The sequence below is a fragment of the Rhinopithecus roxellana genome, chromosome 11 (genome assembly GCF_007565055.1).
Source record: "Rhinopithecus roxellana isolate Shanxi Qingling chromosome 11, ASM756505v1, whole genome shotgun sequence".
In the NCBI taxonomy this organism is placed as follows: domain Eukaryota; kingdom Metazoa; phylum Chordata; class Mammalia; order Primates; family Cercopithecidae; genus Rhinopithecus; species Rhinopithecus roxellana.
The window spans coordinates 95,218,120-95,283,447 of NC_044559.1; the positions used below are offsets into that span (position 1 = coordinate 95,218,120).

At 44.8% G+C, this 65,328-nt stretch overlaps 2 pseudogenes; one reads left to right on the forward strand and one right to left on the reverse strand.

The window, feature by feature from the left end:
• Window positions 1-16,573: 16,573 nt before the first annotated feature.
• On the reverse strand, window positions 16,574-38,464 carry LOC104657282 (annotated as a pseudogene).
• A 1,188-nt stretch (window positions 38,465-39,652) lies between these two features.
• Window positions 39,653-50,935, forward strand: LOC104657274 (annotated as a pseudogene).
• Window positions 50,936-65,328: the final 14,393 nt, after the last annotated feature.

Below are 65,328 nucleotides of genomic sequence, written 5' to 3' on the forward strand. Positions count from 1 at the left end.
CTACTTTGGTACCAATTACTATCTATGGCAGTGGGTCTTGACTTTGGACAGACCTTCTAGAAACTCTCAGTGATTGGTCTGGGTGCAGCCTGGCCATAGAGCATTCTGAAAGCTCCTCAGGGCATTCTAATATAGACCACTGGACAGTAAAGCGTTAGTTTGCTCAGCAGCTTTGGGTCACTCCATCCCTGCACATTCCAAAACAAGGACTGGCCCTTGACCACCTCTGGGGAGATAACTTCTGAGTAACTTCTGAGCCCTTCGAATATTCTGCCTTCATTTTTATTTTTTCTGAGGTGGAATCTTGCTGTATCGCCCAGGCTGGAGTGCAATGGCACGATCTCAGCTCACTGCAACCTCTGCCTCCTAGGTTCAAGTGATTCTCCTGCCTTAGCCTCCCAAGTAGCTGGAATTACAGGCACCCACCACCATGCCCAGCTAATTTTTTTCTATTTTCAGTAGAGACAGGGTTTCGCCATGTTGGCCAGAGTAGTCTCAAACTCTTGACCTCAGTTGATCTGCCCATCTCAGCCTCACAAAGTGCTGGGATTATAGGCATGAACTGCTACACCCAGCCGAATATTCTGCCTTCTAAGAATGTTTTTGTATACCTGAGGCTTTGGGCTTTGCTGTATCAATATGACTTCTCTAGGGACTGAAGCCTGAGTAGCTGGGGTCAATCACCTAGGAGCTGCATGCCTGCACGATTGACCCCCAAGAAAAACCCGGCACACTAAGGGTTGCTTGGGTGGGCTTCTCTGGTAGACAACCCTTAGCATGTGCTGTCACACATCATTGCTGGGAGAATTAACCACTGTCTGTCCAACTCCACTGGGAAAGGATAACTGGAAGCTGGTGCCTGATTTTTCCTGGACTTTGTCCCTTTTCCCTTTGCTGACTTTAATCTGTATCTTTTCACTGTAATGAACTATAACTAAGATTATAATGGCTTTTCTAAGTCTTTGAGTCCTTATAGCAAATCACTGAGGCTGTGGCTGGTCTTAGGGATCCTCTACACAACCACCAAGACACAGGAACACTGAGCTACAGTATACACATTGCTGGGCCCCACTCCAGAGATTCGGATTCAGTGCACCTGGGGTGGGCTTAGGAACCTGTGTGGTTAGTAAGTTCCCCCACACCCTGCTTTGCTCCCATTCAGTGAATACAGGTCGCATGGCTGCCTGCCCCCTCTCCCTACCTGCTAAAGGCCAGTCACCCAGTCCTCTCAACCATCTCCAGAGTCTCATCTCTTCCTTCTTCCCCTCCTCTTTGCTTCATCCCCCAATTTCATTCCACTTGGCCACACTGCAGGCAAATCAGAATCTGAGCCTGGCATTTCGCTTTGGGAAGTTTCTCAGTGGCTTTCTGCGTACATGTGGTCCAAATTCTTGGCGGCATTCAGGATCTTTCTTGGCCTTTTCAGCCTCCCCTCTCACCACAACACTGTCCCTTCCAGCCTTGAGGAATTCCTTGCAGCCTCAGAATAGGAGAACTCCCTCCATCTGGAATGCCCTTTGCCTCCCTTTCTACATCCTCTCTTAGGCTACTCACCAGCCTGCATTTCAATTGCTCATTTGCTTGCCTGACCCCCTCTCTATGCCAGAACCTGGCAGCTTCATAGAAGTCCCTTAATAACTGTACAGTGAATGAGTGAATGAATGAATGAGAGTCTTGTTCATCTGAGTTCCCAGGGCCCAGCATGGTGCTTGGCACACGGTAGGCACAAATAAATGAGAGATGAGTGAACAGTTTTTGCATCCCACCCCCAAGCCCACCTCCCTTCCTTGTCTCCCCTCCTTTCTGTCATTCTTCTTTATCACTGAAGATCCTTTTTTGATTATATTCTGATTCTGCTACCCAGGGGCTCTTCTGCAGAATGCCTCAGTTGCCTCCCAGTTGATCCTTTTACCTCCAACTTCAGCAGATAAGGAACTGAGAGCTTGCAGGGGGCAGTTGAGGAAGATTGCAAATCAGTGTCAAATATCTGTGTAGAGCTGAACTTGATTTGAACCTCCCATAGGCCCAGGGAGGGTGGTGATATTCTCCTCAATTTACAGATGAGGAAACTGAGGTTCAGAGAGGTTGAGTGTTTGCACATGGTAGCTTGATAGCAGAGATGCGATGGGAGCACAGATCTTCAGCCGTGTGTCTTTGTGCTCTCTTTTTCAGCCAAACACCAGGGGCCTTGAAGGTCACAAAAAGTATTTCGGCCTTCGGATATTTCAGTGCTACACTTCCTTCACCAGCCTTTTCTTCTTAAATTGCTGCTTCTGATGCTGAATGATCACCAGCCCCAGGTAAAAGAAACACAATTTTGTCACTGTGTCAAGCGGAAACAAGCTCAGTGCTGGGAAAGGAAATCAAACTCTCCTTGGAGAAAGTCAGATGGGACATACCACTTTTAGGCCCAGCTGGATGTGCAAGGAGAGAGCCCCCAGACCACCTGCCACAGGCCAGCCTCCTCACCAGCAGGGTGCACCAGCATTTCTCCTTCTTCCCAGAGACCTTCCTCTGTCTGATGAAATTCCAGCTCTTGGCAGGCACTCGAGGCCTTCTCTGATCTCACTGTGACTGTAGGTCAGACACATTCTAGATTGACAGAATATTGCCCATGGGGCTGAAACCCCTTAAACACAAAATACCTTCAGTGTTTGCTAGAGGGACTGTGCGGTCTGGGTTGGCCCATCTCCTTGGGAACAGCTGAACTGAGAAATGCAAACGGCCTTCCTGGCTGCCCTGGGGAGAAGGAGTCAGCAGGTAGCACGGGGCAGCACATCTCACAGAACTCCAAATTCAAGTGCTGCCTCCACCTCTACCTGGCAACCCTCCCTTCTCTTCGTTTCCGTTTCTCCTTCTGCCAAATAAGAGAGTTTGACCAGGTCATATTTAAGAGCCCTTCCTTCTCCAGCATGCACAAGTGAGTACACACCTCTCTTAGACACTGTTCTATTAGTTACAGTGGCTCGGCACCATCACTTTTCAACCCAAGGCTTTACCTTCAAGGGGCCAGTTCTGGACCTTTCATTGGAAAAACTAGGCATTTGCCATTTGATTTTGAATCATTTTGAAATGTCATCAAGTCCATTCCCCTCCCTTTGGGACCGACAGTACCAAATCTTTCTCTCCAGTTTGCAAATATGACCATTTCTTGTCTCTCTGGGAGATCCTCTTCTTTGACCAGACTGCATCTTCATTGTCCCCTTTTATGGGGACAATTTAGGCTACCACTTCTGAGATATTTGTATCTCCCTCCTCTGCCTGTCCAGATCCTCCCCGTCCTTCAAAGGCCTCTCAGGAAGGCCATCCCTGATGATGACTTCCAGGAGTAAGTCCTCTCCTCTGATCTCACATAGTATTTATTATCTGTTTCTCTTCATTTATTCATTTTTGTTTCTCCTCATTTATTCATTCTTGTATCTACTCAAGTTATCGAGTACCTGTATTAGTCTGTGCTCAACTGCTATGAAGAAATACCTGAAACTGGGTAATTTTTAAAGAAAAGTTTAATTGGCTCACGGTTCTGGAGGCTGTACAGGAAGCATGGCTAGGGAGGCCTCAGGAAACTTACAATCACAGCAGAAGGGGAAGGAGAAGCTAGCATGTCCTACATGGCTGGAGCAAAAGGAAAAGAGAGCAAAAGGGGAAGTGCCACACATTTTACAACAACCAGATCTCACGAGAACTCTATCACGAGAACAGCAAGGGGGATGTCTGCCTCCACGATTCAATCACCTCCCACCAGGCCCCTCCTCCAACAATAGGAATTACAATTCAACATGAGATTTGGGTAGGGAGACAGAGCCAAACCCTATCATTCCACCCCTGGACCCTCCCAAATCTCATGTCCTTCTCACCTTTCAAAACACAATCATCCCTTCCCAACAGTCCCCCAAAGTTTTAAATAATTCTAACATTAACTCAAAAGTCCAAGTTCAAAGTCTCATCTGAGACAAGGCAAGTCCCCTCCACCTATGAATCTGTAAAATAAAAAACAAGTTGGTTACTTCCAAGATAAAATAGGGGTACAGGCATTGGGTAAATACTCTCTTTCCAGAAGGGAGAAATTGACCAAAACAAAGGGGTTGCAGGCCCCACACAAGTCTGAAACTCACCAAGGCAGTCATTAAATCTTAAAGTTCCAAAATAATCTCCTTTGACTTCATGTCTCATATCCAAGACATGCTGATGCAAGGGGTGGGCTCCCAAGGCCTTGGGCAGCTCTGCCCCTATGGCTCTGCAGGGTACAGCCCCCTCAGCTGCTTTTGTGGACTGACATTGAGTGCCTACAGCTTTTCTGGGTGCACAGCACAAGCTGTCAGTGGATCTACCATTCTGGGGTCTGGAGGATGGCTGCCCTCTTCTCACAGCTCCACTAAAGAGTGCCCCAGTGGGGACTCTGTGTAGGGGCCCCTACCTCACATTTCTTCTCTGTACTGCCCTAGTAGAGGTTCTCCATAAGGACTTTATCCCTGAAGCTGACTTCTCCCTGAACATCCCTATATCCTTTGAAATCTAGGCAGAGGCTCCTGAGCCTAAACTTGTGACCTCTGACACTTGCAGACTTAACACCATGTGGAAGCCTTGATGGCTTCCAGCTTGCACCCTCTGATGCAGTGACCTGAGATGTATCTAGATCCGTTTTAGCCACAGCTGGTGCTGGAGTGGCTAGGACACAGGGAGCCATATCCCGAGGCTGCACAGAGCAGCAGGGCCCTGGGTCTGACCAACAAAACCACTTTTCCCTCCTAGACCTCCAGACTTGTGATGGGAGGGGCTGCCAAAAGAGGTCTTTGAAATACCTTGGAGGCATTTTCCCTATTGTCTTGGCTATTTATATTTGGCTCCTCTTTACCTATGTAAATTTCTGCAGCCTTGAATTTCTCCCCAGAAAATGTATTTTTCTTTTCTACCACATGACCAGGCTGCAAATTTTCTAAACTTTTATGCTCTGCTTGCCTTTAAATATAATTTCCAGTTTCAGATAATCTCTTTGCTCATGCATGTAAATGTAGGCTGTTAGTAGCAGCCAGGCCACATCTTGACCACTTGGTTACTTAAAAATTTCTTCTGCCAAAAACCCTAAATCAAGCTCAATGTTCAACAGATCCTTAGAGCAGGGGCACAATGCCACTAATCTCTTTGTTAAAGCATAGCAAGAGTGACCTTTACTCCATTTCCTAATGAGTTCCTCATCTGCATTGGAGTCCTCATCAGCCTGGACTTCATTGTCCATATCACTCTGAGCATTTTGGTCATAACCATTCAACAAGTCTCTAGGAAGTTCCAAACTTTCGCTTATCTTCCTGTCTTCTTCTGAGCTCTCCAAACTGTTCCAACCTCTGCCTGTTACCCACTTCCAAAGTCACTTCTATATTTTCAGGTATCTTTATAGCAATGCTCCACTCCAAGTACCAAAATCTGTATGAGTCAGGGTTCTCCAGAGGACACAATTAATGGGATATATGTATATATGAAATGGAGTTTATTAGGGAAAATTGGCTCACATGATCACAAGGCAAAATCCCACAATAGGCCATCTGCAAGCTGGGGAAGAAAGAAGCCAGTAGTTGCTCAGTCTGAGTCCAAAAGTGTCCAAAAGTGTCAAAAGCAGGGAAGCCAAAAGTGCAGCCTTCAGCCTGTGGTCAAAGGCCTGAGAGCCCCTGGACAACCACTGGTGTAAGTCTAAGAATGCGAAGTCAAAGAACCCAGAGTCTGATGTGCAAGGGCAGGAAGAACAGAAGGGAGCATCCAGCACTGCAGAAACATGAAAGCCAGAAGACTCAGCAAGCCAGCTTATCCCACCTTATTCCACCTGCTTTGTTCTAGCCATGCTGGCAGCCAGCTGGATGGTGCCCACCCACACTGAGGGTGGGACTTCCTCTCCTAGTCCACTGACTCAAATGTCAATCTCCTCTGGCAACACCCTCACAGACATACCCAGAAACAATACTGTACCAGGCATCCTTCAATCCAATCAAGTTGACACCTAATATTAACCATCACAGTACCTATGGTGTGCTGGGTGGTGTAAGGTTACAAAGCCAAATAGACAAGGTTCCTGACCCAAAGGAACTTCCAATTTAGTTGATTGGAACTCTAATGCAAAGTTGGTTATAAAAAATGTACAAGAGAAGTCATATAGAGGGCCAGTACAGTTGGGGGGTGACAGAAAAGAGAGAAAGAGTCTTCTTTCTGGGAACCTAGTATTTAAGCAAGGTTCTTGAAGGATAGATATAGTCTGATGTGTCAGTCAGCTCAGGTTGCCATAACAAAATACCATAGACTGGGTGGCTGAAACAACAGAAATATATTTTCTTGTAGCTCTGAAAGCTGGAAAGTCCAAGATAAAGATGCCAGCAGGGTCAGTGTCTGATGAGGGTTCTCTTCTTGGGTTGCAGGTGGCCACCTTCTCATTTTGTGCTCACACGATCTTTCCTTGGTACGTGGACCTTCTCACAAGGCCACTCATCCTATCAGATTGGGAGCCCACCCTTATGACCTGACTTATTTTTTTAATTTTTAATTTTTGTGGGTACACAGTAGGTACATATACTTATGGGTTGTATGAGATATTTTGATACAGGCATGCAGTGCATAATAATTATATCTGGAAATGGGGTATCCATCACCTCAAGCATTTATCCAAACAATTCAATTACATTTTTAGTTATTTTAAACTATGTAAGTAAATTAGTATTGACTATAGTCACCCTGTTGGTGCTATTAAATACTAGGTCTTATTCATTCTTTCTAACTAATTTTTGTACCATTAACAACTTACCCTTCCTTATCATCTCCCCACTACCCTCCCCAGCCTCTGGGAACCATCCTTCTACTCTTTATCCCCATAAGTTCAATTATTTTAACTTTTAGCTTCTGCAAATAAGTGAGAACATGTGAAGTTTGTCTTTCTGTACCTGGCTTAGTTCACTTAACATAATGACTTCCAGTTTCATCCATGTTGTTGCAATTGACAGATAGACCAATGAAATAGAATAGAGAATCCAAAAATAAATCCATACATCTACAGTGAACTTATTTTTGACAAAAGTGACAAGAATATGCATTATGAAAAGGACAGTCTTTTCAATAAATGGTTCTAGGAAAATTGAATATCCATATACAGAAGAATGAAGTCAAGCCCCTATCTTTTGCCATATTAAAAAATCCAATTTTCTCAGCATCATTTACTGAAGAGACTGTTTTTTCCATAATGTGTATTCTTGGCATCTGTTTTTATGCCAGTACCATATCGTTTTGACTACTTAGCTCTCTAGTATAATTTGAAGTCAGGTAATGTGATTACTCTAGTTTCATTCTTTTTGTTTAGGATAACTTTGGCTATGCTGGGTCTTTTTGTAGTTTCATATAAATTTTAGGATTTTCTTTCTGTTTCTGTGAAGAATGTCATTGATGTTTTGATAGACATTGCATTGAGTCTGTGGATTGCTTTGGGTGGTATGGACATTTTAACATTGATTCTTCCATCCATGAACATGGAATATCTTTTCATTTCATTTTTGTCCTCTTTAATTTCTTGTATCAGTGTATAGTTTTCATTGTAGAGATCTTTTACTTCTTTGACTAAGTTAATTCCTAAGTATTTTATTTTATTTGTAGCTATTGTAAATGGAATTACTTGCTTGATTTCTTTTTCAGATTGTTCTCTGTTGACATATAGAAATGCCACTGATTTTTGTATGTTGATTTTGTATCTTGCAACTTTACTGAATTGTTTATCAGTTCTAATAGTGTTTCTGTGTGTGGAATCTTTAGGGTTTTCCAAATACAAGATCATATCATCTGCAAATAAGAATAATTTGACTTCTTTCCTTCCAATTTGGATGCCCTTTATTTCTTTCTCTTGTCTGATTGCTCTAGCTAGGATTTCCAAAACTATGTTGATAACAGTGATGAAAGTGGTATCCTTTTATGTTCCAGATCTTAGAGAAGAGGCTGTCAGTTTTCTCCCATTCAGTATGAAACTAGCTGTGGGTCTGTTGCATATGGGTTTCATTATTTTGAGGCATGTGCTTTCTATACTCAGTTTTTCAAGGGGGTTTTAATCACGAAGGGATGTGGAATTTTATCAAATGCTTTTTCAGCTTTCATTGAAATGATCATGTAGTTTTGTCCTTCATTCTGTTGATATGATGTATCACATTGATTGATTTGCATATGTTCAACTATCCTTGTGTCCCTGGACTGAATCCCACTTGGTCATGATGAACGATCTTTTTTATGTGCTGTGGAATTCAATTTGCTAATATTTTGTTGAGGATTTTTGCATCTATATTCATCAGGGATATTGGTCTGTAGTTTTCTTTTTTTGTTGTGTCTTCAGTTTTGGTATCAGGGTAATGCTAGCATGGTAGAATGAGTTTGGAAGTATTCCCTCCTCCTCCATTTTTGGAATAGTTTGGGTAAGGTTGGTATTAGTTCTTTAAATGTTTGGTAGAATTCAGCAGTGAAGCCATCAGGTCCCAGGTTTTTCTTTGCTGGGATAATTTTTATTACTGCTTCAATCTCATTATTGTTATTGGTCTGTTCAAGTTTTGGATTTCATCATGGTTCAACCTTGGTAGGCAGGATGTGTCTAGGAATTTATCCATTTCCTCTAGGTTTTCCAATTTATATGCATATAATTGCTTAAAATAGCCACTAATGATCCTTTGAATTTCTGTGGTATCATTTGTGATGTTTCCTTTTTCATAACTGATTTTATTTATTTGGGTCTTCTCTTTTTTTTTCTTAGTCTTAGTTGGGCTAAAATTTGTCAATGTTAATCTTTTCAAAAAATCAACTTTTCATTTCATCGATGTTTCGTATTGCTTTCTTCATTTCAATTTCATTTATTTCTGCTCTGATTTTTATTATTTCTTTCCTTCTACTAATTTTGGGTTTGGTTTGCTCTTGCTTTTCTATTTCTTTAAGATGCATCATTAGGTTGTTTATTTGATGTTTTTTCTACTTTTTAAAAGTAGGTGTTTATAGCCAGAAACTTTCCTCTTAGTAATGCTTTGGTTGTATCCCATAAGTTTTGGTAGGTTGTGTTTCCATTATCATTTATTCTAAGAAACGTTTAATTTTCTTCTTAATTTCTTCATTGACCCAGAGCATATTATTTAGTCTTCATGTGTTTGTATAGTTTCAAAGTTTTCTCTTGTTATTAATTTCTAGTTTTATTCCATTGTGGCCAGAGAAGATACTTGAAAAATTATTTCAATTTTTTTAGTGTTTTAAGACTTGTTGCGTGACCTAAGATATGGTCTATTCTTGAAAATGATCCATGTGCTGAGGAAAAGAATGTGTATTCTGTAGCCATTGGATAAAATGTTATGTAAATATCTATTAGGTCCATTTATCTACTGTGAAGAGTAAGTCCAATGTTTCTTTGTTGATTTTCAATGCAGAAGATCTGTTCAATGTTGAAAGTAGGGTGTTAGGGTCTCCAGCTATTATTGTATTGGCTTTACCTCTCTCTTTAGCTCTAATAGTCTTCGGTTTATATATGTGGGTGCTCTAGTGTTGAGTGCATATCTATTTAAAATTGTTATATCATCTTGTTGAATTGATCCCTTTATCATTATATAATGACCTTCTTTCTCTCTTCTTATAGTGTTTGTCTTGAAGTCTATTCATTCTGATATAACTATAGCCACTCCTGCTCCTTATTAGTTTCCATTGGCATGGAATATCTTTTTCTATCCCTTTATTTTCAATCTATGTGTGTCTTTGTAGGTAAAGTGTGTTTCTTGCAGGCAATAGATCATTGGGTCTTGTTTTTTTAATCCATTCAGCTACTCTGTCTTTGATTGGAGAGTTTAGTCCATTAACATTCAATATTATTACTGATCAGGCCCACGGGAGTAAGGACTTACTCTTTCCCTTTTGTTATTTGTTTTTTGATTGTTATGGTCTTCTCTTTCTTCTTTCCTTCCTTCCTTTCTTCTTTTTGGTGAAGGTGATTTTTTCTGGTTGTAAAATTTAATTTCTTGTTTTTTTTTTTTTTTTTTTTTTTTTTTTTTTTTTTTTTTTTTTTTGAGACGGAGTCTCGCTCTGTCAACAGCCCAGGCTGGAGTGCAGTGGCCAGATCTCAGCTCACTGCAAGCTCCGCCTCCCGGGTTTACGCCGTTCTCCTGCCTCAGCCTCCCGAGTAGCTGGGACTACAGGCGCCTGCCACCACGCCCGGCTAGTTTTTTGTATTTTTTAGTGGAGACGGGGTTTCACTGTGTTAGCCAAGATGGTCTCGATCTCCTGACCTTGTGATCCGCCCGTCTCGGCCTCCCAAAGTGCTGGGATTACAGGCTTGAGCCACCGCGCCCGGCCTTGTTTTTTTGTATGTGTATTCATTGTATGTTTTTTGATTTGAGGTTACCATGAGGCTTGCAAATACTATCTTATAACTCATTATTTTAAACTGATGACAACTTTATATCGCCTGGAAAAAGAAACAAACAAATAAACAAGCAAAAAGAAAACATAAAAACTTTACACTTTAACTTTGTCCCTCAGCTTTTTAACATTTTGTTGTTTCTATTTACATCTTATTGTATTGTCTATGTCTTGAAAAGTTGTTGTAGCTATTATTTTTATTTGGTCCATCTTTTTGTCTTTCTACTTGAAAGCCATTTACACACAATAATTACAGAGTTACAATATTCTATGTTTTTCTGTGTACTTACTATTACCAGTGAGTTTTGTACCTTCAGATGATGTCTTACTGCTCACTAATGTCCTTTTGTTCTGATTGAAGGCCTTCCTTTAGCATTTCTTGTAGCACAGGTCTGGTGTTGATGAAATCCCTCAACTTTTGTTTGTCTGGGAAACTTTATTTCTCCTTCAAGTTTGAAGGGTATTTTTTCTGGATATATTATTCTAGGGTAAAAGATTTTTTTCTTCAGCACTTAAAATACGTTATGACACTCCCTCCTGGCCTGTAAGGTTTACACTGAAAATCTGCTGCCAGACATATTAGAGCTCCATTGTATGTCATTTATTGCTTTTCTCCTGCTGCTTTAGGATCCTTTCTTTATCCTTGACCTTTGGGAGTTTGAGTATTAAATGCCTTGAGGTAGTTTTCTTTAGGTTAAATCTGCTTGATGTTCTATAACCTTCTTGTACTTGAATATTTACATCTTTCTCTAGGTTTGAAAAGTTATCTGTTACTATGCCTTTGAATAAACTTTCTACCTCTATTTCTCTACTTTCTCTTTAAGGCCAATAACTCTTAGCTTTGCCCTTTGAGGTTTTCTAGATCTTGTAGGCATGCCTCATTCTTTTTTAATTTTTTTGTCTCCTCTAACTGTATATTTTCAAATAGTTTGTCTTCAAGCTCACTAATTTTTTCTTCTGCTTGATCAATTTCACTATTAAGAGACTGATGCATTCTTCATTATGTCATTTGCATTTTTCAGCTACAGAATGTCTGCTTGATTCTAATTATTTCAATCTTGTTGTTAAATTTATCTGATAGAATTTTGAATCCTTTCTCTGTGTTATCTTTAATTTCTTTGAGTTTCCTCAAAACCACTATTTTGAATTCTCTGTCTGGAAGGTTACATATCTCTGTTTCTCTAGGGTTGGTCCCTGGCGCCTTAATTAGTTTGTCTGATGAGGTCATATTTCCCCGGATGGGCTTGATGCTTGTGGATGTTCTTCAGTGCCTGGGCATTGACGAGTTAGGTGTTTATTGTAGTCTTCTCAGCCTGGGCTTGTTTGTACTCATCCTTGGGAAGGTTTTCCAGGTATTTGAAAGGATATGGGTGTTGTGATCTAAGCTGTATCTGATTAGGGGACATTCTAAGCCCAGTCATGCTATGGTGCTTGCAGACTCATAGAGGTACTGCCTTGGCGGTCTCAGATAAGATCTGGAAGAATTCGCTGGACTACCAGGCAGAGACTCTTATTCTTTACCTGTAATTTCTCCCAGACAGTCTCAGTCTCTCTTTTTGTTCTCTCTCTCTCTCTCTCTCTCTCTCTCTCTGCTGAGCCACTCGGAGCTGGGGGTGGGCTGACACAACATCCCTATGGCTACCACCACTTAGAATGCACTGGGTCAGACCTAAAGCCAGCAAAGCACTGGGTCTCACTCAAGGCCCACCGTAAACACTACCTGGCTATCACCCAGCCAGGCTTGTGTCTTTCCCTTCAGGGCAACGAGTTCCCTCAGGCCCTAGTGGGTCCAGAGATGCTGTGTGGGAGCAGGGACTGGAGTAAAAACCCTTAGAAATTTACTTGGTGCTTTATTCTAAGGTGGCTGAGCTGACACTGAAGCCACAAGACAAAGTCCTTTCCACTCTGCCTTTCCCTTTCCACAGGCAGAGGAAACTCACCCTGTGGCCACCACCACAGGCTCACAGGGAATACTGCCAGGCTATGGTTGATGTTAACTTAGGGCCCAAGTGCTCTTAAATCACTTGTGGTGGTTTTCCAGACCTGGGACTCACCCTTCCGGGCAGTGGGCTCCCCTTTCGCCTGGGGCATGTGCATGTCCAGAAATGCTGTCTAAGAGCCAAGGCCTAGAATCAGTGACCACAAGAGCCCATTTGGTGCTCTATCCCATGGTGGCCAGGCAGGTACCTAAGGTGCATGACAAAGTCCCTTTTACCTTTCCTCTGCTTTTCTGAAGCAGAAGAAGTCTCTCACCACAGCCACCATAGCTGGGAATGTGCCGGGTCTCACCTGAAGCCAGCATGTCTCAGTCTCAGAGTCTTACTACAGGCTCATAGCATACTACCTGGGTATCACTGTTGGCTATTCAGGGCCCAAGGGCTCTTGAATCAGCAGGTGATGAATCCTGCCAGCACTGGCTTCTTTTCTTTAAGGCAGCAGATTCCCTTCTGGCCCAGGGTATATCTAGAAATGTCATTCAGGAGCTAGATCCTGGAATGGGAGTCTCTCGACTCTGACTGGTGCTCTATCCTGCTATGGCTGAGCTGGTATCCAATTTGTAAGACAAAGTCCTCTTTACTCTTTCCTCTCCTCTCCTCAAGCAAAAGGAAGAAGCCACTTTTGTTGCTGTACACTGCACTGCGTGGGTTGGGGAAGGGGTGGTAGAAGCACTCCCTTGGCTGCCCTGGCTGGTGTCTCACTAGGTTGTGTGCCCTCTGAGTCCACTGGCTCTAAGCCTAGCATGGCATTAGGACTTGCCTGGGAATTGAAGTCTTTATGGTCTAGACTGCCTTTATAGTTTTCTTAGAGCCCCAGAGCACGATAGCTTGCCATGACAAGGCTTATCAAAACTCAAGCCTCAAACCTTCTAACTGCTAGGATGGGTAAACCCCTCTGGGTAGGGGTGGTCTAAATGCTCCCTCCACAGGTCAGGTGTCACCTGAGTTCCCCATGATTTTGCTTTCTGCTGTGACAGGGCAGCACTGAGTTCAATGCAAAGTCCCACAATTGCTGCACTCTCCCTCCCCCAAGGGCACAGATTCTCTCTCAGTACCACAGTAGCCACTGCTAGGGGATGAGAGAGGAGTGGCCTCGGTGTTTCAAGACTGTCTTTCCTGCCCTCCTCAGTGACTCTTTTAGTGTTATGAAGTTAGAGCCAGGTACTGTGAACCCTCACCTGATTTTTGGTTCTTATGAAGATGCCTTTTTGGTGTAGAGAGTTGTTAAATTTGATTTTCCTGCAAGGAGAATCATTAGTGGAAGTTGCTATTCAGCCATCTTGCTCTGCCCCTCCTACCTCACTTAACTTTAATTACCGCCTAAGAGCCCTAATTCCAAATAAAATCACATAGAGGGTTAGGGTTCCAACATACGAATTTTGGGGATACACAATTCAGTCTATAGCATTTGGACTTGGGGAGAACGAGGAACAGAACGTTCAGAGGAAGGACTCAGTGTAAGCAACAGTTTGGAGGGGGGAAAATTCAGCTTATGAACAGAAAAAATTGATCCAGTTTGGCAGGGCCCACAGGAAGATGTGGTGGAGTGGTGAGAGGTGGGCCACATCAGAAAGAACCTTGAATGCCAGGCTGAGGTTGGAGACATTTCCTATTGTGTAGAAGGTGCCATGAGGTGGTGGGGAGAGTAACATGATGAATAGGATATTTAGGAGGATGGATCTGGCATCAGTGATGGGTAGGGGTAAGAAGTGAACAAAGCTGGAGGCCAGGAAACTGGACATACAACCCAGAGTTCAGGCTTAGGCTATTCAAAGGCAGTTTCCACACTGAGTTCCAATGTGCATCAAAGCATGCAGTGGGTGGCTGAGTTGGAAAAGCAAAACCATTCTCTCTTCATTACCACACAGTTTCCCAGTTGAGATCATCACCAGAGTCCTATAAATCAGACAGTCGACCTGCCCCAAACTCTGTCCCTAGAAGCTGTGACCCAGAGGGAATCCTTGTCCAGCTGTATAGCCAAGGGACACTGCAGCCTGGGCAGGACTGAACCTGTTCCCTCCCAGGAGCCTGATCTCTGTCTGGCCTGGCTTTGGCTTCAAATGCCTTCAGCTTTGGCTTCAAAATCTGCTGGATGAGTTTCAGGAGAGCTCTGGCCTTCTTTGGATTAGGAATTTTAAAATAGTTTTTTCAGTAGGCAGTAGATGAACTCTGCTTGCTTACCTCTAAGAACTGGTAAGAGATTCTTACCTCTAAGAACCTCTAAGAACTACACAATTCACAGAAAGCTGTTATACTCACAGTTACGGTTTGATTATAGGGAAAAGATATAGATTAAAATCAGCTAGGGGAAGAAAGGCGTACGGCTGAGTCCAGGAGGGCACCAGATATGAAATGTCCATTATCCCTTCCCCATGCAGTCAGAGTGAATTACCCTCCTGGCTTTGATATGTGCCAATACACATGGAGTATTGCAGCCAATGAGGCTCCCTCAAGCCTCAGTGTTCAGGGTTTTTACCAGAACTTCATCACGGAGGCATGCTTGATTGTCCATGTGGCTGCTCTCTGTTTCCAGTCTCCAGTCCTTTCAGGGGTGACCTAAAGCCTGGACTCTAAATCACATAGTCGGTTTTCCTGGCCTGGCTAGTCCCCACCCTAAATCTTATTATTAGACTCTCCATTGTGACCCAAGATCCCCAGGCAAAAATATTCCTATCAGGCATTATGTGTTGGAGATAAGGAGTCAAGGACAAAGGCCAGACCTCTTTTTGGTCAAGGTTAATTATTTCTGTTTTTTTTTTTTTACTATACAACATGCCATCATTCTGTTATTCTTCCTTTCTGTTTTATCTTCACAATAACCCTAATTAGTGGGTAAGGATGTTTATTATTGTAACAAGATCTCAAAAGGAAAGACAGTTGGGCAAAGTTGCACAGTCTATCTTTGACTCGTGGTGCAATACTCTTTCCATTCTCTGAGAACCCTGAGTCCTGAGAAGAAGATAGAAGGAAAGCATGTATATGTGTGTGTGCAGGTGTGTGTGTGTGTAAATGTATATCTAATAAGTATGTGTAGATATGTGTATGTCTCTGTGTGTTTGTGTACACATGTGTATGTCTGGGTGTCTGTATTCATGTGTGTGTGTGTGTACACATGCTTGGGGGAAGGTTAAAGAGAAAATCAGCAGGGTGCAGTGCTGCACACCTGCAATGCCAGCTACACAGGAGGCAGATGGGGGAGGATCACTTGAGCCTGGGAGTTTGAGAAAGAGAAAATTTCAATAATCTTCCTCTTGCACTTAGAAGGAAAAACCTGGGGCTGGGCATAAGGAGACATAAAGCACAGCATAAAGAGGCAGAAAAAAGTCTAATGAAAAACAAGTGGCCAAGAACCTATAAGGAAATATAGCACATTAGCAGCAGAATAAAACTGGAGGACATTTTCCTCTAGAACCCTGATAATCCTTGTGAGAAAACTGTTGGTCACCTATGTTAATTGCCAAAACTTGCAGGACCCTGTGCAACAGAACTGGCAAGTAAAACCATGTTTCTTAAACTCACTATGCTACAACTGTCATTCCACTCTTTCTCAACAAAGATTTCACAAACCTATCTCCAGCTTCCAGATGGTGAGGGAAAGTGTGATGAGATTTTATGATAAATTGTGCCCATCTCTGAGTCCATCTTCTCCTATTGAAGAGAAGGAAAACGAGGCGAGCACATTACAGCCCTGCCTGACAAAAGTCACAAGATAAGCAAATAATTGTTATGTAAAACTGGAGTGTCCTATAATGCATTCATGAATGCCACACATTCTACATGAGATCATCCATTTCTATTCACTTATATTCTTTGAAGCAAGTTTATAAGATTTGAATTATTCAGAAAATGCTCCCAAGCTAATAGGAGAAAGTACTTTAACCACATGAAGTATGCTACACAATATGGTGTGGTGGTGAAGTGTGCAAGCTGTAAAGCAAGAAAACACAGTTACAAGTCCTGGCTTTACCCTCCTGGGAAAGTTACATCTCTCTGCCTCAATTTCCCCATCTAAAGTGTAGGGATGACAATACTATTATCTATTTCACAAAGTTGTTTTGAGGAAAAGAATATATATAAAGCACTTTGAACAGCAGTTAATGCTATGTAAGTGTTTGCTATTGTTATTTTAACATTTCAGATTATAAATATCTACCCGGTTATTCTGATGGCAAGCGTCCCTAAGCTGATAACATGACGAAGAACTTCTGAGTTCCTCCACTTTCCATCAGCTTTGTGAGGAAAAATATACCACACGAAGAAGAGCAACTGAAGCAGGCGTGAGAAGGAAACTTGGCTTAAGATTGGAGGGCTTGGGTTTATTGGGCTTCTGTCTTCTAAAAATGTCCCAAGCTCCATTGATAAGAAGATTTTTAATATCAATCTAGCTAAAAAGGACCAATAGACCCCACAAGACACTGAGTTAAACATAAAAATAAAAGGGTAATAAGTAGCCGGATGCGGTGTCTTACGCCTGTAATCCCAGCACTTTGGGAGGCCGAGGTGGGTGGATCATGAGGTCAGGAGTTTGGCCAGCATGGTAAAACCGCATCTCTACTAAAAATACAAAAATTATCTGGGCATGCTGGCACACACCTGTAATCCCAGCTACTCAGGAGGCTGAGGCAGGAGAATTGCTTGACCCCAGGTAGCAGAGGTTGCAGTGAGCCGAGATCATGCCACTGCATTCCAGCCTGGATGACAGAGTGAGACTCTGTCTCAAAAAACAAAACAAAACAAAAAAACAGAAAAAAAGAAAAAAAAAGAAGAGTAATAAATGAAATATGGAAAACTACACAACCAGAAAAATAAACAACTACCAGTACCCAAAACATGGCTAAATCTCATAGGATTGTGTTGAATGAAAGAAGCCAGCCACAAAGGTGCACATACTGTATGATTCCATTTATATGAAGTTCAAGAACAGGCAAAACTCATCCAGGGTGACAGAGGTCAGGATTGTGGTTAACTTTGAGGACAGCAACTGAGAAGGGGCAAGAGGGAGCCCTCTGTGGTGATGGAAGCATTCCGTATCTTGAGCTGAGTGGTGGTCACATGAATGTGCACATATGCAAATAGTATGGAGTTGTAATTTAAGGTATATGCACCTCACTATATGTAAGATACTGTCTTAGTCCATTGGTGTTGCTATAACAAAATATCTGAGACTGGGTAAAGTGTAAAGAACAAAACTTTATTCCTCACAGTTCTGGTGGGTGGGAAGTCCAAGATCAAGGTGCCAGCAAGTTTGTGGTCTAGTGAGGGCTGCTCTCTGCTTCCAAGATGGCACTTTCAGTCCTGAGTCCTCCAGAGATGAGGAATGCTGTGTCCCAACATGGTGGAAAGGACAGAAAAGCAAAAGAAGGAAACCGAGCTAGGCAGCTCCCTCAAGCCCTTTCATAAGGTCACTAATCCCATCCATGAGGGGGCTCTTCCCTCACCACTTAGTTATCTCCTAAAGACTCTACCTGGGCCAGGCGCAGTGGCTCATGCCTTTAATCCCAGCACTTTGGGAGGCCAAGGCAGGCAGATCATGAGGTCAGGAGATTGAGACCATCCTGGCCAACATAGTGAAACCTCATCTCTACTAAAATACAAAAAGTCAGCCGGGCGTGGCACACCTGTAGTCCCAGCTCCTCGGGAGGCTAAGGCAGGGGAATCGCTTGAACCTGGGAGGCAGAGGTTGCAGTGAGTTGAAATCATGCCACCGCACTCCAGCAGCCTGGTGACAGAGCAAGACTCCGTCTAAAAAAAAAAAAAAAAAAAAAAAAAAAGGACTCCACTTCTTAATACTATCATATTGGGGGATTTGAGTTCCGACATGAATTTTGGAGGAGACACAAACATTCCAACCATAGCAAATTTACTTTACTAAAAAAGAAAAGAAAAAGGAAAATCTTGTCTCTAAACATGGTATTTTAAGAGTTTATATACTTACAGCCCAATTTTCCACTTGCTTACAAATATGTTTGTGATGATCCTTCTTAGCTGAGAAAAGTTTCAGTAAATTAAAAAAAATCCTCACATTATCCATTAATATTGTATTCAAATAAGATCAGATTTCTAACCTAGATTTTAGGTTAAGACATAGTCATTTGTTGTAATGTGAGAATGACAGAAAGAGAGATATTAACTAGCAGAATCCAACTATAAAAATAAATTTAAGGGCACAATTCTCTATTAATGACTCCCCCAGACAAATCATTATTTGGATAGCAATGAATCAACTAAAAATGGAAGTGAGAACAGTTTGAATCCTTTTTGCAATGGATGAATGTTTATGAGACTATTAAGTGAAGAGGGTTCAGAAACAAGGGCATAAATGGCATGCTAACTTGCAATTCAATAAACTAGTATATGTAAATTCAAAGAGATAAAGGACACGAGCACTCAGAACAAAATCACAGGAATAAATTTAGCAAAGAGGCACCAAAGTTGAGAGAAGGACCACTGTTCCACGTTTGATATCTTTAATTCTTGAGTCATGGAGACTGGAAGCTAAAACCAGCCTTTGAGGTGACTTCAGAGAGACTGTCCAGACTCAAGATGCAAAAGCAGATGTTGCATGGTGGAAAATATCCCGAATGCGAAGGCATTTTCAAAGACAATGGTGCGCAGGGAAAAAGAATGCTGTGTGTTTTAAAAGAAAAAAAAAAATCAAAAGAAAGAAAAGAAACAAGAAAGAAGAAGTGACCAGAGGGTAGGGTGACCATATGTTCTGGTTTGCAAAGTACAGCTAAGGTTGTGTCTGCTGTCCCGGTGCAATTATAATAGTGCACGGATTGCACCCTACCAAAGAGAGGAAAGTAGCCAGCCAGAAGACCCATGTGTCGATTTCAAACGGTGTGACTTGATCCACAGCCGCGCTCATGCCGCTGTCCAGCTGAGCGGTGTGCACTACCTCTGCCTCGCCCTACCTCGCCCTCCCCGGGTGAGTCTCCGGGAAGGCTGGAGCGAAACCCTGGGCTCCTACGTTGCTCTGGTGCCACCTGCAGGTTATATGGGGGAACTGCTTCTCTCCACCCCACTACCCACCACCCCGCCTCCCCACCCCAATCCTGGACAGCCTTGGACTTGGCCAAAAGACATTAAGAGCGCGCGAAGCCCTGGCTGGGGAGTGGGCTGGACCCCGCAGTGAAGCCTGTGTTACAGAATCAGACAGGAGAATTTTCGTTGGTAGGACTGTGAAGCATACAGCTGGAACCTCCCAGGTGCCATTCCCCACATCTCTGTCTTTCCCTTAATACATTAGGATAGTGGGGAAGCGAGAGAACTTAAGCTTACTAAGCTCCTACTGTGTACTGGGCAGAGTAGGCACTTTTATTTCCAGCCTCGCAATTGAGGGGAAATAGGTGATTATACAACCGGGATACAGGATCAGAGTGGGCTAGTGATGTGCTCACAGTATCTCAGCTGAAATTGGAACCTAGGGGTCTTTGACTCTAAAGCTAGGGCTCTTTTTGGGTCTCCAGCTTAAGCAATAGTTGCAAAATGCAAAGAACAGCATGAAAGTTTTATATTGATCCATATAAGACTGTATTGCAAACAAAAACATGGAGTGTCTTCGTGGGGGTGACAGTGAGCCAGGGAGATTATTGCAATTCTGTGTAACCTGGGAACTCTCTGAAGAAAATGAATGAAGACTGACTGAGTGCAATTTGTCTGATAAACAAAATCTATCAGAATGTGGGGCCTTGTGGGTGCTAAGTGAAGGTAAGAAACCATGGTGCTGGACATTTTCTAAGGTGTTCTTTATGAAATTACTCAGGGCCTCAGTGCCTTCACCTTCTTCAGGACATCCTATCTCATCCTAACCATCCTATGTTTAGGACACTTAACAGTCTCCTAAACATCCTTCAAAAGATTTATCATCCTTCAAAACTCCTTCAAAACATCCTTCAAACCTCCACTGCTTTTGGAGTTATAACTCGATAAAATAAAAATCACGGTGGGAGTCATTTACACCCTAGTGAGAGTCATCTAAGATTCCCTTTTCTTCTCAGACCTTTTAGCTGAAGTTGGTTATGAGACAGGTTGGGGAGGGGGAAAAGGGTCGGGGCAAGCATTCTTGGAACTTGCACTGTTTCTAGCCGATGAACTGGCACAGTGTGAGAATGTCAATCTAAATGGAGAGCTCTATGCATGTTCCTCTCTATTCCTTTTGTCACTAATACCAATTCCCAAAGCAGAGCCCCAGGATGGTTGGACTGAAAAACGCGGAGGTCATAGAAAACGCTTGGCTTTGGATTTCAGGTCAAGTTCTGCAGGTGACTTGCTGTGTAAGATTAGACAAGTCAGTTCACCTCTCTGCACTTCAGTGAGCTCATCTGTAAAAGACTGGTCTGGACTAGATTAACGATTTTCTTTAGGTTTTGCAATTTTTTTGTTGTTGTTGATGTGTGTGTGTGTGCGCGCGCGCGTGTGTGTGTTTAAACAGAATCTCACTCTGTTGCCCAGTTGGAGTGCAGTGGCACGAACTCGGCTTACTGCAAATTCTCCTGCCTCAGCCTCCCGAGTAGCAAGGATTACAGGCGCCTGCGACCACACCCAGATAATTTTTACATTTTTCGTAGAGATGGGGTTTCACTATGCTGGCCAGGCTCATCTTGAACTCCCGACCTCAGGTGATCTGCCCACCTCGGCCTCCCAAAGTGCTGGGATTACAGGCGTGAGCCACCGTACCCAGCCTGCAATTGTTTTTTGTTTTAACGTTATATTCAATTCTTCCTCCATCTTTATTAAAGTATAATTGGTAAATAAAAATTGTGTATATTTACTGTGTTCAATGTGATGTTTTGCTATATGCATGTGTTATGAAATGATTAAATAAAGTTAATTAACATTTTCATCACCTCACATACTTTTATTATTATTATTATTGTGGTAAGAATATGTAAGATCTATTTGCTTAGAGTAGTGTTTACTAGAGGTGAGGAAGGGTAAGGGGGAGGGGGTAGCCAAAGGTTGGCTAACAGGTTAACAGATACAAGAGTACATGGCTGAGTTTGGTGGCTCATGCCTATAATCCTAGCACTTTAGGAGACTGGGGTGGGAGGATCACTTGAACTCAGGAGTTTGAAACCAGCCTGGGCAATATAGGAAGATCCCATCTCTTTAAAAAATTTTAAAAATTAGCCAGGCATGTTGGTGCATGCCTGTGGTCCCAGCTACTCTGGAGGCTGAGGTGGGAGGATCACTTGGGCCCAAGAGGTCAAGGTTGCAGTGAGTTATGATCGCACCACTGCGCTTTAACCTGGAGGGCAGAGTGAGACCCTGCCTGGAAAAAAAACAAAACAGCTAAATAGGAGGAGTAGTTCTAGTGTTCTTTAGCACTATGCAGTAATGATAATTGATGACAATTTATTATATATTTTCAAATAGCTAGAAGAGTGCATTTGAATACTCCCAGAACAAAGAAAAGATAAATGTTTGAGGTGGTGGAGATGCTAATTACCCTGATTGGATCATTACACATCGTATAAAAATATTATGCTGTACCCCCAAAATATGTACAATTCTCTTGTCAATTAAAAATAAGAATAAAAGCAAAAAATCTTCTCTCAGCAATTTTCAAGTATACATTATTATTAACTATAGTCATCATTCTGTACAACAGATCTCCAGAACTTATAACATTGTATTTGGTTCCAATCAAAGTACTAGATCCACAGAGTTAAGAACAAAATGGTATCTGGAGCAAGAAATCTTCAGTAAAAAAAAAAAAAAAAAAAAAAAAAAAAAGACCAAAATGGTAATAAAAGGCTTATATCAGAAAGCATTTCCTCTGCCCTTTCCTTTCTTGCCTTTGAGTCCTAATTCCCAGAGGCCATCATTTTAAACTCATTTTGCTACTTCCTCTGGTATCATCATATTTCTAAATAATGCTTAGGTTGCTATTTCTTGATTTGTTTTCCTTAGTATCTGTCGACTTCCTGGCATAACAGAGTATAGGGTTTACCTCCCTTATGAGGTCTTAACAATTTCCTTGCCTCCATTCTACCAATTTGACTGGATCACAATCTTATGAAATCAAATGCATTTACATTCTTGTAGATATCTAAATTTTGTTTCTTAAGCCAAGTCCTGCCCTGAAATTGTTTCATTTCTTTCCTTTATTTCCCCTGGAGTTAATAATTGCTTCAGATTGTTTGTCTTCATTTGCTTATATGTTTTTGTACCAATTAACTACCTTTTTTTTCCAGATACTCCAACTGATCTGTGAAATGCCTAGTAATAATCATCCAAAACCTAAGATACACCAGATACTCTATCAGCCCTGTCACTTTCCAGGAGGCATCCCTTTCTCCCTTGCCCTCCATCCTTATGCTCCAAACTGGACTCAGCTCACTCAGCCCGTGGCATGGCTGGCATCCTGGCATTTCTCTGAATTTTCTGCTGCCTTTTCTGTGTGCATCTCCCGTTCCCTGGCCCCATATCTTCTTTTTCCTTGGTTTATCCTCTTACTATGTTGCAGTACATCTTCCAGTGGCTTCCTGAGAAAGAGTGAATGGAAGCCAAGCTCTCTGACCCCTGCATATTTTAAAATGTCATTATTCTACCCCAACTCCTGATTAATAGTTTGGCTGGATATAATGCTCTAATTTAAATGTAGCTTCTCCTCACATTGGGAAATATTGCTGTATTATTTTCTAGCTCCCAGTGTTGTTGGGAAGAAGGCAGTGTCATGTGGAGTCTTGGCTCTTTATATGTGGCCTGTCTTTTCTGTCTGGAAGATTTTAGGATTTTCTCTCTATTCTTGGTTTTCTGGAATTTCCCAATGATGTGCCTTGTTGTAGGTCTTCACTCACTGTGCTAGTCACTTGATAGACTCTTTTGAACTAGAAAATTATGTCCTTCTATTATGGGAAGCCACCACCAGGTTTGTGTGAGCTAGGTAATCACATTCTTTTCTTCCAAGGACAGAGGTATCAAAGCCCTGGGAACCTTATAAGTGGATTGGGGATAAGAGGGCCTGAGGTGAATCCAACAAAGCTCCAGCACCCACTGAGCTCATGTCCCAGGGCTAGGCTCTGCCTGAGGACAACAGACATGGTTGATGCCTACTTCCTGCCCGGTCCCATGATGGGGCTCAGTACACACATGGTCCAGGAGGACCATGTAGTCTCGGGTTACATTTACATGCACCTACCCGTGTGTAGCATTCAGTGAGCAACAGGACAACTTAGGGGAAGGGGAAACTCCAGGGAGCAAGATAGGAGGGAGATAAATAAACATGGGGTGGGGAGTGGCCTTGTGGGGAAGGAGGAAAGGCAGGGCCGTGTGTGTGTCTGTGTGTGTGTTATGTATTGGGGGAAATGAGGAGAGCATCTATAGTTTTGTCTGCCCCCTTTTCTGGCCACTGCACCCCTTTTCTCGTGAATAGTTTTTCTTCCCACCATGGACTGAATGTCTCTGTCTCCTCCAAATTCATATGTTGAAGCCCTAACCCTCTGTGTGGCTGTATTTGGAGATGAGGCTTCTCAGGGAGTCATTAAGGTTAAATGAGGTCCTAAGGGTGGGGCTCTGATTCCATAGGATTAGTGTCCGTATAAGACGAGACACCAGGAAGTGCACTCACTCTCTCTCCGCACAAATGCAAAGAAGAGGTCACATGAGCACACAATATGACAGCCACCTACAGCCAAGAGAAGAGGCCTAAGAATGAAACCTACCTTGGTGCCACTTTGATCTTGGTTTTCCCAGCCTCCAGAACTGTGAGAAATCAATGTTTGTGGTTTAAGCCACCCAGTCTGTGGTATTTTGGCATGGCACCCTGAACTGACTAATACCATCTCCCCACTTTACTTCAACCACATGCCGCTAGAGGGCTTGAAAGGTTTAGTGTCCCCGCTACCCAGCCAACCCAGACCAGACCAAACAGAAGCTTTCTTCTGGAATTTTCTGAACAGGAACTAATGGAGGGGAGCCCCATCCTTTCTTGGGCCAAAGCCAGGAAGAGGAAGCCTCGTGCTGCCAAAAGTCTGATCCCAACCTTGTGGGGAAAGTTGCTCTGAGAGCACAAAACTGATCTGCAGCCTGAGGTGGAGACAGAGACAAGGGAAGAAGCCTGCAAATCCTGACAGTGCTCGTGTCTCTGAGTCCAGGTATTCCTGAGGCCCAACTGTTCCCTGCCCTGCCTGTGGCTAACTTAATGACCAATGAACTTCCCTTCTTGCCTAAGCCAACTCGAGTGGATTTTCTGTTACTCACCCCAAAAAGCCCTGACTGCAATGGCAGGGCATGACGGGGCTGGGCTGGCTGGGGCAGAGGATGGTGTGGGTGAAATCAGCTGTGACAGGAAGTGCAGTTATTGAGTGGCCTCCATGAGGCCCTCCTCCAGCCCCGACTGTGAGCAAGGCTGGGCTCATATGCTCAGTAGGTCAGACTGAGGGATTTGGTCAGAGGTGCCATGCTCAGGGCCATCTTTCTATGGGCCAGACTCTTCAGCATCAAAGGCTTTGCCATCAGAGACAGTTTTAGTTATATCTTGGGTTCACTTGATCAACTGCTCTTCTCCTACTTTCAGGATCTTCAGACTAGACTGCACCAAGCAGGTGTTAGGAAGCCGTAGGCATCCTGACCAGAAGCCCAGACCACAAAAAGGGCTCCTGCCAGCCTGCCCAGGGTTCCAGAGGGTAGGACTGAGGGGTGGTGGGAGGAGCCCAGCCTGGGCAGCCATGACATTTACACCCCTCTTGATCTGTCTCCTGGAACTTTCCACCCCTCAAGTTTGTGGGGCACACGTGGGAAAGACAATGAATGCCCATGTCTCCGACTAGTTTCCCCATCAGAAGTGGTCATTGCACCAAGCACCCTCCTCCATTAAAACTGGACAGACCAAGGGCCACTTTCCTAATGGATGGATCTTCTTGGTCCATCTCATGCTCCCAACAGAGCTCCCTCCCTGGGATGAGAATGTGCCATTCCAGGAGAGCCCTTTTGACCCTGTCTCCAGCCAAAGCCAGTCCCCCTGCCAAGCAGGGCCTAGAATTACACTGGAGGGTGACAGGCCTCACCTAGAAATTTCTTGCTGAAAATTGTCAGTTTCCTGCACAAGTACAGCCTGGCAGTTAAATTCAAATTAAACCCAGAAGGAGGTTGCTGCTGCTTCAGTCTCAACTACTTGAAAATTAGGCTGTGTAGAGCTTTTGTTTGCTGGAAATTGTGCAGTCAGACATTGTGCAGATTGACCCTGTAGCTACAGCAAGTACACGCATAGGGCGTCCACCAACGCCAAGTGTGCACATGTGAGCACACACACACACACAGCACAAAATCTAGAAATAAACTACTAGAATTTCAGCTGTTGGCCAGGCGCAGTGGCTCACGCCTGTAATCCCAGCACTTTGGGAGGCCAAGGCGGGTGGATCATGAGGTCAGGAGATCGAGACGTTCTTGGCAAACACGGTGAAACCCCATCTCTACTAAAAATATGAAAAATTAGCCGGGCGTGGTGGCCGGTGCCTGTAGTCCCAGCTATTCAGGAGGTGGAGGCAGGAGAATGGCTTGAACCCGGGAGGCAGAGCTTGCAGCGAGCCAAGATTGCGCCACTGCACTCCAGCCTGGGCTACAGAGTGAGACTCTGTCTCAAAAAAAAAAAAATAAATAAAATAAATAATAATAATAATTTCAGCTGTCATGGCAGTTTTGTGTCATTTCCCTGAAAAAAACCCACAGATTTTATTTGATGATTTAGTATTGTTTTTATTTAGACTTACTTAAGGAAAAGGAGAGCTGAGTGCAGTGGCTCATGCCTATAATCCCAGCACTTTGGAAGGCTGAGGCAGGAGGATCACTTGAGCCCAGGAGTTCAAGACCAGCCTGAGCAACACAGTGAAACCTCATCTCTATAAAAAAAAAAAAAAAATACAGAAATTAGCCAGATGTGGTAGCGTGTACCTGTGGTCCCAGCTACCTAGGAAGACTGAGGTGGGAGGATCGCTTGCGCCTGGGCGGTGGAGGCTGCAGTGAGCCGAGATCATGTCACTGTACTCCAGCCTGGGTGACAGAGTGAGATCCCATCTCAAAAAGAAAGAAATAGAGAAAAAGACACAGAAAGAGAAAATGGGAGGGGAGAGGAGATGAGGGGAGGGGAGGGGAGAGGAGGGGAGGGGAGAGGAGGAATGAAATGGGATCCTGGTCTGGTATGGGAAAACTTAAGCGGATACATCTGAGAACTTTGAGCCTCCAGTTTCCACTGAATGCTCTGGGCTAAAAGGAGTAACCCCCTTTCCTTGCTAAGAGAAAGGCAGCTGCCCCTTGCCTGGAGACTAGGCAAGGAGCCTCCAACAAGGCCTTACAGCAGGATGAGGTGTGTCATCACTGCTGCCCCACGTTGACACCAGGCTATGGTCATTCCTTATCATGGCCCAAGGTCACAAGCACAATCTGCTCTGGGAGCATGATTTTTTTTCTTTTCTTTTTTTTTTCTTTTGCCAAAAATGTTTCTGGAGCTGCCTAGTGTGTACTGGCAGAATCTGGGAGAGGCGGTGGAGGAGTGGACATAGGGTGTTGGACCAGAGGGACACTAAAGGCTGTGTACAAGAGAATACACTGACCTGGACACACTCTCAGGACTGAACGGCTTGGCAAGGACACCTGGGGCTCCAACACACTGCTGGAGTGGCTCCTTGAAATGTGGACGTAACAGTTGCTGCAGTGAATTAGGTGGCGAATATACAACTGCATTCATAAAGCATCAAAGAAGCCGGAAAGTACAGGGAAGTCGGAATGTTAGAATGGTTCATTATATGCCAGCAAATTCAAAATCCACCACTTGACTATGTGCCCCTGGAGGACTCACAGGAACTCTCCTCTCTAGGTTAACAAGGAAGGCACTAGTGAGAAGGGCGCCTGAATATTTGAGAGATTCAGTGGCACTATCCTTTGTAGGCCAGGATCAACAACAGGAGACGCTGCCATGAGACCAGGCGTCCTGGTGTCAGTGGGAATGGTGGAAGGCCAGCACAGCAGATGTCAGGTGGTGGCACTTCACCATCAACAATAAAGCTGATGCAATTAACTTAATTGGTAGGAACAGTAGAGTGATATCCAGGATGCCTTGACCTCCAGGGATCTGTTGTATTGGCTAAAAACTGATGGCATTCCTGCAAACCACTGCACTCCAGCCCAGGCAACAGAGTTAGACCCTTTCTCAAAAACAAAACAAGAAAAGTGTTGTTATAATGGCACCAAGTGTATATGTAGTTCCTGAAATTCCGAGTTCCGTTAATATTATTTGTGTGATTAAAAAAAAATCCATACTTAAAAGCAACACACCAATAGAGGCAAGCAAACCATGTTTTGCACAAAACAACTATCAATGGTGATAGCACGTGGATCTCCCCTTTCAGAACCCTGAAATTCTCAGTGCCCTTACCCGAAGGGCTTTCTGCAGACAAGGTGACTATCAGAATCACATGGAGAAGATCAGAACCTGGAAGGAAACTTGAGATTTTTTGATATGGGGTCTTGCTCTGTCACCCAAGCTGGAGTGTAGTGGCGTGATCTCTGATCTCGGCTCACTGCAAGCTCCGCCTCCCGGGTTCACGCCATTCTCCTGCCTCAGCCTCCCGAGCTGCTGGGACTACAGGCACCCGCCACCACGCCTGGCTAATTTTTTTGTATTTTTAGTAGAGACGGGGTTTCACCGTATTAGCCAGGATGGTCTTGATTTCGTGAGCTCGTGATCCGCCTGCCTCAGCCTCCCAAAGTATTGGGATTACAGGCGTGAGCCACCGTGCCTGACTGATAATTTTTTTATTTCAAACTTCTTCATTTTACACAGAAACAAAACTGAAATTCAGAGAGTTCTGGTTTCTCAAGGCATACCACTAGTCAATAAACACACAGAGCCAGAAGCTAGATCTAGCTCAGTGTTCTTTTAAAGGCTTCAGAATCCCCCGCCGCTAGTAAAGCTTACAACCTGACAATAACATAATGTATACACACAAATACAGCTGTTTCCAAAATAGATTGGTGGGGGGGATGGACGCTGCATTTTTACAACTTATATTTTTAAGAATTGCAAAATCTGTCTCCAGTATTCACAACAGGATGTCATTAACCAATCCCCACAGGGGGCTGGACATCTAGGTTGTTTCCAACCTTTTGCTTTTATAATTATCCATTATAATGGTGAAAAATTGGAAACGACCTAAATGTCCAACAATACAGGCATTAATTCTCTATGAAGTGAATATCAAATAGCCATAGGAAAGACATTAAAGATTCAAAAGTGTTGCAAATTGACCAAAAATACGCCATTTCAGGTCAGATGCAGTGGCTTACACCTGTAATCCCAGCACTTTGGGAGACCGAAGCGGGCAGATCATTTGAGTCCAGGAGTTTGAGACCAGTCTGGCCAACATGGCAAAACCACATTATAAGGTACATGATGTGCTTTGGTCAAGGAATAGACTGAGGCGGATATCCAGGCCTGGCTGACGCACGAGTTTGGTGGGCAAGTGCACACCTCCGCTTGTAACATAACCTGTTTGTGTAAGTTCACACTTGGCTTTATGCCACTATTGTCTGTAAAAGGTGTAACTGCCCTGTTGATGCCGTGCATAAGATACATGGCTCTTGGGGGCTTGGCTCATCTCTACTCCACATGGCTTGACATATGGGTGCACTGGTGCCCAGAGAAAGAGAGAGAGCCAAAGCTGTCCATCTTGCAGATGGATGGGAGGGACCCAGGACACAGCTGGGCTTGCTTGTTCCCAGAGAGAGATAGAGTTAAGCTGCTGACCCTGAAAGCAAGGGAGAACCAGCTGCGCAGCTGTGGCGGTGGGGGGCAGCTGGCTCAGGCAGCTGATACACGGCAAACAGTGTAAGACGAAGCTGATAATAAGAGAGCTAGTGTAAGAAAGCTGTTAATGAGAGCTGCTATTGAATAGAGCTATCTTTCATCTGCCTGCAGCCCCCCGAGTGTTCTTTCTGATCACCCACCCACTCCCCTCAGACTTCAGCATGGGCTGGACCTGGACCCTGGGACCTGACACACATCTCTACTAAAAATGCACAAATTAGCCAGTGTGGTTGCACATGTCTGTAATTCCAGCTACTAGGGTGGCTGAGGCACGGTGATCACTTGAACCCAGGAGGCAGAGGTTGCAGTGAGCCAAGATCGCACCACTGCACTCCAGCCTGGGCAACAGAGTGTGATCCTGTCTCAAATAAAATAAAATAAAATAAAATAAAATAAAATAAAATAAAATAAAATAAAATAAAATAAAATAAAATAAAATAAAATAAAATAAAAAAATTAAAGACCATTTGTCCAGTATAAACTCTTTCAAATATATACTCAAGCATAGAAAAGTCTAGAAATGTCATCAATGGTAATTTCAGGGAAGAATTCTAAGGTGACTTTGTTTGGTTATCTATATTTTTTTTTTCTTTTTCTTTTTTGAGATAGGGTCTTGCTCTGTCACCCAGGCTGGAGTGCAGTGATGTGATCAGGGCTCACTGCAGCCTCAGCCTCCCAGGGTTAAGCGATCCTCCCACCTCAGTCTCCTGAGTAGCTGGGACTACAGGCACACACCAACACACCTGCCTAATTTCTGTATTCTTGTATTTTTTGCAAAAATGGGGTTTTGCCATGTTCCACCTTGGCCTCCCAGATTGCTGGGATTGCAAGTGTGAGCCATGTGTGTCAGGCCTATGTTTTCTTCTCCGTAATAACCATGACCATGGATTTCATGTACCAACATTTTTCTAATAGTAATACTTACAAAGTATACTATGAAAACTGTTCAGAGAAAATGAAGAATACAAATTTGTAAAAATCGTATATAACTAGTTTTTTTGTTTTTGTTTTTTTAAAGGCAAGAAAGAAACAAAGTAGATTGTCCAGGAAGATAGTTACTTCTCCTTTGTATTTCTCTGGTGAGTTCATTAGGAACTCAAAAAGTTCCAGGAGTAGAATCACAGGGTCAAAGTACCCTGGCTTTAACTTCTGGTTCAGAGAATCCTAACAACTTACATTGTCACCAGCAAGGTCTTTGACTGCATGAGCAACTCTCACCTTAAAGCAATTCTCATCTGACATTAGCTGTTCGCCTTTCCGCTGATATGTTGACTCCAGGAGGCTCCTTGAGTTCTGTGTGTTCAGCTGGCCTCCGGTGGCCCCATTATTATTTTCTGCCAGGTGAAGGTCAGTCACCTGCACACGGATCTCATCACTCATGATATGCTGCAGCTGGAATCAAACAAAGGCAACTGTTAGTGAACACAGAAAACATTTCTCCATTATACAGTCAACGTGCCTTTGACTGATACAGTCACTCAACTCAAAAATGATTTTGTTTTTTTTGTTTTTTTTTTTTTTTTGGCCGGCGATTTTAGAAAATTAATCACACAAACCACTGTATCATTTTCTTGGAGAATAATCAAGCCAAGATTTTCAACCATATCTATGGTCCATTGTAAAACTTTCATATCTATTTAAAATAAAAACCATAGAGAACTCAGGTTAATGTACTGTTTATTTAAAATTCTAAGGATCTTTAAATAATTTTCCATGGGTCATATTTTTATTGCATTTTAAAATCACTTATAATTTGCTTTCACACATATTCTCTCTCATTTGATCCGCACAACTGCCCTGGGAAGCCAGTTGGAGAGAGAGTTGGTGCCTGTTAGGAGACAAATTTACACAATGCATAAGAAAGCTCACAGTGAGCTTGGGTGAGAAAGGAAGCCTTGGAGAATCATGAATGCATGACTGTCTATATTCCCAGCCCAACTACAAAATCCGAAACCCATTAGGTATTTAAGAAATAGCTGCTGAATTACTGTCCGGGGTGCTCAACTGAAGAAGCAGGGTTGGGACCAGCAGTCAAGCTTCCTGACTCCTAGCCCAATACTTTTCCAAACACACCACCTATTTTTCTATATCTGATAGAAATGCGTAAGTTGTACATAATGTCAACTCACTTTCAATACAGGCCAATCATGATTGACTATCTATAGCTTTTGTGAAAATCTTAGGAAACTAATGACTAGAAAGTTGAACCTTTCAGAGTTCCCACTCTCATGTCATATGCTATTTCTATTTTGCAATAAAAATCCTTCCAAATGAAACTTTATCCATCAAAATGACAGAGAAGTGAAGAATAGATACAAGAAGAAAGCAAAATGTTAATTTCAATATCAATTTATCTATTTTACTTTAAAATTATCTTAACCACCAAGTCATTCTATTTTTAGGAAGATACATTTTTTTGAAGTGTTAGGAACTATGATAACTATTTATTCTTAACTTTAATTCCTAAATGACCAGTATGTATATTAGTAGATAAGTGGACACAGAGCAAGGTCAGTAAGGGTGACTGAATGTGGCAGAAAGGGCAATATCTCCAGCAACTGTAGATTGATAAATGATATGAGTCCAGATAATGGATTCTGATACAACCACTAAAATAATGCTGTGAGTACTTGATAACATAGGGAAAAGCTTAAGATACAGTGTTTTCGAGAGAAAAAAGGCAAGGTGGAAAAAATGCATGGAAAGCATGACTTCAATCATGCATACAGATGCTTCACTCTATACATTTTTTTTTTTTTTTCAAGACGGAGTCTCGCTCTGTCACCCAGGCTGGGGTGCAGTGACATCGTGATCTTGGCTCACTGCAGCCTTGACTTCCTGGGCTCAAGCAATCCTCCCACCTCAGCCTCCTAAGTAGCTGGAACTACAGGCATGTGCCACCACACTCAGCTAATTTTTTGTATTTTTAGTAGAGATGGGGTTTTGCCATGTTGCCCAGTCTGGTCTTGAACTCCTGAGCTCAAGTGATCCACCCACCTGGGTTTCCTAAAGTGCTGGGATTACAGGCGTGAGCCACCACCTCTACTTTATGCTTTCTTGTTGAAGTAGACTGTATTACTGATTTCCCACCCACACCCACTTTTTGGATATCTGGTCCCTCCTCGAGTCTTTGGAAAGGGCAGCACTACAAATCCAGGGACAACCAGGGAACTCCCACCCCCACTGCTAGACAGATCAGATTCTCTGTCTTGCTAACTGAAAATTAAACAGAGAGTGTTTGATAGATATTTTTGCAGAGGAGCATCTGTAAGGAAAGGTCCGGTAACACTGGGACCAGAGGTGCTGCCAGGGCAGGCGAAAGCCTCAGAGATTGGAGAAACCTGGAGCATGTGCTGAATGTCCATCTGCAGAGCAAAACACAAGCATGGAGCAGAAGTCCAGAGTGAAGGCACACAGGAGAGAAGAAAAACCTCCCAGCCCAGTCCTTCCATGGTGGGGTCATATTTTGAGTTCAGTACTTAGATGTCTGTGAGATTGCCTATTGTATTCTTAATACAAATCTCTCATAAACCAGCCTAGAACAGGTTAAGATAAATGTAATGACTTGGCAGGAGTGCGGTGCGGTGATCACGGCTCACTGCAGCCTCAACTTCCTGGGCTCAGGTGATCCTCACACTTCAGCCTCCCAAGTAGCTGGGACTACAGGCATGGGCCACAACACCCAGCTAATTTTTTGTATTTTTTATCATAAAAATATTATCTTTTTCAAAAGAACTATATATAATACATTGAAAAATACTGATTGCTTTTTCTTCGTCTTTTTTTCTGTGAATGTGTAGGTGTTTGAGTCTCTTGTATTTCTTCTTTTACACAGGATATGGGCTGTTTGAAAACTATTTCCTTATCTTTATCATCATCATTCATTTCAGCCACTTTAGATTTTCATCTGTCCAAAAATGTTGATGTACAAACCGGTGTGGGGCCCTGGCTATCCACAGTCTTCTCAGGAGTGTCAGGAGTGCCTAAAACCTTTTTCTTCTTCTAAGGTAAAATCTGGCCTTTTGTAGACGTCCGAAGATTCATTTTTGAAATACTTTCCGTTTTCTGTAAAATCAAAGAAGGAAAATCATAATCAATTCCTTTTTAAGCTAATTTCTTCCCAAGTAATCTTTCTTTTTTTCAAAATCGCTCCTCCATCCGTAGATTTTGTGTTAAGTGCCGATTCTGATTATACCATTTCACTCATGGATATGATGGCTGCTTAAATGGAATATTCCAGTCTTTAAAGAGTTCTTTCTGTACTTTTTCAGGTGGCATAAAATGACACTTCAAGGGTCTTTCACCAAACAGGTAGTTGTTCATTGTTTCAGCAACTATCTTGGCAACATCCTCAGACTCAAACTCCACAAAGGCATAGCCTTTGCTATATCCAGTCCTTTTCTTTCTGGACAGTCTGAACTTGGTAACAGTGCCACACTGGGAGAAATAGGAAAGGATCTGGGTTTCCTTAAGTAGGTTAAGTGGGTGGCGCACATAGACTACTCCAGAAGAAAGTTGTTCTCGTTGTTGTTGTTGTTGTTGTTGTTGTTGTTTGGCCCGGTTATGCGCTTGTGAACCTGCGCCACTTCCTTCTGAAACCGCATCTTCCTGCCGGTTCAGCAACGGGATTGGCCCAGCCTGCCGGAAAAGGCCGCCATGCCAAAAGCAGCGGACGCCAACTCCAGGCAGCGCTCCCGGAAACTCCCAATTTTTTGTATTTTTAATAAAAACAGGGTTTCGCCATGTTGCCCAGGCTGGTCTAGAACTCCTGGGCTCACGCGATCTGCCTGCCCTGGACTCCCAAAGTGCTGGGATTATAGGCGTGAGCCACTGCACCTAGCCTTGACTTTGAAATACATGTTGTACATCCCAGTCAGCAGTGAACTCAGGGGAACACCAAAGATGAGGAGAATGAGAGAAGAGATACCTCCAATTAAAAGAGTTCAGATGAGATGTTTGAACTTACATTTTAAAAAGTCCCTTCAGGCCGGGCACAGGGGCTCACGCCTATAGTCACAGCACTTTGGGAGGCAGAAGTGGTTGAATAGCTTGAGCCTAGAAGTTTGAGACCAGCCTGGGCAACATGGCAAAACCCCATCTCTACAAAAAATACAATAAATTAGCCGGGCACAGTGGCACCTATGGTCCCAGCTACTGGGGAGGCTGAGGTGGGAGGTCAAGGCTGTAGTGAGCTGAGACCTACCACTCCACTCCAGCCTGGGTGACAGAGACCTTGTCTTACAAAAAAGAAAAAAAAAAAAAAAAAAAAAAAAAAGACACTGTTTTGGGGTTTTCTGGATGAAAACTGTTTCCATAAAAAAAAAAAAAAGGTGGAGATAGTATGTATTGCTGATTCAATATTATAACCAGATGCTTAGAATAAATAATTGTATCTATTGTTTCACAAACCAACCTCAGGATTATTAAAAATTAGTTTTATTGGACTTTTTTTTAAAGTTGTCCTGATTCACTCAGGTCTGTCACTTCCAAGCCCATGTTTTACTACTTTGTAACCCTATTTGGAAGGAAAAATGCAACTAAGATTATGATCCATCCTGAGATGAAATGTTTCACACATATACACCACACATACTCCCCACCACAGTATGATGACACAGTGACCCAACCTTAGGCAAAAGGGTACCACTGCCAGCAAATGCATTTTTTTCTTTATTTCTTCTAAAAGCAGCACATGCGTGTAACATTTTATTGAGATTCTCAACAGCTGCCATTTGGTTTATGCAGCAAATTGTTTACAAAGTAATATTTTTCCATTTTTGATATTTTAATGAAAATTATGTCCTTTAGTTTTAAAGCCCTGTCTCTCTCCCAAAGAAAGATTAATAACTAACTACAAAGTAATGATTATGTAGGAAAATAACAAAAGCAAAAACAGCTTTTAAACACTTGTGATACGGGTAAGGGTCCAAATCAAGACCTTCTGGGTCTACTGGAGGTGCTAGGCTGCCTCAGGACACCATCAGCACCTCACCATCCACAACATCCTCAACAGCTGGGAGCCAAGTATAGACCCCAGGGGCTTCCTGTTCCACAAGCTCCACTCTCTTTTTCCTCTCCACCCTTGCTATTGGGCCTCCCCTCCAAATCTGCCTAACAAAGGCAGCAGGATCTTTAATACTGTTTGGCTTTGTACATGGAGACAGGATACTCTAGAAAGTTGAGAGATTCCCTGGTCCAGTCTGGGGGAGGAAAAAATAAAAAAAAAAAAGGAAAAAGTATGCAAAGTATGATGGATGGTTTCACTTTCTTGTCCACTCAGACACATGCTTATACTTATTAAATGGATGTATCAGATGCTTCAAAATCCTGATGTGTAGTAGCACAAAAGTTCCTTGTAAAAAAGAGGTTGCAAAATAATAAAAATTTCTGCAGCAATTCAGGGTCCTGATGACAAAGCTGGTTCTGATAAATAGCTATTTTGACATGCACAGCAGCTTCCCCTGTAAGTCCTGTGTTTGAAGGGTTTCATTTAGACCACGGGAAGTTGGAATCTGAGTTTAAAAGGCTCTCTACTGACAAAATGTGATATATCCAGCAGTGGATTTCTACTCAATAATGAAAGGAACAAACTACCAAAACATGTTATGTGTCATAGAACAACCTCAAAAACATTAGCTAAATAAAAAAGCCAGACATGAGACCAGATATTGTATAATTCCATTGATTTGAAATGTCCAAAAAAGGCAAATTTATAGAGACAGAAATGGGCTGATTTACCTCAAAAGGCAGGGATTCAAACTCTCTAGACTACATGTGATACATACATGAGAAAAAATAGGGAAAAGAAAGGAAATGTAAATATAAATAAATGAAAACAATACTTCTCCCTGATTATAAAGAAAATCACATTCTTTTGTGATAATTTGGAAGACAAAATATAAAGAAAAATCTTTAATTTTGCCACTCAAAACATTGTTTTGTTGTTTTTTATACTTTTTATGCATATAAACATTTTAAAAAGTAGAATCATGATACAGAGTCTTTTGTCACTATGTTTTGGGCATATTTCTATGGTAGTCAATACATCCTTGGCATCATCATTTTTAATAGCTGGATGTGTATTAAGTTAATCATTGCCACCCCAGAGGTAAATTTTCTTATGTATACATTTTAATGGACTCAACCAAGCATTTTTGGACTGAATTCATAGAAGTAGAATTTCTGGAGGAAAATAACATAAAACAGTTATAGGGATTTTAATAGAAATTTTCAAATTATCCTGTAGGAAAATTAGTTCACTTTATGCTCCCACCAATAGGGACAGAGCTCCAGTTTCCCCCTTCCATTTGTCCTCTTTGCTGGTCTTTAAGCAGAAAATGTCATTGTTTTCATTATATTTCTTTGGTTTCTAGTGCTTTTGAACCTTTTTAATATGCTTATTGGCCATTTTTATTCTTGTGGGAAGTGCCTGTTTCTCCATTGCCTATTTTCTGGCCAAACTCCAAAGTCACATTTCACTTAATTTTTATCCTGCTGATTGAAAGCATTTTAACTCAGTGATTTTAATGTAAACCGGAGCAGGACAGACTGTAATTATCTAGGTCTCACTCTGTCATCCAGGCTGGAGTGCAGTGGCATGATCATAGCTACTGCAGCCTTGAACTCCTGAGCTCAAGCAATTTACCTACCTTAGTCTCCCAAGTAGCTGTGACTACAGGCATGTGCCACCACGCCCAGCTAATTTTTAAATTTTTTTGTAGAGATGCAAATTCGCTATGCTGCCCAGGTTGGTCTTGAACTCCTGACTTCAAGTAATCCTCCCACCTTGGCTTGGTGAAGTGCTGGGATTACGGGCATGAACGGTTGCTCCCAGCTAAGAGCTCACTTTTGTTTGCTAGTGGTGTTCTTGGCATCCTTTCATGTTTGAGGCTTTGGTGCTAGTGCTAAAGTATTACACTCACCATCTGAGGTTTACAGGACTTTTGTTTTAATATTGAACAGATGGAAGTGTTTAGTTCTGCATCTTTGCAGGTATACAAAATGTGCCTAGGAGGACTCTGCTTTATATCCATTGAAAGTGAGAAGTAATACAGGAAGATTTTGCCTGGCTAGAGGCTTTGAAAGAATGGAGTATTCTGGTTTAATTCTATTAACTTGGAAGTATGAAGGTGAAAAAAATTCAAAACTTATATTTCCTGTTGAGTGCAATTTGAAAATATAGCCAATGATTCCACTTTTCTTCTCTAGTAAGTTTGGACATTCTGATCTACTTGCTGTGTTATTTTTATTTTATTTTACTTTTTAAATTTTATTTTATTTTATTTTATTTTTTGAGATGGAGTTTTGCTGTTGTTGCCCAGGTTGGAGTGCAATGGTGTGATCTTGGCTCACCACAACCTCTGTTTCCCAGGTTCAAGTGATTCTCCTGCCTCAGCCTTTCAAGTAGCTGGGATTACAGGCATGTGCCACCACACCCGGCTAATTTTGAATTTTTAGTGGAGATGAAGTTTCTCCATGTTGGTCAGGCTGGCCTTGAACTCCTGACCTCAGGTGATCCACCTACCTCGGCCTCCCAAAGTGCTGGGATTACAGGCATGAGCCACCATGCCCAGCCTTGGTGTTTTATTATAAAACTCCTAGTGTGTCTGAGACTTACATTGTGAAGACACTTTTTTAAAACTTGAGATGTAAGAGGATGCAAATGGTATTGTATGAGGTCAGACTGGATGACAACTGATACTTGTAAATACATTTTTTAGATGAAATCTCTGATTGCCACTTGTTTTCTTATTTAAGTCATAAAAATAAAACACATTGGGTGGAGGATGGGAGTAGGAAGGAGATTTATGTCTTTTAATTGCATGTCATTGTTTCATATCAAGACAGAACATATAGTATCCCTGGCTTTGAACCTATAGAAAGAAACACATTTTTCTACCTGCTGTGTGCCAGAGGTTCTTCAACACCTGGAGGGATTACTGCAGCACAGATTGCTGAGCCCTACTCCGGAGTTTCTGATTCATCAGGTCTGGGGCGAGGCCTGAGAATTTGCACTTATAAAAAGTTCTCAGGTGCTGCTGGTGCTGCTAGTCCAGAGACTACATCTTTGAGAACCACTCTTGTCTACTAACTGTAAATTGTAGAACTCTAGAGAAAAGCTTAGTTTGGTCTGGGATAAGAAGCACACAGGTTATGGAGCAAATCATGAAAGATTCAACCCTTGATCCCAGCCTACTGTGGAATTCAGGTAGCAATACACAGTGACATAACACAATTCTTGGTTTTCATGATTGCGAATCATAGCCAAGTATCAAGTGAGAAATTCAGTATCATTTGCAAAGCTTAGAGAGGCCAGGTGATTCTAGAAAAATGGACCGTGTATTTGTTTTAAACTGGTAAAGAGCTTCGAGTGCTTATTAAATTGAAAGCTTTGTGTTTTAATTTATTTTTTATTTTGTTTTATTTTTTGAGATGGAGTCTTGCTCTGTCACCCAGGCTGGAGTACAGTGGCATGATCTTGGCTCACTGCAACTTATGCCTCCTGGGTTCAAGTAATTCTCCTGCCTCAGCCTCATGAGTGGCTGGGATTACAGGCACTTACCACCATGCCTGGATAGTTTTTGTATTTTTAGTAGAGATGGGGTTTCACCATGTTGGCCAGGCTGGTCTTGAACTCCTGACCTCAGGTGATCCACCCCCTCAGCCTCACAAAGTGCTGGGAATACAGGCAAAGCCAGCGCACCAGGCCCAAATGCTTAGTGTTTTTAAAGATAGTAGACATGTTTCTAGTTTCAAAAATATCTTAACAATAATGTAGGAGAATAAGAGAAACATTTTTCTAAAAAAGAGAAATCACTGTGATTATTTTATCTTATTGGAATGTTGAGTAATATAGTCTGCTTTATTAATCATCAAGCATGCTATAGATTTTCCATTTTTATAGGCTTTGTATCTCAATTGAGGTAATACTGGTAATTCTTGTACTCCATTTGAAGATGAAAAATATAGGCCAAACTCATAGACCTTGCATAGAAGCTGGATAATGAAGACAGTTCTGGAGGAACACATAGACACACACACATAGACACATATATTTACAAAGTATACACACTTTTTTTTAAGTTTCTTTTTTAAAGTTTTAAAGCTTTTAAAGCAAAAGTTGACCCCTCCCCTCTCCTAGAGTGGGCAGCCCCTCCCATCTCCCAGAGTAGGTGGGGACAGTGGTTGCATGGACAGCTTTCCTTGTGACACTGCAGGGCCTCTGGACATGCTGCTGCCTGGCCACACCTCCTTTCACATTCATCTTTCTCATTGACCAATGGGCTTGGATCATTAAGGCCACGCCCCTATTTTGAGTTCTAGTGGTGCCCTGGTTACACCTTCTCTGGCTCAGTCTCACAGCTGCCTGGTAGGTGACGGGAGGTATTTTGCAGTCATTGCTGGGATTTCACTGATGTGGCCCCAACACTGCCTCCCTCCCCACCCCACGATGTTGGAAGACACTTGACAAAGTAAACAGGCCACGGCCAAGAAAAAGGTAAAACACACCAGGTCATGGCCCCCCAACCCAGCCACAAATCCCCTCCGATGGCAAAACCACTACCTAAACCATACAACTCCTGAGGCACACCAGGCTTGGCCCCCCAAACCCAGCACCTCTGGGGTTCCCCAACCAAAGTCTTGTCAGTCAGCCCTACCCCTTCAGCAAGCAGCCCAGCCCCTGCCCTTGCCAGTAACCCCAGGGTGACTTTGGGCAGGTGACTCCTGGGGCTCCCTGGTCCATACTCGGCCCTCACCTGCTGCTGCCCCAAGCCCAACCTCCCTGGGTTCTTTGGGCTCACATCTCCAAGGCCCTGGGTCCCCTGCCCAAGCCTCTGCCCTCATCAGTCACTCTGAGTGACTTTGGGCTGGTGACTCCTGGGGCTTCCTGTGGTAGACTCTGCCTTCTGCTGCCCCAAGCCCAACTTCCCTGGGCTCTTTGGGCTGGCATCTCCAAGGACCTGGGTCCCAGCCCTGCATCCGCCTCCTACATCATGGAGCGGTGACTCAGCCATCGTGCTGATGTGTTCTCCTCCTCCTCGGGAGGAATGGAATGTAGTGATGTCACAGTGCCCCTAGGAACTGTCATTACTGCTCCAAGACCAGCCTTTGATCTTAGGACCCAGTGTTCTCACCCCATTTCTGGTTCCTCTGGTTGCAGCACAAATTTCCAGCTGGAAGGAGAATGGGGACTATGGGACCTGGGAGCAAGAGTTTTCAGGCTGCCTTACTCCCTTAACATAGACATTGACAGTGTGAAAAGCCTACACTTCCTCCATGAACTCAAAACATTAACAGCACCTCTGGGTGGCAATGGGAGAACAGGTTTGGTTTGGTTTTCTCCCAAGCTTCTACTCTCCAGAGAGACTTTAACAATTTTTTCTGAGTTTTCCACCTCATACTCTAATTCTCCATAGTTCTGGGACCAGATTGCCCTTCAGTCAGTGGTCTCTGGAGTGAGATCTGCTCATCTTCTGTGTAACACATCTTGAGAAACTGAACTTGACAGCTTGAATCTTCCTCATATCATCTCAACCTGGGATGCTTTGAGTGCCACAGGATGAATGTGGGACATCTTTCTGAAGCATCAGTTTCCCTTGATTCTCTTGAGAGAGAAAAAACATTAGTGTACTTATGGATGACAGTCACATAGGTTTCTGAGAGTATACCACACCTCTCTGAAATGAGGCTTAGGTTGTTCTCTTTCTGATAAATTCCTAGATTTAACAGAAAGGCAGCCTTCTGCCATGAGGACACATTGATAGAAAAGTTTGAGAGGTACTGGTGCACTTCTTAACACTAACAGACGTGTGAGGATATATGATTCTAAACCACACAGTGTAGAGTCCCTGCCCACTTAATGTTTACTTTTCTACCTCTACCTCTGGTTTTGGTCCCTGGCAGCTGCTGATTCATGGCAAAACCCCAGAGCTTGGAGTCAAAAGACTGAGTTTAAGTTCCAGTATTGCCTTTTTTTTTTTTTTTATAGCCATGATATCAATCCCTCTCAATCACTAAGTGATTGTGGCAACACTTTGTACAGTTGTTGGTGGCATTAAATCAGATGGTGTATAAGATTATTTTGTAAAAACTGTAAAGGAGGATGTGACTATAGGGGCTTGTAGTTCTCATGAGTGTTACTGTTCTTCTTTCCCACAGTTAAAAGAATATCAGCAGAGGAACAGCCCTGGTGTTCCAGCAGGAGCAAAGAGAAAAAAGAAAAAAAATCGCAGTAGCTCTGAGACAACCACTTCTGGTGGTTGCCACTCACCTGGGGATATGAGTCTTGGCTGGCCAGGCTCCTGGGGATAGTGGGCCCAAGGGACAGTAGAGGGTAATTGTTAAGACTGTGGAAGAACTTCTGGGTACTCATTAAGAATTCTGGGTTTGAATCCTGCCTCTCCATCTGCTAGGGATATGATTTAGGGCAAGTTGCTTGAGCTCTTTGGGCCTCTCTTTTCACATCTGTAAAATAGAATGGTGTTGCTTGACTTCCATTTGTGAAGTGTAAATGAGATTTGTAATTGCTGTTGTTTTTATGTTAATCCCTAGTACATGGCCTGCTGTAAACACCCAGGACAGCCAGGAAATGGTGTTGTTGTTTGATTTTTCTCATCCCCAGTCTCAAGGGGAAGCCAGGCCAATGAGAACAGCCACTTGCCATCAGGCTGTCTCTTTAGAAGTCACTGAAAGGGCCCCAGGATGTGGTAAGGAGGGCCCCAGGCACTAGAATTAAGAGAAGATCTAACTTACCACCAGATTGCTGGGTGACCATAGAAAAATAATCACTTCTTCCCTTGGACCTCAGTTTCCTTCTCTGTAAGAAGATACTGGATAAGATCAGTGTCTTTAAATCTTGTTTTTTAGCTGGAGTCCCCTTTGTTCAAACGAACCCTTTACTCAGAAGTCTGTTTTTTTAAATGGAGGTGGTGGTGTGGAGCTCTACTAGATTCATCGCCCAGGTCCTGGGCCTGAGGAGAGGGGTCTAGTGAGTGGATTAAGAGCTGCATTGGTCAGGTGACTCCACTCTGTGACTGCATTGCTCAGGAGATTCTTCCATCTACGTGTTCCTGCCCCTGGCAAGGCAGCAGGTGGCCGTTTGGAAGAATGGCACAGGCCATGGTTTTGATCTCTGCTCTTCTTCAGCGGTTCGTTTCCCTGAACCCACATTTTCCTCCTTCCTTGACTTTCTTGCTTCTCTCTAAGCCACTTCTGTCTTTCTCCCCCTGCCCTTGTTTTTCCGTTTTTGCCTCCTGTAGATTCAGGACATTCTGAAGGTGCTGGTGTTCATCCTTAACCATTCCAATGGGGTAACGCTCTCCCATTGGACAAATGCAAGGTGAAGCAGTGCTGAGACACCTCTCTGGCTTGTTCTCTCCAGCTGTGCATGCCCCTGAGGCTTCTCTGGTTTGGGGGATACTTTGTTTTATTTTATGTTGCTGCCATTAACCTTCAGCCTGTTTATGTCTGCTTCTTCACCTGTTCAATTGAGGTTTGTCCTTCCCTGCATCTTTTACCGTCTTGGAGAAGGTGAGATTAAAGTTTAAAAGTAATTTGGGAATAATGTACAGAGCAGGCGTGTGGGATTTGCGGCTTTTCTTTTCTTTTTTTTTTTTTTTTTTGAGACAGGGTCTCACTCTCTCACCCAAACTGGAGTGTAGTGGTGTGATCTCAACTTACTGCAACCTCTGCCTCCTGGGTTCAAGTGATTCTCAAACTAAGGCAAGCCTCCTGAGTAGCTGGGATTACAGGCACCTGCCACCATGCCTGACTAATCTTTGTATTTTTAGTAGAGGGCTTCACCTCTACTAAAGTGTTTCACCATGTTGGCCAGGCTAGTCTTGAACTCCTGACTTCAAGTGATCCACCTGCCCCCACCTCCCAAAGTGCTGGGATTACAGGCATGAGCCATCATGCCCGGCCTGGGACTTGGGCTTTTGAATGCCCAGTGTGGTACTCTTAGACTAAGAGAGATGAAAAAAAAAAAAAAAAAAAAAACCTTTAGGTTTTGCCCTAAAGGCAAGGATCTATAGACTACATAAACGTTTGTGCTTATTTTGCATTAACTCACTTTGGTTTAAGAGTAGGGAACATAGGGTTAAGAGAAAATGAGTTCACATTATAGTTGAAAGGGTTGAAGCTAATTTTTCAGAGGAATTAACCATAAAAGATGTGAGGTTAACCAAACAGATGAGTGACCAAGACCCTAATCTCTTGAAAATCAAATGGACACTTACCATATTTACTGGGCTTTTGACAACGAAGGCACTTTGCTAAATAAACAGTGGAGAGAACAGCTGAACAAGGTAGGGTGCAGACTGAGGGAGGCAGACTCCTCTGAAGGAGGCAAGAGAGAAGTTTGGAACATTCCAAATGCTCAGCTCAGGGGGAGGTTGGTTCTGAATGGACTCAAGGGTGGAGGAGGTGACATTTGAGGTTGGCTGGAAGATTAAAGGTGGGTAACATGCATCCATATGGGGAGTGGGGGAGGCAGGGGGAGCGGTGAGGTCATGGCCATCATTATGAACTCACAGAGCACCTTTCAGGAGCACAAAGAGCCTGGTGGGAGGCAGGGCATAGGGACACATGGGGCTTGAAGATGACCTCCTCTGGCTGTGATTTGGCATTTCCTCCATATCTAACTTGCCTGGGAGACTCCTGCCAAGCCAAAGGAGCAGGGCAAGAATGGAGGCAGATCCTGCTGGATATGGGCATGGGGAGGGGGACTGACAGAGCACACTTGGCTGCTGTTAGAGAGTTGTTCAGTCATCACACCTGTTACCCCCAGTAGGTCAGGTCTGTCCAGGTGCTGTGACTCACCTTGCCGGCTCAGAAGAGACACTGAATGATACGGTAGGGAGCACAGGCCTAGAGGAATCCTGCAGCCATGCCCAGCCCAGGTTCTGGAAACAAAGGCCCAGATCCGCATATTTCCTTCTTGCTGTTTTGTTTTTGTTTTCATTTTTGTTTTTGAGATAGAGTCTCACTCTCTCTCCTGGAGTGCAGTAGTGCAATTTTGGCTCCCTACTGCCTTCGCCTCCCAGGTTCAAGTGATACTCGTGCCTCAGTCTCCCCGGTAGCTCGGATAACAGACAAGCACCATTATGCCTGGTTAATTTGTTTATATTTTTAGTGGAGACGGGGTTTCACCATGTTGCCCAAGCTGGTCTCAAACTCCTGGCCTCAAGTGATTCACCTATCTCAGTCTCCCAGAGTGCTGGGATTACATGCATGAGCCACTGTGCCAGGCCCCTTGCTGTTTTTATACTTTCTCTATAGCCATAACTGTTTCCCATGTAATTTTTTTTTTAATTTCTTATTTTTATTACCCCTACATCATCTGCTACTCTGAAGGATCTGGAGGTAAGAGGCCCTGGGCCAAGGTGCAGTGACCCTGTGGGCCAGCCCCCCAACCTCCTCCCACAGTGGGGACTGGGTGCCCCTCTGCCAGTTGAGACAGCCCACACACATCCCAGCCATAATGATTGTTCTCTCTACCTCTCCCCACAATCCTCCTCCAATTTCTCCTCTCTGCATGTGCCTCAGAACCAGTATCAAGAACTAGAAATAGCCCTGGACTCAAGCTCCACAACAATCGGTCAAGTCAATGAAAACACTGAGTCACTGCTAAGAGTCCAGTGGCATCCCCTTATTCCATGCGACCAATCCTGGGCTTCAGTTTCCCCTTGGGTCCTGAAGAAAGGGCCTGGGGGCCCCTGGTGCCAAGGGCAAATGGGGAGCTGGGGTGCCCAGGCCTCACCTGGAGGGACCCCAGAGCACAGAGTGTGCAGCACGGCTCTTCTGTTACTGCCCTTTTTGCTGCAGGATGGAGTCCTGCCCAGAAGGCAGCATGGCCATTTCTTGCTGCTTTTGTGTGTGGTTGTTAGAGGCAGCCTGGGACTGAGTCAGCTGCTGTGGGTTAGTTGGGGGGCACTGTGGGAATGAGCACTGGATACAGAGCTTGGAAGCCAAGTGCCCACCCTGCCCTTACCTGGCTGTGGCCTTGACCAAGTCCTAGGTGGGAGATTGGGTACTTGTACTGTGAAGGTACAGAAGAGTACCTTTAGTATGTTACCATTTGTGTAGAGAGGGGGATCGTGTGTGTGTGTGTGTACGTACTATGATAATATACATAAAACATATCTGCAAGGATTTGTAAAAAATTCAGCAGACAGCAATAGGGTGGCTGGGAGATACTTCCCTTCTGTATCTTCTGAGTTTTGGACTATGTGAATGTATCATCCTTTCAAAAAGTGAACAAAAGATTAATTTCCTCCTATCTATGCCCCCACCCCCAGCAAGAAAAATGGGCTTAGAGAATAGGATAGATCTGGGTATTCAAATCCCAGCTCTGTCTAAGTGATCTTAGGAAAGCACTTAACCTCTGATACTCCATGTTTTTCATCTACACAATAGAGGCAATTATAGTAACTGTCTCATATGGTGGTTGTGAGGATTCAATGGGATCATTAGCATGGTGCCTGATGAAGCACTCAATAATGGTTCAAACAGTGGTAGTAATAACAGTAATAACAATAGCAATATTATCTGTTCTCTCTGGGCCTCTGTTAGCCAGCTGTAAAATCAATCTTTTTCCCTGTCCCTTCCAACTGTACTGAGTTCTTTTAAAAACCAGACCATGGGCTTAGAAATGCCTTGACCCCTTACTGACCAAGTTGTATATTGAGCCTAGCCCTAGCCCTTTTAAGGGGCACTGGGTAGAACAGCCCGGGCTCCCCAGACAGAAACTTCTCACTCTTCACCATCCAGTCCTCAAGCCGCTGTGAAGCAGTCCTCGAGCGGCAGTTACAGCAGTCCATAAAGGCGCGGGCACAGCTGGAAGCACACACGACACAGGTGAGGCTTTGCACAGGGAGGTATGTGGAAGAAAGATGACCCCAGGTGGCCAGAAGCAGGTGAGGACCAGGGACAGCCCTTCCTAACTTCTGTGCCCATTCTTGCAGATGATGGAATCATTTAAACAAGCCTAGCTAGAGAGAGATGAATATGCTCAACATCTAAAAGGAGAGAGGGCCCGGTGGCAGCAGAGGGTATGGAAAATGTCAGAGGAGGTGAGGCCTGACCCTTAAGCCCCCCACCTTAGATAGGTCACTGGATCTTTCTAGGCATCTGTAAAATGGGAATAGTACAGCCAGTACGGTCATGGGTCTGGGCTTTGTGGAGGTGGAGGCGGAGAGGGAGATGGTAGCCTGTCCAGCCACCGGCCCCTCTCTCGAGGACCCCTTCCCCCTGTGCTTTGGACAGGTTTGCACATTGAAGGAGGAGAAGAAACATGACACGCACCGGGTACAGGAGCTGGAGGGGAGACTGGCCGAACTCATAAACTAGATGGGTAAGATGGGCTGTCATGGCCTGGGAGCAGGACTGGCATCAGAGGGCTGTGGGGGTGGCTTAGAATGCCCTAGGGAGGTGGGTGGATGGAAGGGCTTTGAGGCAGAGGGAAAGAGGTCTGTGACAGGAGACAGCAAGTCTTGTAATCTCCATGAACCTCAGTGTCCACATCAGCAAACAGGGAGGAGTGCCCATTGTCAGCCACCCACAGGGCTCTCTGTCTGAAAGTGACCTGGAAGATTGGCTACCATTCGAGTGCGAGGAATAATTAGCAGTGAGGCCAAGTTTGGGGAGCCTGAGAGGAGTTGCGCACCAAGAGAAGGGCTTTTATTTGTTGTTTTGTTTTTGAGAATCCAGAGGCCTTTGTTGTCTGCTTCCTTTCTCAGCTGAACCCCCGCCCCTGGAGCCCCCAGCTGGGCCCTCTGTGGTGGAACAGCACCTACAAGCTGAGGCCGAGCAAGTGAGAAAGGAGCTGGAGAGTCTGGCAGGACAGCTCCAAGCTCAGGTGCAAAACAGTCAAGGCTTGAGTCACCTGAACTGGGAGCAGGAGGAGAGGCTGCTGGAACAGGAGAGGCTGCAGGAGTAGGAGGAGAGCCTGCGGGAGCAGGAGGAGAGGCTGTTGGAGCTGGAGCGGAAAGCCAGGCTCTGGGAGGAGCAGGCAGAGACACGCATGCAAACCTTTTGGAATCGCACTACCATCAACTGCGCACTCTCTCAGAACCAAGAGCTCCACGAGCAGCTGGCTGAGCCACAGAGCAGCTTTGAGGAGCTGGTGCATTGCCCCACCTGGGGTGCCTGCCCTCCTCCCTAACCCTCCAGGCCTTTGATTCCCCACCTGTAAAATGGGGAAGTGTAGCCCTCACTTGAAATGGTAATTCTAAAGGCACCTGCCTCCACACTTCCTGGTGCCATGGGAGGTAGACACCAAGGTCTGGGGTCTCCAGCTGCGGTGGGTTGCCGCAGATTGCTTCTCTCTGTCCAGAACAATCAGAATAAGAGTGCACTGCAGTTGGAGCAGCAAGTAAAGGAGCTGCAGGAGAAGCTGAGCAAGCTGAAGGAGAGGGTAACCTCTGACCCATCCAAGGAGGGCTGGGAGGTGAGCACCAGCCTCTGGGGAGGGGAGGTGCAAGGCCAAAGGCAGCTCCAGCCTGGGGACAGGTGACACCAGCGCCCTCCAGGGCAGTCCTGTGACTGTTTCTTGCTTCCTGTCCTCTGACTTTTAGAGACGGGTAGCCTTGGGCTCCTCCCAGGTGTGGACATCATCATCCCAGCTAGGCATGGAGCTCCCCAATCATAGGGGAAGAGTCAATGGTATAAGAAGCTCCTTATTTCAGGCGCAGTGGCTCACACCTGTAATCCCAACACTGGGAGGCTGAGGCTGGAGAATCACTTGGGGTCTGGAGTTTGAGACCAGCCCTGACAACATGGCAAAACCTCATCTCTACTAAAATCACACACACACACACACACACACACACACACACAGATTAGCCAGGCATGGTGGCACATGCCTATAATCCTAGCTACTCAGGAGGCTGAGGCATGAGAATCGCTTGAGCCCAGGGGGGTAGAGGTTGCAGTGAGCTAAGATTGCACCACTGCACTCTAGCCTGGGCCAGAGTGACACTCTGTCTCAAAACAAAACAAAACAAAAACAAAAAAGGCTCCTTAGATTCAAACTGGATTCTGGCCTTGGTTCCACTAGTCACCATTCACCTACTTTGCATCTCTAAATCTCTGTTCCTTTAACTTCAAAAGGAAGTTAGCATTTTCCTTGCTGAGGTGCTGAGGATTAGATGAGATAATACATGGAAAGCATTAGGCATATAAGCACACTTAGCAGATAGTGGTTGGCTCCCTCTGCTTTTCCACCAGCCTGTGGCCTACAGTTTAAATGGTGGGAAGAAGTGTATAAGATTTGAGTCTGGGGAAGGAGGCATGGGGTTCTAGGAAAGGGAGGCAGTCACTTAGGCCTGGAGCAAGAGGCCAGGGGCCTGGGTGGGTGACAGAGCTCCACAGTGTCCTCAGTACCCTATTAATGGGCCCAGAATCTGGAAGCCAGCCATCATGTACCCTCACGCCCACGGTCTTCCCGCAGGTGAAGTTGAAGAACCAAGAGGCTCAGAGTCTGCGGCAGCAGGGAGACCAGTTCCTGGGTCACCTGCAGCAGTACATGGCTGCCTATCAGCAGCTGATCTCTGAGAAGCAGATGCTGCACAGGCAGTTACTGCTGCAGACCCAGCTCATGGACCAACTGCAGCAGCATGAAGCTCAGGGCAAAGCGGTGGCTGAGATGGCCCGCCAAAAGTTGCAGGAGACGCAGGAGAGGGAATTGCTGAGGATGAGGCCTTGAGGGGGATGACCTGGCAACCTCCGTGCCTTCTCACTCTCTTTCCTCACCCCTTATGAGCATCTGGAAGCTACCAGCCAGCAGAACCAGCAGCTACAGGCCCAGTTGAGCCTCATGGCACTCCCTGGGCCAGGTACAGGAGACCACTCAGAGGAAGAGGAGAGAGCCCCAGAAGGAAAGGGGGACTGTTAGCAGCATAGGATTGAGGAGCTGGAAGAGACCTTTAGAACAGCTGGTCATTATGCTGACCAGATGTCTGCACTAAGTTCAGCATCAATATTGTGACCTCCTAGAAGTGGGGGGCCGCCAGGTTGCCTAAGGATGGGTGAACTGGTCCAGGTCAGAAAGGGAGCAGGTCAGAACTCCCGCACCGACTGGTAGTGGGACTGTGCCTGGGCTGTATAGCAAGATCTTGGTTCTTAAAAGTAAAAATAAGGAACAGTAGCTCATTCCCTTCTGGGGAGGGGCTGGCTCAGGGTTACACAGTGAGGGTGAGGGCAGAGGTAGGCTGGCAGTACCTCCCTTGCCGAGTTGTCTGAGGACCCCTCTGTCCGCCCTCCACAGGAGATGGAGGAGGACATCTGGACAATGAGGAAGAGGAGGTGCCACGGCCCATGCTGAGCATCCTGGAGGACCTGGAGAGCCGGGAGGTAATGGTGAGACTGACTCCCCCTGCTCCCGCTTTGCCACCTTCCTCTGTGGTCCCTCCCAGACCCCCTTATGCTCTTGGTTTTCCCACCTTCTGATTTTTGTGGGCCCTCACCCCTTCCGGGAGCCAGTGGTCAGACGTCATTTCACCTGTACAGGTGCACTCTCCGAGGCCCCAAGGGAAGGGGCTGCGCTCCACCTCCCTGCCCTGTTTTTTCTGTATATGCCCCTACAAGAATACTCACCTCTTGCCTTCAGGTGGCATTTTTCAACTCCGCTGGAGCCAGTGCCCAGGAGGAACAGGCACGGCTATGTGGGCAAGGAGCAAAGGGTATGGTGCCAGCGCCTGACTCACCTTGTGGCCTTGGCCCAGAAGGAGCCAGAGGCAGTAGCCCCAGCCCCAGGGACTGAGGGTGAGTCTGTGTGTGGGCAGACCCACCAGGCCCTGCAGGGGGCCATGGAGAAGCTGCAGGTGAGTGAGTCCTGACATGGGCCAAGAAGGGTGGGGGCAGGGCAGAGCAGGTTGCTCTTAAGATGTGACCCCATTATTTTGGCCCCAGAGTGGCTTTATGGACCTCCTAAAGGAGAAGGCGGACCTGAAGGAGCGGGTGGAGAAACTAGAGCTTCGATTCATCCACCTAGCAGGAAAGACGGACACCATCAGTGAGTGAGAGGCCAGGGAAGGCAGGGGGAGCTGCAGGGCCATTGGAGGGGCCCCAGCATCTGAGCCCTGTCCTCCTGCAGGAAAGTACATCACAACATATGAGAGCCAGAGGGCAGTGCCAAAGATGCGGCACCAGGAGGGGGACATTATCAGGCTGGCCCAGGACAAGCAGGAGATGAAGGTAGGGCGTGCAGCATCTCTGCGGGTGTAGGCGTGGCCATGGGCGAGGACACTGGCACCGGCGTGCAGCTGAGCACCCCTCCCTTCAGGTGAAACTGCTGGAGCTGCAGGATCTGGTGTTGCGGCTTGGCGGCAACCACAACGAGGGGCATGGCAAATTCCTGGCCGCTACCCAGAACCCTGCTGATGATTGCGCTCCAGGTGCCCAAGCGCCCAGGAGCCTGGGGCTGCTGGCAAGCAGGGGGGTGAGTAGAGCCCTCAGGTGGGGTGGGCAGGCAGGAGCAGGGGAGGCTCACACTGCACGCAGATGCCCACTCTCCTCTCTCCAAAGATTTTTGTGAGGTGAGCTGACAGCCTGGAGCCTGCACCAGGAGTGGCCATGGAGGGTTGTCCCCACGACGACCCCACTGCACAGCAGCTCATGCAGCTGCTTCCTGAGATGCAGGACCCCCAGGAGCACCCAGACTTGGGCAGCAACCGCTTCATGCCATTCTTTTCGGGCTGCCAAGAACAGGGAGCTAAACATCGCCATCATCTAAGAGCTGGTCAAGAAATTAAAAAAGAAAAAAAAGTTATGGGGTTAATCTCCTACACAATTCATTTTACTTCATTCGAATGTTAGAGCCACTCATGATTGTTTGTGTTTCTAATTTATAGTTTACATTTATTTGTAAAAAATTAAAGGAGAGTGGGTCTTTCCCTGATGTTCACTCTGGCATCCCTTAGCATTTTTCTTTTTTAATTTGATAATTGTAGGTCATTAGAATGCATATTGAGTTTGCCCTTATGTGGTGGGAATTCAAACACGCAAAGACCCACTATTTGCACAAAACTATTCTTGCTGGTTTGGAATAGGCCACGATGCTTTTTTAATGTTATTGCAGCATGTATATTCATTACAGAATTCAGGTAAAATTTGCTTATGTTCTGTTATTATGTTTGATCAAATTCTAATCATGGTGATGTCTTCATTAGCTCAATATGTGGCTTGCCCTCAAGTGTGCACTGTTTATTACTTTGTAATATGCCACTCTGAGGACTGACATTTAGAGTTGTTTAAAGGCCAAGAACTGTAAACAGCCCTTCCCTTATTTTCTGTGTCTTGGGAATGGGAGTAATAACATTTTGGGGAGCTTTTAAAATCTCACAGAAGAGGAAAATGGCCTGCTCTGGCAAGTATGTGCAGAATAGAGTATGTTTCATTTGTTCCGGTGCCAAGAATGAACGCTGTACTGTGGTAGTTCCCTTAGGATTTGTATGTGCTCTGGGCTCATGAGGATATTGCATCATGAGCTGCGGCCGTTGTACCCTTTTTTGATTACCTAAAAAGGGATTATTTCTGATAAATGAAAGGCTTCCATCATTGACTGTGGATGTGGAAAACCTTTCCTAGCTTACAGCATCTATATCTATAATACATTTTAAAGTCAGAGTTCATGTTACCTGTTTCAATCACCTGACTACATGTCCCAGAAAACAAAAGGGCACTGGTTGGCATTCTTCTTAAGGTATTTAGTAAAGATTATAAGAAATCCTTTAGGCCGGGCACGGTGGCTCAAGCCTGTAATCCCAGCACTTTGGGAGGCCGAGATGGGCGGATCACGAGGTCAGGAGATCGAGACCATCCTGGCTAACACGGTGAAACCCCGTCTCTACTAAAAAATACAAAAAACTAGCCGGGCGAGGTGGCGGGCGCCTGTAGTCCCAGCTGCTCCGGAGGCTGAGGCAGGAGAATGGCGTAAACCCGGGAGGCGGAGCTTGCAGTGAGCCGAGATCCAGCCACTGCACTCCAGCCCGGGCTAGAGCGAGACTCCGTCTCAAAAAAAAAAAAAAAAAAAAAAAAAGAAATCCTTTAAGAGTTTAAATGTCCCTGAAACAGGTATACAGGCTCTAGTCCAGAATGAATTAGCGTGAAGGAAAGCTGTGTGACACCTGGCCTTCCTCTCTGTTCATGGAGCTTCTTTGAGGCTAGAAGATTGATTTTACCATCTAGACCTCTCTGGCTAATACCTAGTCTTCAACCACATTGGTTAAAGACTCTGACATAGGAATTTACTTCTTTTCCTTGAATGGAAAACACTTTAAAAAATAATAACAAACATTATTATAAACTAATGCATGCGAGAGTACTTAGTTGAAACAAAAAGCAGTTTTAGTAGACAGTATTATACTATATTTGAAAATCAAGGAGAAGTTTATGCAACTTAAAATGTTTCCAAACTGAAGTCTACTGTTTGTGAATGTCTAAGTATTATCAAGAAAAGCATCTATACAGAGTTATATTTCCACACAAAGTTCTTTACGAAGAGTGAAATGTTTTTTTCAGTTTCATTTAGAGACATATTTTGCACAATATTTATGTTAATGTGCCTATACATTATGAATGAATTATTTCAGTTATACATTGCCTAAATGTATGACTTCATAATGCTTGGGAAAGAATCAACAGTCGGCCGGGCGCGGTGGCTCAAGCCTGTAATCCCAGCACTTTGGGAGGCCGAGACGGGCGGATCACAAGGTCAGGAGATCGAAACCATCCTGGCTAACACGGTGAAACCCCGTCTCTACTAAAAAAATACAAAAAACTAGCCGGGAGAGGTGGCGGGCGCCTGTAGTCCCAGCTACTCGGGAGGCTGAGGCAAGAGAATGGCGGGAACCCGGGAGGTGGAGCTTGCAGTGAGCTGAGACCCGGCCACTGCACTCCAGCCTGGGTAACAGAGCCAGACTCCGTCTCAAAAAAAAAAAAAAAAAAAAAAAAGAATCAACAGTCAACCTTCATGAAGTTCTAATGTCTGTGTTCCAAAATACATCACATTATTAGGATGTAGGGAGATACGTATGTGTGCTCCCTGCGGTGGAGATTTCTAGTTACTAGACCGTCTCCATTGTTAGCATTTGGCATCCTCATGATTCTTTGATAAATATGACATTAATAGGAGAGCGATAATACGATTTTACAGATGGAATTACAGATTTGCCTGCATTCACTGAAAGAGTGCAAATACTGGGTTCTTGTGACTTCAACTGACTCTTCCAAATTGTATAAGTTTATCAATGTATCAGATAAACCCAGTTTCAGAATTATAAAGAAAAAATGTTAGAACAAATAATGTGGCTAATTAACAGTGGTGTGATTTCTAGCCCAAGGGTTTAAAATGGACTTAAAGTCCTGTTCTTGCTTTTTATTTTCTGAACTTGCCGCTTTTGCATTCTTTGAGTTCAAAGACAGTTACTTTAAGTTCATTTTAAACCCCTGGGCTAGAAATTATATATATCACTGTTAATTAGCCACATTATTTGATCTAACATTTTTCTTTATAATTCTGAAGCTGGGTTTATCTAATACATTGGTAAATTATTTCAAAGGTATTTTTATAGTTCAAATCACTTCACTTTTACCCTGATAAATATAAATGACTGGGAATGACCCTCAGATAGAGTTTAGCATCTGTAACCAATCTAACAATAATGTGTTCCTCGGGTACCTATGGATTAAATCACATACTGGCATATTTAATCTGCATGTCAGTCTGGAAAATAAATTTATTGTATTAATGGAAATACCACTCTGTGTAGGTATTTTGTCATATATTTAAGAAAAAGCTAAAGAGAATGAAAATTGTATGACAATAACTTAAGTCTTTCTTCAAAGTGCATGCAGTCTTTTGCAATACCTCATTCAATCAAGTATTCTCTGCCTCACTCAGTATAAGGCAGCTTTCAATTTACTTGGAAGGCAACATTAGAAGGTTAGAGTTCATCAGAAACATAGCATTTTAAAATGTGAATTCAGCTGAAAAAAATTGAATTTCTGTAGGAAGAATCAAAATACCTATTTAAAGATTGCAATATATGAAAATCATTTTTAAAGTGTTTGATTAAACCTGATAGGTTTTCCAGAAATGAAAAATACCAGTTCTAAAACCAAAGCTGATTTTTAGAAAATTTGAAAATGTAAATCAGCCCTATCCACATAGCATAGTTTCTCTTAAACTTTATCTTAAAGAGTCATTTTAAAATAATATAACTATTAAAAAATGTAACTGCTATCTTAGTGTTTTGAAATTAGTTAAAACATTTTAAAATATGACTACTATGGTTTAAAAGAAAGAAAAGGGTTGGGGGCGGGGGGTGGAGGTAGAGAAAGAAATGCCAACTCCAGTCCGAAGCTTTATTTGCCAAGTTTTCTTAGAATGACTTTTACCAACTTATGAATTCTTGTAAACAGAATGTATAATGGAAATACTGAAAGACGTTTGTGTTAATTGGTATTATTGACTGCTGCTGTGATGCTACTGTAATGTAATAAATTATTAAATTATTGCAAAGTACTGTTTTTGCCTTAACATTTTATTTTGTGTGTCTTGAGAACTATAGTATTAAAGGAATTGAGACTGCAAATGCTGGGCACGCTTGGCATGAGATAATCTGTTTTTATTTTTACAAAATTGTAATATAACTATGCAAGTGTGTTTATTAAAAGAACAGAAACTAACAAAAAGTTAGGGGATTGAAAATGTTATGGGATGAAAAAGTTATGGGATGAAAAATGTTGTGGAAATGTTGTGGCAAAAAAAAATTGTGGAAAAAAAGTAGAAAAAAGTCTTATGAAAAGTTATAAAAAAGGTTATGAAAAAGAAGTCATGGGATAAAAATAAAAATAAATAAACGCAGGCCCCTGTCAGCAAAGCCTGGAGAAGTGGGGCTGGAGTCTCCACCCCCACCACATCCTTACCACCCCTTCCCAGTCACCCCTTTACCATTAGGGTAGCAAGACAAGACCCCTGTTTAATGGGGGAAACAAACAGACCCTTCCCCACCTTGGCCAGGGCTGAGTCCTTAAATTTCCGGATGACGATGATTGTTATTTAAGAGCCAGAGGCTGCTGGAGTTGGTTTGTTTGGAAGAGGCCTAATGGCCTCCTTATTCTCACCAAGCAAGTTTTCCCTCAGGTGGACTCCCATCTTCTCATTCAGAGGCACAGCTGAGGCAGGACAGTGGGTCTAACCATAGACTAGGTGAGGGCACAGGCTGCCGGGGTGGCCCCCTTCCCCAGTGTACATGTTGTATCTGTGTAACGTTTTGTATATTCTGGGGTGTAGGGCTGCCTCCTGTATTGTACCTAGCAGAGGTTGGAGCTGGTATATGGGGAGGAGGTTCTAATAATGATTTGTGGCTAGGAAACTTATTTATTGATAGCACAGGACAGAGGAAGGAGGTGGGGATGGGGTCGTGGCTCCCTGGTGATGTGACTCCTATTTATTTTGCTTTTTATTTTGGAATAAATAGATTTAGCCATACTGCTTGGCCTGGTGTGTTCCTGTTTCCCTCACTGGGTCCTGGAGTTTGTGCCACTGAACGAGGAGCCCCAAAGTGTCTGAGCATGTCCATCTGGGCTGTTGGGACCTTCCAGGCCTGTTACCTGTATGCTGCCTGGTGACACCTGGGGGATTTCACGGGGACTGCCATGATACCTATGGGTCACAGTCCGGCCTTGACAGCCAACAGGCTCAGAAGCTTGATCTAGTGGTGACCAGGAAGGCAAGTACCAACATCCAAGGACACTGACTTCCATCCAGCCCAGACATCTTCCGTTCCGTCCCCTTGCCACCCTCTCCTGTCTGTACCTGGTGGCCTGTTCTGTCTGTCCCTCCAGAGTGCCAGCTGCCCCACAGGCTCCCTCCACGCTGAGTTCATGGCCCTGCCCTCTAGTGGCCAGAGCCGGCTTCCCAGGATAAGAGTCACCTAAGCTCCAGGGGCTTTCCAGGAAAAGCGTCCCTTGGAAAGGGTGTGGCCTTTTCACCACTCGGTTGGGGAGACCCTAACCCAGCGGCGCTAGAGGAATTAAAGACACACACACACAAATATTGAGGTGTGGGAGTGGGAAATCAGGGGTCTCAGCCTTCAGAGCTGAGAGCCTCGAACAGAGATTTACTCACTTTTTATTAACAGCAAGCCAGTCATAAGCATTGTTTCTGTAGATTATAGATTAACTAAAAGTATTCCTTACGGGAAACAAAGGGATGGGCCGAAATAAAGGGATGGGTTTGGCTAGTTATCTGCAGCAGGAGCATGTCTTTAAGGCAGAGATGGCTCATGCTATTTATTGTTTGTGGTTTAGGAATGCCTTTAAGCGGTTTTCCACCCGGGGTGGGCCAGGTACTCCTTGCCCTCATTCTGGTAAATCCACAACCTTCTAGCATGGGTGTCATGGCCATCATGAACATGTCACAGTGCTGCAGAGATTTTGTTTATGGCCAGTTTTGGGGCCAGTTTACGGCCAGATTTTAGGGGGCCTGTTCCCAACAGCTCCCAACAGCACCCTATAAGTGGCTCGAACTTTCCCCTCCCCAGAGCTCCACAGAGAACACAGCCAGCAGAGGATACATTCCCTGTCATCCAGAAATGGGTTTTATTCTCAGCTGAGGGACAGCAGAACTGGTAGAGACTGTCAGGCTACACAGCTGCCTGCACAGCACCCCCATGCTTGGTGGGGGGCAGGAGGGATGGTGGGGGCTGGCTGTCCACAGGCCGGGCATGACAGGAAGGCTACTGGAGGTGGCGCATTGTGGAGGGGCAATGTCAGAGGACAGCTTTCTTTTGTTGGGCCACAAGACACCACAGGGACAGCACACTGATTCCCTGCACTAGAGGTGAGGCCGTTGGCCAGGTGTAGGTGTATGTGTGTGTGTGTGTGTGTGTGTGTGTGTGTGTGTGTATAAAATCTATAAATATATATATACACATATGAGTATTTATATTTTTTTCTTTCTTTTTTTTTTTTTTTTTTTTTTGAGACGGAGTCTCACTCTATTGCCCAGGCTAGAGTGCAGTGGCATGATCTTGCCTCATTGCAACCTCTGCTTCCTGGGTTCAAGCAATTCTCCTGCCTCAGCCTGCCGAGTAGCTTGGACTACAGGCACTTGCCACCACACTCAGCTAATTTTTGTAATTTTAGTAGAGATGGGATTTCACCATATTGGCCAGGCTGGTCTCAAACTCCTGACCTTGTGATCCGCCTGCCTCGGCCTCCCAAAGTGCTGGGATTACAGGCATAAGCCACCGCGCCCAGCCTATTTATAGATATAGAACAGGGCAGGGGCACACCACAGAGGGGGCACAAGTTTTCAGCGACAGTCACAGCTGGATGTGTCAGCTCTCCACTACAACAGACTAAGTCACAAATGAAGGGGGCTAGCTTTGGGGCTGGGGGAGCCACCGTCAAGTCACAGAACAGCCGCCCAGGCAGGCTTGGAAAGGGAGGTCTCCGAGAAGAGGAGGGATCTGTTTAGAGGTTGAAGTGGGGCCTGAGGCTCTCAGGATGGGATGGATTTGCCTGATCTGATTGGCTGGTAGTTGGAGAGAAAACAGAGAGGAAACGGGAGAAAAGTGAGCAGAGAGCTGGTGAGGCAAGCGCAGAGCAGGGGCAAAGCCGCAGCAGCTGTGGGACGGATGAGGAGGGGAGGGCGCAGGTGTGGGTGTGGCAAGGTTCCTGGAAAAGAGGGGCTGGAAGGGAAAGGGGAGGAAGATGGAGGGAGGAGCCGGAGCTTCACAGGTAGGTCCTGGGGGCTGTGGTGGCCCTCCACACCCTACACACGCTGGCCTCTCCCCCTGCACCCAGGCAGTGCACCCACAGTTCAGACCAATGCTCAACCCCCTCCAGCTTCCCTCTTCTCTGGTCACCCTGTCTTCCAACCCACTGGCCCAGGGCCGCCTCTCATCCTGGGGAACCCCACACAACAGCCACCAGGCTTGAAAGAGAAAGAACACTCCTTGAACCAGGGTGGTGAAGCTAAAAGGGAAGGATGGCTGAAGGGTGCACCTGAGGCCCTTCTGGGTGGTCAGAAAGCCCAGGACCCTCTGAAGGGACCCTGGGGGAGGCAGGGAGAACAGGCAGTTGGATGCCACTGGCCATAGACTTATAAGCCTAAGAGGGGAGCCTCAGCTGGTTTGGGGGCTGCAGGTTGCATAGGTGAGACTGGGCCCTTCCTGCTGGTAAAAGCAGAAGAGGGAGAGTCCATGGCAGGGAAGGCAGGTGGACTCACTGGGCGGAGCTCAGCTGGGCCAGCAGGCACTGTGGTCCCCTTGGCTGAATAGCATAGGTGACCCCCAGGAGCAACAGGCCAAGGTGCATGAGCCCGCTGGCTGGCGATAGTGCTTCAGCGGGAGCCAGGGACCCTGCCTTCAGTCACATGCTAGCAGCTATGATGGTACCTGGAAGGGAGGGAAGGGGGCTGTGTGTTCCTGCCTGGTCTGTGAGGTGTGTTGTGGGATGACCATATGTTTGGGACTCTCAAGGTTTTATCCTAGATCACCACTGGATTGCCGACAGATAGAGGAGGTGGGACCCTGACTATCACCCCTGCTCTGCACTCCCAGGCTGGGAGCTGGAAGCCCCTGCCCTACACTCCCAGGCTGGGAGCTGGATGCCCCTGCCCTGCCAGCATGACTCAGACTGCATGACAGGTGTGCCCAGGATGACGTTCGTAGGTCTCTGGCCGCCTCCGAGTCCGGCCACACACACAACCCCCTCCAAGTTCCCAGCCCCTACACCATAAACCACGAGCTCTCTGCTCTCTCTGATAGTTCCAGAAAGCACCCATGCCTGCCAGCTTGGGCATGGAGTCAGTTCCAAGAGACCCCAGGCTTAGCCATGGAGGCTGGTGGGCTGTGGGGCTGTGGGGCTGTGGGGTTCAGCCCTGGTACCTGCCTCCAGCCGGGATGCTCTGCACCTGCAGCCAGGAATTGTCCACGGGACCCCATGACCATGCTGATTGTGTTTGTGCTGATGTCACTGATGATGCTGAGTGCCTCCTTCAGCATGTGTTGCATGCGCAGCATCTCGTCAAGCTGCTGTGCTTGCTCTGCCAACTCCTCCATCAGTGCGTTCTGGTTGCCACATGAGTACAGGTTGGCCAGCAGCTCTGAGAATATGAACTCCTTGGTCTGGGAGTGGGCAAAAAGGGAAGGAGGTTGGGACCCGATGGCCTGTGCCACCTTGGCCGCCCTGTCAGGCCCTGCTGGGACTGTGTGCTGGACTTGGAGCCCTGAGTATGGCTTTTCAGACGTGGCTTCTACACTGCTTAGACTCGAAGATCTGCCTCCCCACCGCCTTTTTTCATTCAGATGAGGACACTGAGGTCCAGAGGAAAAGTCACCTGTCCAAGGTCACAGATCTGGGAGGGGACCCAGGACCTATGAGGCCACCAGGACACCTGTCTACTCAGCTTTTCCTAAATTGTTTTTGGAGATAGGATCTCACTGTGTCGCCAGGCTGGAGTACAGTGGGCGAGATCACCGCTCACTGCAGCCTCAACCTCCTGAGCTCAAAGTGATCCTCCAATGTCAGCCTGTCGAGTAACTAGGACTACAGGCACCAAGCCCAGCTATTTTTAAAAATTTTGTGTAGATAGCAGGTCTCACTACGTTGCCTAGGCTGGTCTCAAACTCTTGGGCTCAAGTAATCCTCCCACCTTAGCCTTCCAAAGTGCTGGGATTACAGACATGGGCCATTGTGCCCAGTCCCATGTTATATCTATGGGACAGCTCTGGTCTGGATGGTGCCTCCCTTCCTGGACCTGGTCCCATAGGGCTGGTCGGCGTTTCCCCTAGGCCAACATGGCCACCTGCATCCCCAGTGCCACAGGAGCCCCTTTCCCCCATGAGGCAGTGCATGCATGTTGTTGATCATAATGTGCATGATGGACTCAGGCGTGACACCAACCATGAGGTCCAGCAAGGTCTTGTTGACAATGGCCATGTAGGAGTCCACCAGGTTCTGGGTGGTCTCCATTTGCTGCTCCAGCAGTGAGGTCCATGGGGTGCATGAAGCTGTCGGAGGCATTCTCCTCAGCCTTGCTGGCCTGCCATGGAGAACACAAGGGCATCAGGGTGGCCAGGCCACGCAGCCAGGCTCCAGGAATCCCCAGGATCTCAGTCCTTCCAACGGTACCTGGAACATTGAGGCACAGAGAGAAGCCACTGGCCTGAACACACACCCAGCTCCCCACAGGCTCTAGAGCCCAAGCCCCACCCTAGGGATTCTGAGCTAATTGGTTGGGGGACAGCCTGGGCACCGAGAGTTTTCAGAGCTCACCTAATGATGGCAACATGTAGCCAAAGTTGAGAAACACTGCCCTTTGCTGTCTCCATGTGTGTCTGCCTTGCTTTCCCCATATTCCCCCAGGCTCCAAGCTCTGGGAGAACTACAAGAATTGAGAATTAACCCTCCCACCCAGCCACTTTCCTCCCCTGCTGGGGAATCTCTGAGCCCTCCTTTTGGCTATAGGCCTCGATGTAAACTCATCAGCCCAGGGATCAGGAGGCAGAAGTGGGGCTTTTGGGAGAGAGGAGAGTGTGAGCTTTGTAGTTACACAGACCTGCGTTCACATCCCAGCTCTGTGATTTTGGGAAAGGATCTGATTTGGTTACCCTGCAAAGTGGGGAAAGCTCCCCCTAGCAGGCGGGATCCTTTTGAGACTGAAATGAGAGAAAGCTGGGCAACAAGTGACTGCCTTCTGCCCCACCTCTGTGAGCCGGCCCTGTAGCATCTCCCTTGGTCCTTTGAGTTCTCAGCTTTAGCTCTCTTGCTTCTGCTCCTTCTCCTCACTCTCTCAGTGGCTAAGAGCCCTGCTTCTTCTCCTCACAGGTTAACCACCCTCCCCCGAGCTAAGTGACTCTCTTGCTAAATTCTGCAATGGCCTTGACTCACCAGTGGCCTGCAGGATCTGGCCCCTGCCTGCTTCTGCAGCCTCCTCTTGCTTTGCTCTTGCTCTCTGACTCTCTCACTCACCTCAGATCCCTGAGGCACTCTCCCTCCTACTTCAGGACCTTTGCACATGCTGTTCTCTCTGCCAGAAGCACTTCTCTTTGACAGTGAATGCCTTCTCAAATATTCCTCATTTGGGGTGCTGACTACCCACCCCATCAGATTAGGACCCTCAATATACACTCCTATATCTCCTTATACCTTTTCAATGAAAACATTTTTGCTCGTGTGATTTATGGCCATCTCCCTAACTAGACTGTAAGCTCCATGACATTAAGGGCCAGGTTGGTTTTCATTCACCATTGTAACCCCAATACTTAGCACTGTGCCTGACACAAACTAGAGGCCATTTGGACCAAGTGCATAGGCTGTGTAGGCTTGCAACCCCTGTGGAAGTGTATGGATAAACATGAGAGGTCTGGGTGCGGTGGCTCATGCCTGTCATCCCAGCACTTTGGGAGGCCAAGGCTGGTGGATCACCTGAGGTCAGGAGTTCGAGACCAACCTGGCCAACATGGTGAAACTCCATCTCTACTAAAAATGCAAAAAGTTAGCCAGGCATGGTGGTGGGTGCCTGTAATCACAGCTACTTGGGAGGCTGAGGCAGAAGAATTGCTTGAACCTGGAAGGCAGAGGTAAGCCAAGATTGCACCATTGCACTCCAGCCTGGGTGAGACAGCGAGACTCTGTCTCAAAAACAACAACAACAAAAAGCCACGAGAAACAGAATGACTGCCTCCCCAGCATGGCTTGAGTGCCTACGGGGTGTGTCCAGGCAGGTATCATACGCTGGGTAGCATCAGAGGAGAGCCCTGCTTTTCTTTTACATGAGAAGGAAAAATTAGCGACGATGAACAGTCAGCTGTAAGATCATACAGTGTCTGCCCTGCCCCACTCAGGTCAGGGCCCCTGGGGACCAGGGACATGGGGCAGGGTACAGGAGGTTGCGGGGGGCTTTTGGAGGAACAGCAGCGAGTCAGTTCATTCTTGGCCTGGGACGCTGCCTCTGCAAGCGTGGAAGGTCATATTTGCCACTCTCATGCTCAGCCTGTTGGGTGCTGCTAACTTGAGCCTGTGTCACTTGTGGCATTTGGCATGTAAAAGATGCATTCCTGGTTTTCCAGCTTGGATCTCAAGGTAGTTGGAGGTTCAAAGTCTGAGGAGGATGAGTGTTTCAGTGGAGATGTCTGGATAACTTTTAGGATAAGTATATCCCAAATGTTGCAAAGAACATACACATACAAAAAATTATTTGTGGTTTATCTGATATTGTAGGTTAACTGCCTATTTTATTTGCTCAATCTGGCAACCCTAATCCTGGGGCTTCCTCATTTCCCCAAGTGCTGTTTTGCCCTCCCTTCATTACACCACATTCGGCTCTTGGGGTACAAAGAGGACTGAGACTTCCCGTCCCTCAGGGAACTCATGGTCTAACATAAGACATAAGAATATGAATAGAGATCACCAAAGCAAGCAAACTCTGTTTCTGAGAATTTGGGAGCCCTTGTTGGAATAGGGACAGTTTTAGAATTTAAAAAAGATCACAGATCATGGAACAGAATAGGAAGTCCAGAAATAAATCTGAATTTTTATAAGAACATACTTTTTAGCATGTGGTAAAGGTGGCGTTAAGACCCCGTGAGCAAAGAAGAATTATTCAGTAAGTTTTGTTAGGGCAATTAATTAACTGCCTGGGAAAAAATCAAGTTAAAATTATTACTGCTTTAAACTTCATGCCAGAAACGAATTCCAGTGGTTGTAAAGATGTTAACAAATAAAACTATAAACATGCTAACAAACTAAGAGATAACAAAAAAAGAAATGAGTATTTCCATGATCTTGGGGATTATGAAGGACTTGCTAAGCGTGATGCTCAGTACTGCACAGAAGGTATAAAGAAAAATTGTTCTATTCATTGTAAATGTGTTTTTCTCAATAATTTCTTCTGTCTTTTCATGTGTTTTTCTGGTGTTTTGTAACACACAGAAGTTTTGATTTTTATATAATGAAGTATGTCAGTGTGAGTATTCCCATATATGAAGGTACTCATCAACAAACGGGAAAAAGACAAACACAGTAATAGAAAAAATGAGTCAAGGAAATACACCAGCATTCAGAAAAGAAGAAATACAAATGGGCAATGAATATATAAAATAATATTCATCTAGTAATAATAAAAAAGAAAAAGCAAACTCAGTGTTAGTGAGTGTATTAGTCCATTCTCACGTTGCTATAAAGAAATATCTGAGACTGGGGAACTGTACAGGAAGCATGAGGCTGGCATCTGCTCAGCTTCTGGAAAGGCTTCAGGAAGCTTACAGTCATGGTGGGAGGTGATGGGGGAGTGAGACGTCTCACACGGTGGGAGCAGGAGCAAGAGAGAGTGAGGGGGCAGATGCCACACTTTTAAATGACCAGATCTCATGATAACTCACTCACAATCATGCGGACAGTACCAAGGGGATGGTGCTAAACCATTCATGGGAAATCTGCCCCTGTGATCCAATTACTTCCCAGCCGGCCCTATCTCCAACATTAGGGATTAGAATTCAACATGAGATTTGGTGGGGACACGTGAGATTTGGAAACCATGGATATGGTTTTTCTCAATAATTTCTTCTGTCTTTTCATGTGTTTTTCTGGTGTTTTGTAACACACAGAAGTTTTGATTTTTATATAATGAAGTATGTCAGTGTGGGTATTCCCACTTTATGAAGGTATTCCTCATGGTTTCCAAGCCATGTCCATGAGGGTTTGGAAAAATGAGACTTTCATAACGGTTGTCTGAAGGTAAACTGGAGCAATTTTTCTAGAGAGCAATTTGCATTGAACGTCTGAAATCTGACCAGTAACTTCTAGTATTTTATTATAAGGAAATAAAGTTGTACATCAGCTATGACTTACCTAGGGATATTGGCTACAATGTAGCTGATCATATTTTAAAAGGTGAAAACGATACAGATGTCTACAAATAAGGTATTAGTTGAATGCATTAAGCTCCATTCCCATCGTGAAACCCCATATGCAGGAAAGCCCAGGCTTGAAGCCATAGAATATTCCTCCCCTTGCTGGGCTTACAGCATCCCCCAGCTTCTGATATCCCTCAAATTTGTAATAAGGCATAAACAATATACCTTAGCTTGAAGACAAAACAAAACAGTACGTCTTTGCATTAGGCCCTTCCTGCATTGCTATAAAAAAAAAAAATCTGAGGCTGGGTAATTTACAAAGAAAAGAGGTTTAATTGGCTCATGATTTTGTAGGCTGTACAGGAAGCATGACACTGGCCTCTGCTTCTGAGGAAGCCTTAGGGAGCTTACAATCATGACAGAAGGCAAAGGGGGAGCAGGCAAGTCACATGGAGCAAGCAGGAGCAAGATGGAGGGGAAGTGCCACATGCTTTTAAACAACCAGGTTTCGGAGAACACATCCAATTATCACCAAGGGGATGGTGCTAAGACACTGATGAGGGATCCAGCCCCATGATCCAAACACCTCCCATCAGGCCACACAGCCAGCCATGGGGATTATGTCGTAACATGGATTTGGTGGGGACACAGATGCAAACCATATCAACCTTATAAAAATAAGCATTTACTTCATTTTAAACATTAAATGCAAAGTTTTCTTTTCTGGAAGATGCAGGCCAGTGAGCTAGAAGTAATACCTAATAACAGAATAGTTCTATAAAAATAGCTACTTCTGGCTGGGTGTAGTGGCTCACGTCTGTAATCCCAACATTTTGGGAGGCCGAGGCAGGTGGATCACCTGAGTTCAGGAGGTCAAGACCAGCCTGGGCAACATGGTGAAAACCCATCTCTATAAAAATACAAAAATTGGTGAGGCATGATGGCAGGTGCCTATAATCCCAACTACTTGGGAGGCTGAGACAGGAGAATTGCTTGAACCCAGGAGGCGGAGGATGCAGTGAGCCAAGATTGCACTATTGCAATCCAGCCTGAGTGACAGAGCAAGACTCTGTCTCAAAAAAAAAAAAAAAAAAAAAAAAAAAATAGTAGCTACTGCCAAGTGGCTGGAGAAAATTTTATTCTGCTAAAGGGATTAAATATCTCACACAAAAAATAAAAGGTCCTTACATCCACCCCCAGACTCATTGCTTACATAGGGCTTTCCTTGGAAATGTCAAAATAAAATATACTTCTA